At 37.2% G+C, this 54,849-nt stretch overlaps 5 protein-coding genes across 5 annotated transcripts; 3 read left to right on the forward strand and 2 right to left on the reverse strand.

Moving 5' to 3' along the window:
- Positions 1-4,264: 4,264 nt before the first annotated feature.
- Positions 4,265-9,225, forward strand: LOC143530591 (suppressor of mec-8 and unc-52 protein homolog 1). Its single transcript, XM_077026083.1, has 16 exons — positions 4,265-4,425; positions 4,726-4,936; positions 5,020-5,172; positions 5,266-5,314; positions 5,920-6,003; positions 6,267-6,370; positions 6,483-6,569; positions 6,649-6,702; positions 6,828-6,923; positions 7,701-7,828; positions 8,023-8,149; positions 8,225-8,284; positions 8,390-8,497; positions 8,599-8,699; positions 8,798-8,849; positions 8,963-9,225. The coding sequence occupies exons 1-16, from the start codon at positions 4,397-4,399 to the stop codon at positions 9,059-9,061; spliced, it is 1,542 nt and encodes a 513-aa protein (XP_076882198.1). The 5' UTR covers positions 4,265-4,396; the 3' UTR covers positions 9,062-9,225.
- Positions 9,226-13,395: 4,170 nt separating this feature from the next.
- Positions 13,396-15,323, forward strand: LOC143530592 (putative aquaporin TIP3-2). Its single transcript, XM_077026084.1, has 3 exons — positions 13,396-13,549; positions 13,642-13,895; positions 14,727-15,323. Exons 1-3 carry the CDS (start codon positions 13,420-13,422, stop codon positions 15,114-15,116), a joined length of 774 nt encoding a protein of 257 aa, XP_076882199.1. The 5' UTR covers positions 13,396-13,419; the 3' UTR covers positions 15,117-15,323.
- A 1,251-nt stretch (positions 15,324-16,574) lies between these two features.
- LOC143530593 (putative protein phosphatase 2C 33) lies at positions 16,575-20,279 on the reverse strand. The gene is made up of 5 exons (XM_077026085.1): positions 19,929-20,279; positions 18,823-19,134; positions 18,631-18,751; positions 17,264-17,487; positions 16,575-17,176 (listed from the first exon to the last, which is right to left on the reverse strand). The coding sequence occupies exons 1-5, from the start codon at positions 20,160-20,162 to the stop codon at positions 16,739-16,741; spliced, it is 1,329 nt and encodes a 442-aa protein (XP_076882200.1). The 5' UTR covers positions 20,163-20,279; the 3' UTR covers positions 16,575-16,738.
- Positions 20,280-21,318: 1,039 nt separating this feature from the next.
- Positions 21,319-24,885, reverse strand: LOC143530624 (E3 ubiquitin-protein ligase RING1-like). The gene is made up of 2 exons (XM_077026110.1): positions 23,748-24,885; positions 21,319-21,594 (listed from the first exon to the last, which is right to left on the reverse strand). The coding sequence occupies exon 1, from the start codon at positions 24,765-24,767 to the stop codon at positions 23,754-23,756; it is 1,014 nt and encodes a 337-aa protein (XP_076882225.1). The 5' UTR covers positions 24,768-24,885; the 3' UTR covers positions 21,319-21,594; positions 23,748-23,753.
- A 3,723-nt stretch (positions 24,886-28,608) lies between these two features.
- On the forward strand, positions 28,609-34,818 carry LOC143530594 (DNA-binding protein RHL1-like). The gene is made up of 12 exons (XM_077026086.1): positions 28,609-28,988; positions 30,480-30,590; positions 30,766-30,852; positions 30,985-31,205; positions 31,281-31,379; positions 32,216-32,375; positions 32,489-32,528; positions 32,622-32,677; positions 33,051-33,099; positions 34,002-34,042; positions 34,237-34,281; positions 34,611-34,818. Exons 1-12 carry the CDS (start codon positions 28,665-28,667, stop codon positions 34,638-34,640), a joined length of 1,263 nt encoding a protein of 420 aa, XP_076882201.1. The 5' UTR covers positions 28,609-28,664; the 3' UTR covers positions 34,641-34,818.
- The last annotated feature ends 20,031 nt before the right edge of the window (positions 34,819-54,849 follow it).

The raw sequence follows: 54,849 nt of genomic DNA on the forward strand, positions 1-54,849 counted from the left end.
CCTTATAATCCATCCGCATACAGATTGAAAACATCATGATACATCTGGGAGCAAGAGGAGAAATATATAGAAATAATTCAAATCATCATGATTATTGTCGGTGGTTTGATACATTTTCATCATATATTATCGCATTGAAAATTGTTTGTGTCTTCGTTCTATGTTAAAGAGATTACATACTACCCAAGAGAGAAAACTTAACCTTTTATTGGTTATGTTAAAGAAGCTCGGGTCCGAAGTCCCTTATCCCAAGCATAAATCCTTATCCCAAGCATAAATAATTAGCATAAGGGACTGGGGGACTTGGAGAGATAATTACATAACCGGGCCCATTGTGTGGGGACGAGCGCATAATGCTTGGTCTTTATTTCACCCCATGACTCCGCCATCTCAACCTTACTAGGTCCAAATCTGATGAGTCAAAATGGAATCAACCCATGGTGTTTATGGTTTACTCATCCTTTATTATATAGAAGAGGGGTTGTGTATTTATGTCATGGTAGATTTAAACTACCAAGAGAACTGGGTCAGGCTCATGGAAACTAAATATCATCTACCTCAGCCATGTACCGAAAAAAGATCTCGTCCGAAACTAGCCCAATGAATGAGTCTAGAAGGGAGGAACCTATCTCGTATGTTATGAGAAAGGTGAGCTAGAACTACATTAGTCTTTTGTCCTTATCATAAAAAATAAGGACTAGGGGGACTTGTAAAGCCTCCTATGAAAATGGGTCTCCCTCCCATGATTGGGACCAAGTCAAGAAAGCCCAGGAGAAACCAAGATGCATGAAGAGTACCAGCTACTCCAACCAAACACCCTACTAGACAGATAAGGAGACGTGAAATGTAAATTTGAAAGTGGGAAAAGGGAGCCAACAGTTAAGAGAAAGGCGGACGATCCGAAAGGTATCATGACATATTGAGGGGAGTATGAGAGGCTTTTTCAAAATGTCATCGGCTCAGGCGTGGGCCAGTAATGGGCTGAAGAGGTTACATTAGAAATGGGTTCTCCGAATGATAAGAGAAATATGCCCAGTGGCAAACACGGGCCTAGGTTAAGTATGGCTAAAGTAAGAGAGCCCAAAAGAGAGTATTTAAAAGACCTCTTAAGGTAACTAAACAAAATCAAAGGTTCTAGGGGGGTTAAGGTCTTATCCAATTGATCTAAACAAGTTGGTAGTATCGACCTAAAAGAAATGGTTAGAACAACACATGTCCCAGGCCATGTTGTTGGAATAGACGAGACAAAGTCAAAGAGAGCAATTGTTCCGAAAGAAAGCTCCTAGGTCAAGAATCAACATCCAATTGAAGTTTAGGGTGGATCACGCAAGAGGTCACAACAAAGGTAGAATAGAGACTTGTTGTAAGTCATTATACTTGTCATAAATAATGAGCACAACAGACCGGGGAGACTTGAAGAGCCTACCTCGGGTTTGGGCTTCTGCGGCGACCCTGATGGATGAAGAGTTTAACATAAGACCAGTAAGGAAAGCCCACGGGACCCAACAAAAAGAAAAATGAGAAGGAAGGCGGACTTGAAACAAGTCTATTACCGTTGTCATAAATAATAACAATAATAGACTGGGGGACTTGAAGAGACTAGGTCGAACTGAGCCCAAGCAGAGCCCAAGAAGTCTAGCCCAACCCAACAGCAGCCCAAGTACTTCAGACAAGGTCCAAGGTCAACTATCGATCTGTCCTTGTTGATATGAGTATCATAGAGATGAGGTTGACAGAATCTTAGAGGGAAAAGAGTGTCTAGTCTTGGAGGGAAAAGAGTGTCCAGTGGATAATAGCCAGTCCCCTGCCTGGGTCAGAGGGACCAGCAATCAATAGAGAGAACTCAAGGAGTAACGGTCTAGAAGGGAGATTCTCCTAGACCATTATATATGTACATTTTCTCTTTGTAAATGGGGACACAAGAAAAATAATAGAACTCTTTTTACTCTATCTTGTTTATGGGTTCTCACTGAGATTAAAAAAGGACACACTCACACACAGCCCTCAAGTTCACAACCAATGGAGTTTGGAGAGACAACTCTCATAAGTTTCTATTAACATTTGTAATTCTTGTGACCTGCTTGTTGATCCACCATAATAATAATAATCACTCTCAAATCACCATTCTTCTCTAGAATAACACACGAATCCTCACTTAATCATTCACGATTCAATTAGGGTTCCAACATAGTTGCATATACTTTTTAAGAACACAAACATAATACTATGCATGAGAAACTTAACAAATTTTAAATAAAACCATATATGTTATATACTAATGTTAAAAGATATACATAATTGCATGAGTACACACACCTACGTGATTGAAACGTGGCCACTAAAAGAAGCATCATCATTCCTCTTAGAATCTTATCATTCTATAACAAACCAACTAATGCTCCTTGATCCCAAGCAATATACATGTAGGAAACATAAGGTAAATACTCCCACTCATAAAAAGACGAAAACCATATTCGCATCATACTCTCAAATGACTAAATCGCCGTTCATGTTAAAAGTCTTTAATTATAAGTTGTGTCAACTTCTCCAAAACCACAAGTTGCTTTGAGTTTGAGTTAGATTTTACCTAACATATTTATTTTTTTATCATATTGAATAATTTAACAAGGTGGGCCAAGTCATATGATTTTGAATAGCGCCGCAAACAGTGGTAGATCTAGAGGAAAATATTTTTTTTTTCTTCGTATTTTATGAAACTAATATTTTTTACCGTAGTTCATACAATGCGAACAAATATTTTTTATGAGTAACATACGCAAGCAAACATGAATGCAAGGCCGTCTCTACGTTCTTGGGGCCTAAAGCGAACTAAAACGTTGGGGCCTATCTCAAAAACCAAATATAAACTCCTTTACCAGAGCTTGTGACCAGCAATAATAAACTAATAACTTTATAGTTGGCTGCTCCCTGAGTTAGATGCCATAAATACCTGGACGAGGGATCAATTAGTGGAAATGAGGCTTTCTTCTTTTCATTCTGGTGGCCCAATAGCTCTATAAAACCAAATACAAGCTCAACTTTCCAATTATGAAAGCCCATATTATATTAAACATGTTTTGGCCGGGGGCCCAAAGCCCTACCTTGTTTTAAATGGCCCACATGCCACCCCTGCATAAACGTTCACGAACACAATTGAACAGTCATGTTCATTTGTTTAACTAATCAAACGAAATATCTTGTTCATATTCGTTTGTTTATGTAACGAACGAACATACACGACCTTCCCGCCGAAGTGTTCGTTGAACGTTTGATTCGTTTATAACTCTAATTTTGAGTGTAAGTTAACCTCCTTGATTTAATTATCTAATATAAGTAAAAGTCATGGTTGGCGCCACAGCCGACAATTTTTTTTTTTTTTTGGTTATTTTTTAGTTTGGTATCATAACAAACGTAACGCTAATCAATAGAACTCTTTTGTTTTAGGTTCGGTAACATAATGAACATGACGGAACCAACCAAAACGTAACCCTAACCGACCAAACTCTTTTTTTTTAGTTTCGGGACCGTGATGAATGTGATGGAACCGACCAAAACGTAACGGTAACCGACCGGACTCTTTTGTTTTAGTTTCGAAACCGTAATGAATGTGATTGAACCGACCAAATTTGCGTAGACTAACCGCCTCAACGCCTGAGTATATATTTTTGTTTTACTTCAATTTATATATGTATTTTGTTTTACTTCTGGTACCGCAACCAACGTAATCGAACGATTTTTTTTGTTTTAGTTATGGTATTGTAACGAAGACAATGGAAATCGAAAACTTCACGTAGACTCATCGACCTCAACGCCCGAGACCGACATTGCTCGGGTTTTACCAACATTCGATTTTACCGACTGATACCACCTTATTAGCACGCATCGATATTTATATTGTTTGTTTTTGTTCCTTCACCGTAACAAATGTAACCAAAAGCGTAATGAACATGACGGAAGCACACCAAATTTTCATAGACTTAGTGCCTCAACGCACGGGACCGACACCGCTTGGGTTTTACCAACGCCCGAGTTTTACCGACCGACATCACCCCATTAGTCCTCTTTGATTTTTATATTTTTTTGTTTTTGTTTTGTTTTTGTTATGGTAGTGTAATGAATATAATAAAAAATGACCGAATTCATGTCGAGTTAACGCCTCAACGCCCAGAAGCCGCGTAAAGCGCGGGTAAATTACTAGTTAACGAGTAAATACAAGTATAAAACACAACCCGATTGTGAGAAATTGGTAAAGGTAAATTGAACCCTAAAACCCGGATGTTGTTCGGATCCTAGAATTTTGGCGATATACAGTTAGTTACTCGGATCTGTCCATTGCAGACCACCATTATCAATCTCTCCAAAACCCTAAACCCTAGCACTTGATTCATCCAGCACGATGTCTGCCCTAGAAATTGAAGCTCGAGAGTAAGTTCATACATTACATATTCTTTCCTCAATCATTCTATATTATATTGCACTCCAATACATTCATATATATACTCAGCTCAATTGAACAGATAATAATCGAACAAAATACATTGATTTTGGACTATAATTTGTACTTAGGGTTGTGAATTCACCAAATTAACAGCTATTCATGATTAATGTTCAAATTTGGTTAAACATATTATAAACTTATAATTGATTTAAATACCTAATTATTATTCTCTAATTATTTATTTTTGTGAACTGGTTACATATTATACACTTTACTATTTGTTGCAGTGTGATTAAAATAGTTCTTCAATTCTGCAAAGAGAACTCGCTACATCAAACATTCCAAACCCTACAAAGTGAATGTCAAGTGTCTCTAAACACGGTAGACAGCCTTGAAACGTTTATAGCGGATATTAATAGCGGTAGATGGGATGCAATATTGCCTCAGGTTGCACAACTGAAGCTTCCAAGAAAGAAACTTGAAGATTTATATGAACAGGTACATCGTTTGTCTTCGTATTCATGTACTAATTTTGCCCTTTTGATACATTGATGTATGTGCTAATGTTTATTTTGTTCTAGATTGTTCTGGAAATGATAGAACTCAGGGAGCTGGATACGGCTCGTGCTATATTAAGGCAGACTCAAGCAATGAGTGTGATGAAACAAGAAGAACCGGAAAGATATTTAAGACTTGAACATCTTTTAGTTAGAACTTATTTTGATCCTAATGAGGTTGATACTGGAATTCTAGTTTTCTTTTGTTTTTATAAATTTTAACGAGTGTGATGGTTTAATATCATATTGTATATTTATTTTGATATTTAGGCTTATCAAGAGTCCACGAAAGAGAAACGGCGCGCACAAATTGCTCAAGGTTTTTATATCTCTACCCCTTTTCCTTTTCTCTTCAAATTCATCACCATTTACAACATTAGTTCATAAACATTCATGATTACTTTTTACTGATTTGTAAACATTTAATCGCAGTTTTTGGGAAAATATAACTCGATTGTAATCAAAGTTCATCACTGTTCCATTTAGATCACTCGAGTTTCATATTTTTTAGTTACTGTGGAATTTTTTCATAACTAATTAAACTGAGTGACTTAAATGAAACAATTATGAACCTTGGTTACCATTTATCTTATTTTTGTTCAAGTTTAATCTAAAGTAACAGGTTTTTTGTATGCATTTATTAAAGAAAGTCACTAAATTGTGACCGAGTTTCATAGATGTTTCTTTTGGTCACTCAGTGTAACAATATGGAACTTGAGGGGCCTAAAGGGAACAATTAGGACTTCATTATTATTTACCTTAAATCTTCACTTAATAATTTTAGAATGTTCAATGAAATGAACAATAATTAAATTCAACTTTGTTATTATTTACCCTAAAACTAATTAATAACCCACTGGAAGACTTATAAATTATAACATATAAAAATTTTATATCCATGCATATTTTTTTTTGTTTTTTTAGCTATTGCTGCAGAAGTCTCTGTGGTTCCACCGTCACGTTTAATGGCTCTAATCGGTCAAGCTTTGAAATGGCAACAACACCAAGGTAAGACTAATAGTTTTAGATGTTTGTTCTTTTGTTTGCAACTATAAAGTCACAATAATTATCATCATCATCATCATCATCGTACTCAGTATATCCCACCAATAGCAAAGCTATGGTAGGGTCTGAGGAGGGTAAGATGTAGACAGCCTTACCTCTACCCCATAAGGATAGAGAGGCTGCTTCCGGTGAGACCCCCGGCTCGATAGTAGTTTTGCATCAAGAAAGTCACAATAATTATGATTTACAGTAATTTGCTCTTTCAGGGTTACTTCCACCTGGAACACAGTTTGATCTCTTTAGAGGAACAGCTGCTATGAAGCAAGATATAGAAGAAAAGTACCCAACAACTCTTAATCATACTATAAAGGTGATTTATTATTATTAGATATGATCTTGTGAATATTTTAAATTCATCTTTATTCTTATTCTTATAAATAATTTCATTATTGTTCTAATGGTATCTAATAATTGTGTTGTAGTTTGGAAAGAAAAGTCACCCTGAAAATGCTCGGTTCTCACCGGATGGACAGTTTCTTGTTTCTTGTTCTGTTGATGGGTTTATTGAGGTTTATCTGCTTAAATAATGATTTAATTTAGTTTAAATTAACGATGATATTTAATTTGCTGCAATGCTGATAATATTAGGTTTGGGATCATATAAGTGGGAAGCTTAAAAAAGATCTTCAGTACCAAGCAGAAGTGAGTTCTAGTTACTTTTTGTTTTGATAGTTTCTTTCTTTTTAAATGGTGCATGCATTATAAGTATAACTTTATATTCATGCATTTTTTTTAAAGTATTAATATATTAAGTTTTACTTGTGCAGGAATCTTTTATGATGCATGATGATGCTGTTTTGTGCATTGATTTTAGTAGAGATTCTGAGATGCTTGCTTCTGGTTCCCAAGATGGAAAGATTAAAGTAAGAATCTTTTGAGGTTTATTCTTTTATAACAGAAAGAGGCACAGCTTCGTATGCATCCTTTAAACTCTTGTCATCATTTTTACCCTTCTACAACACTTAAAATATCATATCTACTCATTCCATGATATATAAAATAATATGTGTTACTCATAATAGTGTGTTTTACTAACTTAGCAAAGAGTGCATTATGCTGAGAATGCGATGATTCACTGTTAGAGGGTTGTTTTCCAACTTGTTTGTTTCAAATAATGATTATATTAAATTTACAATGGAATTGGGAAATTTGGTATTGTTAGTGTTTTCCTGGGAGATATGATCTTATGAAATCTAGAATGATGTATATAAAATTTTGAGCACACACATATGTATATACATAAAGTTTTGAAACATAAAGAATCAAACATATAAAGTTGAAAGTTGCATTTAGAACTTTTAAATCTCACACACAAACACGTCTATATATATGTGTATATATAGTTAGGGTTTGGATCAAATACAAATGATATTACGTGCTAAATGTGAGAATCAAGTAGAGTAATTATATATACAAGTAGAGTAATTATGTAATTACTCTTTGATAATTACTCTATGATGTAATTACATAATTACTCTACTTGCATATATAATTACTCTACTTGATTCTCACGTTTAGCACGTTAATTTCATTTGTACGTTAACCTTCCCCTAGTTAGTTATATACGTACATATGATATTATGAAATTTATATGTATATTTGAAAATTGTTAATGGATATTGTTTTTATGTATGATTAAGGTTTGGCGTATAAGAAACGGTCAATGCTTACGCCGTCTTGAAAATGCTCATTCTCGGGGTGTCACTAGCGTTACATTTTCCCGGGATGGAACTCAAATATTAAGCACGTCATTTGATGGAACTGCAAGGTTTGTCTTTTACCCTTGTTTTAATATAATAAATTTTTGAGTTTTAATACTTTTAACAAAATCCTTTTTTCACAAATATTCTGTTTTTAGCCATTTAAGCTTTTTAGTTCTTAAATGAGCCAATTCTTCTAACAATCAAACAATTGATTATTACTTTTAAGACTCAAATATTATCGTTGCTAATTATATTTCAGAATTCACGGGATAAAAGGTGGAAAAATGTTAAAGGAATTTCGCGGTCACTCTTCGTATGTTAATGATGCCATTTTTACAAGTGATGGACTTCGAATAATCACTGCATCAAGTGATTGTACAGTAAAGGTGAGATTTCCTGCGTTTTCAGATGTGTGTGTGTGTGTATTCAGCTAAATGACTTTTTATTTAAATGTTATACAGGTTTGGGATTTAAAGACTGCAGATTGTCTACAAACATTCAAGCCACCGCCTCCTTTGAGGGTATTTTCATCATTTTACATCACATCATCAGATTTCTTCTTTTGTTCATTTTCTTCCTTTTTTTTGATAATTTAAATCTGCATCATCTTTGGGTTTGACTTACAGGGTGGTGACGCGTCTGTAAATTCGGTCCACCTGGCACCAAAAAATCCCGACCATGTGATCGTTTGTAACAAGACATCATCTATTTATCTTATGACCCTTCAAGGACAGGTATACTTTTCTTTTCGTAGAAAACAGGCTGATTACAAAAATGAATAAAATATAGTTCGTAGGTCGGCTCGTTTCTGACCGGATCACCATCGAATTTGCAGGTTGTGAAAAGTTTCTCATCTGGTAAAAAGGAGGGTGGAGATTTTGTTGCAGCTTGTATATCACCTAAAGGCGAATGGATATATTGTATCGGTGAAGATAGGTATTATTTCTCAAAACCCTAAATTTTGGCTTAATTACACAATTGATCCGTTTATCTTATCTTATTGTTATTAATTACATTTTTGAAATAATTTGCAGGTATTTGTACTGCTTTGGCAATCTGTCTGGGAAGCTCGAGCATTTGATGAAGGTGCTTTATTCATTTTTTTACAATTACAAATCGATATACTACCTGTTTTATCGTCAACGTGTTTCTGGTCAGTGGGATCATATAAAAATAACCCATTTTGTGTATACTTGCAGGTGCACGAGAAGGATGTAATTGGTATTTGCCATCATCCTCATAGGAATCTTATAGCTACATATAGTGAAGACTGCACTATGAAACTATGGAAGCCTTAGAAGTATTCTTATTTGCAAGTACTCTTTTTTTCGGTTTTGCCCTTTCGGGCATGAGCCTTGTTTCATTAGCCATTAATGTAATGTTATTTTATTGCATTTTGATTTGGTACGATGTATGATTTTCACTTTTTAAGTTTTATTTATACGATGATGATAATATGTAATATTATGAAGACTGTTATTCTTGTGTACGATGCCAAATAAAGCAAATGCAGCGTCGTACAATGATCACACTGTTTTTTAACAACCTTTTTATTATGTGGCAAGTTTGAATTGAATCAAGTCTAATCGTTTTCTTGGCCAGTCAGTGAACTGAAAGGTTGTAACCAAGAAACCATTGAAAATAACGCACACCATCATTAGGGAAGGCCTTGTGTACTCGGCGGCAAATCCCTCTACGACACAATTACACCCCTAAAACAAAATTTTCTCCTTTGCTGACTGCATGTCACTTATCTTTCAATTCGTAGACCCTCGTTTAGAGGTGGACAACAAAACCGGTTCCTGGAACCGGTTCGGCGGAACCGAACCGGTTCCTACCCGTTTTTCGTAGGAACCGGTTCGGTTCCGTTTCAACCCGACGATCCGGGACCGGTTTGACATGTTTGGAGGTGGACCGGGTAGGAACCGGAACCGAACCGGAACCGGTTCTGGAACCGGTTCGACCGGAACCGGTTCCGAACCGGTTATAGCCGTTGGAGTGGTTCTAGCCGTTGGGAAACGGTTTTATGGCTGTTTTTTGACCGTTGGGGTCAAAAATGGCCTTTTTTGGCTCCCCAAACACCCCACTACTAGTATAAATAGGTATTTAGTGTAATGGGTTCATCACAACACTCAAAACGCAAACCCGAACGCAAAAAAATACAAAAAAACGCTATTACAACGTTCTGAGTTCTCTAATCTCTTGTTTTCTCTTCTTCTATATTCATATTTGTTGTTATGGCTGCCTCACAATCATCGGTTGGTCAAGGTTCCACCGCCGGACCAAGTTTCGTTCGTATTGTACCTCATAATCGTAATCAAGAGATTTGGTGCAATTGGGATTTGGTTGAATTGAGTGACCATTCATTGAAGGCTCGGTGCAAGTTTTGTGGGATTTATTTAAACCCACTTTCGAATTCAAATTTGAAGAAACACATCGAAAGACCGTATTGCAGGGCGTTGAAACAGAACGTCGAGTCGCAACAAACGCAAATGGATAGTGAAGGCGGAATATTTACATACCAAATTGATCGAGTTCAAGATCGTATGGCGAAGTTTGTGATTCAAGAAGCTTTGCCGTTTAGCCACTTCGACAACCCTCGCTTAACCGCCATGATTCGAGATACGCTTCAACCACAATACACTCACGTAAGTCGTCATACTCTTAAACGTTATTGTTTAAAATTGTGGAAGAAGGCCAAAGAGGTACTAATTGCATATTTTGAAAATATAAATACGGGAATAAACTTAACTAGTGATGTTTGGTCGGCTCCACATGGTCTACCCGAATCTTATCTTTGTGTCACCGCTCATTGGGTAGACCCGTCATCGTGGGAAATGATGAAACGCACCATTGCTTTCGAACTCTTTGAGTATCCACATACGGGAGATAATTTGTTTGAAATTTTAGATTATGTTATAAAAACTTATAAACCAGAAAATAAAATATTTTCAATTGCATTTGATAACGCGTCGAATAATACATCGGCGGTTGATAAATTAAAATTAAAATATACGCCGATTTGCAATGGTGTATTTTTTCACTCAAGGTGTGTTGCACATATCATTAATTTAATCGTGCAAGACGGACTTGCTTCGGATGAGGTTACATCGGTTATAAACGATTTTAGAGTAATGCTACATGAAGTTTTTAAGAAAAGTAAAAAAAGACAAATGGATTATAGAAAATTTTGTAAAGATACGGGAAGAAAAGCTTTGGGAGCTAATTGGGATGTACCTCATCGATGGAATTCCACTTGCATAATGTTTCAAAGTGCTTTGAAACAAAGAGACACTTTACAAATGTTTCATTCTAGTCTTGCCGAGAATGATTTGGCAATCCCCTTTTCAAATGAGAAATGGGAAATTATCAATGACTTATCGACTTTTCTTGAAGTTTTTAAAACATCAACTACGAAACTATCGGGAACGTATTATCCGACAAGTCCCTTGGTTCTTTCGGAGTTATTTTTAATCGTTAACAATCTTAAAGAATTTGAAAATAAAAGTCCAATGTTTTCAAACATCATATTACCAATGAAGTTTAAATTAAAAAAATACTTTCTTGAATTGCCACCGATTTTTACTTGCGCCGCCGCTTTAAACCCAATGTTAAATGTTACGGGGGTTGAATGTGTGATAGACGAAATTTTTTCAGCCTTAGATATGCATGAAGTTGACCCAAACTTTTCAACAGAGGCACAAAATGATTTTAACTTGAATTTTAAATTTATGTATGACTTTTATATAAATAAATATGGGTCAAACATACACATGCCTACGCCGGGGGGGTCTTCATCAAGTTCAAGTGCTCCTAGAGTACGAGACCCCATGATTAGCCTTATGAACACCGTTCGCAACGTAACGGCTAAAAAACAAAGGGGTAACACCCCTTCAAGCGAACTAGGAAGGTATAGTGCATATGATTTCTCTACCGGTTTATCCGAAGAGGAATATGGCACTTTTGATGTTTTGGCTTGGTGGAAGGTAAAGGAAACCGAGTTTCCGATTCTTGCCACCATGGCCCGTGATTTACTAACCGCCCAAGCTTCTACGGTAGCTTCGGAATCTGCTTTTTCTCTTAGTGGCAGGGTAATATCGGTGAGAAGAACAAGACTGAATTCGGAGTCGGTGGAGATGTGCATTTGCTTGAAGGATCACTTGGACTCAATCGATCGTGTTCAACACGTGACCACTCTGGAAGACGAAACACCACTTGATGTTCGAGTGCACGACGAACAAGAAGGCGTTTCTACAAGTAATTTTGATGAATAAGTCGCCACTCAATAATTACGACGAACAAGAAGGCTTTTATAGAAATAATATGTCACAACTTTATATTTATAAGTTTAATGTTTTGTTAGTTTGTTTTTGAATATTTTAAAACATGTAACCTTTTTTTTTGAACTTCTTAAAGTAAATAAAATGAATTTTATGTTAATTGTTTTTTTTATTTAACATGTTATACAAATACGAATCGTATAACACCGCTCTTGATTATAATTCAGCATTTGACTTGCGTAAGCCAAAAGACTATAATACATAGCAAACTCAACAAATGTAACACGATACAGATTTAAGTTCACCATTACACGATACACGATACAGACTAATCAATTCAAACACGCTGACACTCATAGCATTAAGTTCAATATGTTGTTTACCATTGCTCTGTGGGTGAACAACAAAAGTAGCATGAGCCTCTTCAGAAATCAGAAGAACACAAATCATCACCTACACAAGCAGCGGAAATGAAAAACGAAAAAAAAAAAAATATTTTACACTGTAACCGGTTGGAACCGGTTACAGTGTAAGAACCGGTTTAGGAACCGGTCAGAACCGGTTCCACCGGTTCCGGGTCCGAAGGTTGGGGAACCGGTTCGGTTCCCTAACCGGTTCGACCATGGAACCGGTTTAAACAGTGATGTTGACTAATGGAACCGGTTCTGAACCGGTTCCGGTTCCTTTGACCAACCCGATTTGATCACCTATACCCTCGTTACACATAGCCTAAATGCAAATTTTATTTTTGACTTCTTTTTATGTATTCGGATACCGTCGAACAAATATTATGACACCCATATGCCCAAAATTTTTTATCTAATATCACTTGATTTTTCTTCTAAATCTGTCGATACTACTCTATATCTATATTATGTTCATGTACTGCCCATTTATGTCATTATACCCACCTTTATACGAGTGTATAAATTTATTACTATTATGTTATATATAAATTAATCCGTATGTAACATATGTAATGTCACGGGTACGTTTTAAGAATATGCATCCAAAAAGGAAAGGTTCCAATAAAGTAACGACATTCAGAGTAGAAAAATCCAAAAGTAACATGACCGATGATATATTATTACATGCATATAAGTTATCCTTTTCAAAGTCAGCTGGTTGCCACAACACACACCTACATACGTGTCACACTCTAGACAACCCTTCACCCCAAGTGGCCATGCAATGCTTTCAAAACCACCGCCCTTCATTCTCATTCATATTCATATTCATATTCATATTCATATTCATATTCATCTCATCTTCTTCACTCTCAATATTAATTAATTACTTCTCATCAAACACTAGCTAGCTACCTAGCTGTTTAATTAAATTTGCCAAATATATTGAATACGAATACAAATACAAACATGCCGCCTCGATATGCCATCGGGAGGGCCGATGAAGCCACCCACCCGGACTCCGCACGCGCCACCTTATCCGAGTTTCTTTCCACCTTCATATTCGTCTTCGCCGCCGAAGGATCGCTTCTTGCCATGAGTATGATCATAATATATATATATATATATATGATGTGTTTAATTTTTTATTTTAATTTGTTTTGATGTTGAAATATTCATTTGACCATGCAGATAAGATGTATGGTGGTGACCATGGGCTTGCTGCACCGGGGCTGGTGCTCGTGGCGTTGGCTCATGCGCTTGCGTTGTTTGCCGCTGTGGCGTCGAGTTTGAACGTGTCTGGTGGACATATAAACCCGGCTGTTACTTTCGGTACTCTTGTAGCTGGAAGGGTTTCGTTGGTTCGAGCTTTGTATTATTGGGTTGCTCAGCTTCTTGGAGCTGTTGTTGCGTCGTTGTTACTCCGACTGGCCACTGACGGCATGGTATTGGTTTTAATATTTAAAAAAAGTTAGTAATAGTAATTGACAAACGTCCTAGACGTCACGTCCTCTCGGTGGTCCTTGATCAGGACCGAGAGCTAGAGAACCAAGAGACCTATGCCTCTCATGGAAGAGGTAAGCGTCCTAGACGTCCTCTCTGTCCTTGATTAGGACAGAGAGCTATGTGTCGTCTCTTGTGTAGAGAACCAAGAGTCCTATATATGCCTCTCATGGAAGAGGTAAGCTCTAGGTGCCTTTGCACTTTTTGCGTCTGCCTATTTCATTGAAATAGTAATGAAAGAGGCAGACAACCCAGAAGAGGTTGTTGCCTCCAGTGTCCTTAAGGATTTAAGGACACTAGAGGCAACTTCTCATTGTTAAAGGACACACATGGTGTGTGGGTCCTCAGGGTTTAGGCCAAAAGCGAAATTTTTTTGGGCATGAACATTTTATTGTGTTTAAACAAATTAAGTTTAAATAGGCTTACTTGGTTATGATTTGAGTTGTTTAAAGCTTTTATATAAAAATTAACTTAAAAATGTCTCAAATATAAGAATAGAACCTACTACTTCTTGGTTAGATGTCATACCTCTTTGCCACTTGACCAAGTTAGTGGTCATGTAATTGTGTTGAAACATTGATTATACATATTTTTTTCATAAAAACATATAGTTTAAAAAAAAAATCGGGTCTAGCGTGTTGTTGGGCCTATGGTCTACTACCCTGCCTCCCCTCATGGCTGGCCGACTCTGTGGCTCTAGACCCCTACAATAGCCATAGGGTAGATTCTTTTAAACAAAAAAATGTTGATGGTTTTTGTGTTTTAATTTGTAGAGACCCGTGGGTTTTACGGTGGCGGCGGGTGAAGGAAACTTAAACGCGTTGTTGATGGAGATTGTGTTAACATTTGGGTTAGTTTACACCGTTTTCGCAACAGCGATCGACCATAAACGAGGGACTTTGGGAACAATAGCTCCGTTGGCGATAGCGTTTATAGTGGGTGCAAATATTCTAGTGGGAGGGCCATTCGATGGGGCGTGTATGAATCCAGCAAGAGCGTTTGGGCCGTCTTTGGTGGGGTGGCGGTGGAACAACCATTGGATCTATTGGTTGGGACCGTTTATAGGGGCGGCTATAGCCGGTTTGATCTACGAGTTTGGGATCATACAGCCGGAGGTGACGACTCATACGCATCACCAGCCACTGGCTCCAGAAGATTACTAGTTTTGTGATGTACGCTACGTTTGTGTGTTAATGTTGATCATGTAATAAAGGTGGGTTGGGAGTTGTTTTGATTTTGATGTAATAAATGTGTAATTTGTGGTGTGTTTTTGTATGTGTTTGAAGTTTGAACGAACCCACCCCTCATTTGAAAACTTTGTAGATTTACTTCTCTAATGATTTTGAATGTGTGTTACATACATGTCATGTGGTCTTTTGGGTATGGCATCGCCACTCCCTTTCCCTTTGGCAACATCCACTAATTCGGAGCTTATAGCTTAACCTAATATTACAAAGTGTTACATATGAGATTTAAGTTTAGTGTTAGCAATTTGACATAGATGTACAAGAATTAAATTCCTACTATTCTTCGTCATGAAAAAGATCTAATATAATAACCCCCTATCACAAATTACATACACTGATACTTTTAAACTCTTGATTTCAAAAACGCGCAACTCTAAAATTATTACTGCACGATCTGTTTGTCGACGAACACGGCCTCTGCCGTCCCATCAAAATCCACCTTGCACTGTCATGTCCATCATCTACCGACGAACACGGCCTCTGCCGTCCCATCAAAATCCACCTTGCACTGTCATGTCCATCATCTACCATCGTGAGCATGGCCCTCTTCCGTCACGATCATTGTGCACAAGTGTTGTATTTGTCAGTTGATTAATAAATCAAAAAAAATGAAATGGTTGAAGCCAATTTGATCAGTTAACTTTGAAATTGATCCAATTAATCATCAGTTCATTCAAACAAACACATTAAATATTAATCAACTCAATTTTTTATATGAGCATAATGGATTTTTAACCTTGAAAGTATTGGGTTTGAAGCTTGAACATTTTAAGTTTTAACCTTAAACGTTTTAGGGGTTTGGAATTTGACTTGGAACATTTTTGTTTTTTAACCTTGAATGTATCCCATGCACATAATGTATATTAAACAATTATTTTACGTTAAATCAGTTAATAGAAGTAAATGAGCTTATTATATTATAAACAATACTTCATTAAGATAACAATATTGTATTAAAGTTTTGGTATATAAACCATTAATAATGTTTTTAAAATTACAACATTGCAATTTCAGTACTCTACTCAATACTAATAAAAAGTTGTTTCAAACTAAAATAAATAAAATGTACAAAATCACTAAAACTGTAAAACATATAATATACAAGTCACACATTAGGTACTAATAACTAATCCAATTAAAATGAAACTGATAAAAAAATAAATATAAAAAAACCATTAGGTGTGTGGCACACAAGAACATAATATCATAATATCAAATGATCAAATAAATTACAAAATAAAAATAAAAATTAACAGAGCATATTATTTCAACAATAAATAACATAAATTTTAATAACGAAAAACCAAAAAATAAAATAAAAATATAAACATTTGCCACAACACTCTAATATACTAGAGGCTTTCTTCTTTTTTCCTTAACAATCAGAACCATAAAATGAACAAGATTTTTAAATCAAAACTCAAACAAGTTCAAGGCCCACCTTGTTAGTTAGCAGAGTATTAACAGAGTCCCGTGAGTGTCCGGTAACAGATATTCACAGTTATAAGAAGATCGCAACTCAAACGTCTCCTCTCTCCTCAATTTGTCATCTCCCCATCCGTTTGTTTCTCGGCCTCCTCGGGGTCGAACTGAGGCAAATTCAACAACGTGTTGACCCGAGCCACGCCTTCAAGGGCGGACCAGTCAACTTCTTCGCTACCATCACTCATGGCTCCCGGATCCTCGTCTAGATCGTCATCCGCCAACTCATCATCTGCGTCATTTCCACTAATTCTAATAGTATCACTCGGTTTTACAACGGGCTCGGTTTTGTCAACCGAATCACCTACTGACACGGTGTTCGGGTGCGGGTTAAGAAAAAGACAAACAACAGCACAGTCATCAACTTTCGAAGTCGGGTATTTGCATTTCCACGCACGCTCTGCTGACTCGACCACGGCTCGAGCCGCAAAAGAACGTGATTCAGCAGACGCAACAGTGTCAACGACTTCTTTATTTGAAAGCACGTCCCATATCTATAAATTTCATATAAATGATAACTAACTACATAAAAAATACTACTTGAAAGGTTGATGATATATTAATGTTATTAATATCCGTACCCCGTCACTTGCTAAGACGACAAACTGGTCGTTGTCGGTTAAACGTCGATAAAAGATATCAGGAATGGAAATGAGTCCGAAATCTTTTAGGCAAAAGTCCCCGAAAGCACGAGTCATGGCTAGACCAGGAGAGTCGTTATTAGGTAGCCAAACTCGGGTTACGCCAGGTTCCTCTTGAAGGGCGAAAACACGGCCCTTGCTTTTACGTATCCGTTCTGCTTCAGCTGAAATAATTTTTGACCAAAAATATGCAATGTTCAAAATCATTACTTTGTGTTAGAAATTTTATAACTATAATAGTGGTTCCTTAACATAATACATATACATATGTAAGCACATATTACCAAAATGAGAAATAGTATATAAATAATAGAGTTTAAGGGGTCAGTTCCAGGTTCCAAACTTAGGGGCGTGAACGACTGAGTTACTCATCGTCTCGCTAAAAGCTCGAATCGAGCAGAGGTTAAACGAGTTTGAGACTAAAATAAGACTGTTTAATAAACGAGCCTGAGCTTGATGATCTAGCTCGCGAGCCTAAACAAGCATGTTATTTATATAATTTTTATCTAGTATATATTTATATAATAATTATTGCTATACATAACAATATAACAAAAATAACTAAATAATATTGTATATTTTATTATAAATGTTTAACCATAAATTTATACGAAAAAAATTGAAATGTATATAAATTACTTAACAAATAATAAATGAGCCTAAAGATAAGCTTATTTAATAAACGAGCCTAAACTCGAGCACGCTCATGAGCCTAAACGAGCATGCTATTTATATAATTTTTATTTAGAATATAGTTATATACTTATATAATCATTAATAATATACATAAATATTTTGATAAAAATAACTAAATAATATGTGATATTTTTATATAATTTTAATTATAGATATACATATAAACATAATTTAAAACTGTATATCATTAACTAATATATAAATAAAACAAGCCGAGCTCGAATTTGGAAAAAAACTACTAATCAGCTTAGCTCGAGCTTTAGAAATAGATCTCAAAATGAACCTATAAATTTTTTATTATAAACAAATATAAAAAATGCTTATAGATTAGTTAATAAATAATAAACGAGCCAATCCCGAGCCGAGCTCAAATTTAATATAAAAAACTACTCAAAAGCTGAGCTCGAGCTTTCATATCTCAAATTGACCAAACCAACCGAGTTGCTTCTGTTTGAGCAGTTTGGTCGGCTTCAACTGAACAAACCAACAAACTCCCAACCCAATCTACCTCAAAATATAAAGTGAAAAGGTTTATAGTTTGGTTTTTGGAAATCAGAAAAGAACATAAAATAAGCAAATACATAAATAATAAAAATGGGAAAAAGAAGAACCTGGAAGATTTGGTTTTAAATCCACAGTCAACTGCACAGCAACAAGAGAATTACTGGATTCATCTCTTGTACACAAAATAGCCCTAGAATCCCCAATATTCCCAATTATAAGATCCTGACGCTGCAACAAATTCACATTCATTATCAAACTAACCCATGTTTCAACATTTAAAATTTTTTTAAAAATGTCACCTGTTTAATCAACGTGACAGCTGTTGACCCGCTACAAAAACAATCGATATTAGTATGCATTCTTAGTTCTCTGTCCATAACCTTATAAGCCTCGAGAAACAAGTCTTTTAACGCTTGCATTTTCGCAGAATTTTTATTAATTTCAGGATCAGACGCTTCGTTGTCCGGTGACACATCATTACTGCCACTTGCATTGACTGCCTTTAACTTCAAAGGGAGTGAGTCCCGTACTCTCTTAGCAACCATGTGACCAAATGGTCCATGACCATCAAATACACCACAGAAGATTGTATCTGTTCTTGACCCGAAATTCTGAAAAAGTATAATGAAATTGTAATATCATGAATGAAAACATTTAAAAATCCACTAAATTACAGATTTCATCTTTATGCATGTATCCAATTTGCAGGATGGGTCCTTAATCCTTATTAACTACGCTGAACATCCTTAAGTAGCCGTTTTGTAACAAACTAGTCCTTTACACAAACTAACATTAGAATTTTTAGCTAAACCAATGTTAATGACCAACATGCCCAAACCGAATACGTTATGTTAAATTATAATCCTGGCTTTTAAAGCAAAAGCGAGAAAGTCTAAAACCGAATCGCAAAGCATAAAAGCACACCAATTTTCGTACGTGAGGCAAGTTTTTTCTATATATATATATCATATTCTCATGTTTTTAGCATCCCCAGCCCAAAGTCCAGATAAGCTTTATATAGGATTTAATATATAAATGGCCTATATATACAGCCTAAAAAGCTTGTGGTACAACATTTTGAAGCATAAGAATGATCTATGTACAAAGAGTGCGTGCCTCACCTACGCTTTTTGGACTTTGGTTGCCTTGTGCAGGCAAAAGCAACAAAGGCATCGCTTTGTGTCGCTTTGCGCTTCAAGCATGCTTTTTAAAACCAAGTTATAATATGTACCCTAACTTATATATATTATAGTTTATTATATTATATTAGATAAGTGCATATTGGTCGTTTAACATGAATTTAATTAAAAATTCTAACGTCAGTTAGTGTAAAGGACTAATTCGTTACAAACTGCTACGTTTAACATGAAATATACGAATAAATAAAGGAACTGTTTGATCAAACCTCCCAAACAATCATGGCATCTTGATTGGTACCCTTTTTCCCTTGCTGAGTATACAATGAAGCAACTTCACTAGACCCATTCAAGAACATCCTCCCGGGTATCCTATGAAGGTGTTCCTCCCTATTCGAACCAAACGACGATGTTCTGGACGCTCTTTTCATCATTTTATTCCTCTTTTTAGTCGGTGATGATGCGCGTGGGCTCCTGCTTTCTCCGGCCAAGCAGGACCCCATCCGCAGGGCCCTAACAATGCTCAACAAGCACTCCAGACCAGCCGCGCAACCAAATCCTCTGTTTTCGGTTGACGGAGCCGTTACAAATCGTTTTATGAGCCCTAAATCCACAAATTATTATCACTAGATGTTGAATGATCATATGCTGGATGACTTAATACGCGATTCTCAATCTCTAATTGATGCATTACAACGTGAAATCAAATGGTTATCAGAATTGAATGAGTTTCGAAAGAAATGGAATGGATGAATCCAAGTATGAGAATAACCGATAATATTCCTTTGCATTAGGGCGGAATAAACGCAATGTCGTATAAACAAATGGATGGAAGGAAGGAAGGAAGGAAGGAAGGAATAGTTAAGTTATATGAATGCGTGTCTTTCTCTCTCGTGATTGATACAAGTATTTATAGTTTTCTCTTTATGGTCAGGATGCATACGAGAATTCGAGCTCAACTCGTTTCGATTTTTATTTTTAAAGCTAGAGCTCGCTCGGCTTATTTATAATTTCTTAATTAAATTTTAAATATATAATTCTTTTTCATGACACTATATATATTAAAAAAGATTATGTAAATGATAGGCTTAGTTAGGCTCGCGAGCCGACTCAAGTTCGATAAGTGAAGTTTGAGCTCAGGCTCGTTTATTAAATGAGCTTGCTTTTAGGCTCGAGTTCGGGCTCAGGCTTGTTTAAGCTTGGCTCGATCTAGCTTTCTTCACAAGTCGATCTCGAGTAACTCGCGAACAGCTCACCTCGTTTGCGCGCCTATATTTATGAGGCTTTTACCCGGGCACCATGTAAAAGAGGTTTTTAAGTGTTCAATGGATGAGAAGAGATTATGATCGTATCATGGAGTTGTTCACTGCAGAAAAAAAAAATGGTAGAAACTTATGAAACACTTGACTGGTTTGCCGGTTTTCTGAAAGGTAGCTTATATCAATGCTAATTGTAATTGAAATTTAATTTACTTTACTGTCAAAAACTATAAGGTTAAAAAAGAAACGAGAGCATCAAACATGTCCTGTTTTAAGAACAAGTGGTTATAGATATTTATGTTTTTGTGATAATTTATTAATTTATAGCAACATAAGTACAAGTATTATGTTCAAGCTCATGTCCAAAACAGTCTTGTGTAGTGTTTAGGTTCATGTAAAATTTATGGGTTCGGGGTCCGACCCGTCAACCAACCAACACAGCCCGTTTAGGAGGCCAAGGAGTTGATGCCAAGTTCTGTGTGGTAGAACATGTTGGTGTATACATGCACAAATTGATCCAAAAGTTTTATACAAAAATAAAATAATGAAAACCAAAAAAGATCCACAACCACCCAAAAGATATATCAATCTCTCTCTAAATAATCTTTCATGTATATAAATAAGATAAAGCTCACTGTATGTTCAACATAGTACACCACCTTCCACCATTCTCCACCTACAAAAGACTAGTAAACCATGAGAACTACATAAACACTCGTATATATAGCTGAGCAGATGTGGTTATCGAGAGAAAGAGAGGCACTTATGATGTCATGTAAACGCATTAAGAATCACATTTACAACAATACGTACAAGCTGTTTTGCAGTTCCTATTGAATGACCGCTATATGTGTAATATGTTTCTAAAGGCAGAAAAACACTTTAGCCCACTTAACTTCTACTCTTTGCACATGAAATCCTTGAGACATGCTTTAATTTTAGTAATATACAATTAAATAAACTTAAATTTCATGCAAACAAAAACTCAAATGTTACATGGTGTTCTTTTATAGCATACAGTTGGGTCGGTCATCATTTTATCGATACCAATATACCACAATATAAGTAAACCGAATTATGAAGAAATCAAAATTGTTCAAATAACATGACTTGTGTTGTAACAAACAAAATATAGATGACAATTTTCTTAGTGTTAGTGCAACTCACTGCAACATATAAATATGACAGATATTACTATTCTAGTGCAACAAATAAGTATGACTTGTCAGTAATTCACGGCATGTGTTGTGACCAATTGTTGCTTCCGGTCTCATTTTATCTTAATAAGAAAAGCAATTTCTTCTTGTTAGTTTATCCCATTAGTATTAATTAATGGGAAAAACTTCACAGTAAATTAAAGATGTTTAATTAATAAAAAGAATCAGTTCAATTTTAAATAAATTGATAATTTTTCATACAAATAAAGAAACTATTTTTTAGCTACCTAAGTGATGAAAAGTTGACTGCAATGCCATTCATAAGAAGAAGAAACATTTATTATGTGTTCTTCATGCTTAAATGAATCAATACATACATTATGTGCTGGCTGCTACCTAAAAGTCTAAAAACCAAAAGAACAAATCTTGAAACCATTTTAGTCCAGGAAATCATGTCAAGAACTTTAAGTCAATAAAAAGAAATTATATTTTTCAAATTAAACGAAATCACAGTGTGTATATGGTACATCGAATATTGCACATTGCTTATGCTTCTGCTTGAAATAGACCAAATAGTTATTAATAAAAAAAAAGTGCAAAATCAAGGCAATGAACCAATAATACAAGTAAAAAAAGAAAAAGCATGAAAGCAACTACATGTAATGTAAAGAGTAAGCATGCAGAAGCAGTAAATAAAATTAAATATACATGTGACGAATCAATCAAACTAGTATGTCTGATTCTAGATACAAAATAACTAACAAAACTAGTTCCCATTTTAAACTGTACTGAGGCCAAAACCGACTGAAAAGAAATGTGCTAGTTTGTTTCTTAGTTTTGATATGTTCATCCGCAAACATTGTTACCTTCTCTTAGGTTTCACAGTTTTGTAAATACTAAACATCAAACAACATACCTTAAGATAATCCATCCTTATTAAACTTAAAAACAGGACCTTGTAGGATCACATTTAATAACATCAAACAACTCATTGAGAATTTTTTTTATAGCTAACATGGGTCCTTAAATATTACATAAAGTGAACTATCATTTTCTTCCAGTGTCACTAGCTGACTAGCATAGATGTCAATAGCGAACAGCGGTCAATAGTGACAGCCTACATATACGCTACGTAGCGATAGCAATGAGATAGTGGGCGCTATTTGATGTTTAGCGATAAGGTATTAGAAAATTGTTTTAAGTGTTTTACATTAAAGTACACCACCAAAATAGCGATTATAATCAATAGACACCACCAAAATAGCTATTATAGTCAATAAAATCCCACCAAAATAGCTAACAAAATAAAAATAAAAATAAAAAAAATGCAAATGGTTGCTTTTTCTCGCTATTTCATGTGATTATGTCGCTGCAGACCACTTAGCGCTAACTACCGCTACTTTTGCTATAGTTGGCAGTACGAGCACTATTGACAACTATGATCACTAGCAAAAAACCATAAGCAAATAACATTAGGGATCAACTACATTATAAGTGAAAGTGCGCACCTTTCAAACTAAAGGTTTAAATAGGCACTGTCTCCTAATCTATGGAAAATATCCAGTCAATACTTGAACAAATAAAAAATGGAGCAACTAATTTCTTTTCTTGCACAGCATTAATATCAGATAAACCATAAATTAATAATACAAGTGAGAACATTCACACAAACCTGTAACTAATCAAGATCTTCTTGTCTAGCCTGATTACCACCACCACTCCCCTGATTACCATCTCCTGAACTGTTGTTCCCTGCTCCACTACCACTCGTCTCAGCAGACGCACCACCGTACCCTGCCAAAAACCCCGGCAGGTTTATCCGAAACCTCCTCGGTGTCGGCGGATTATCACGAGAACCTCCCGCAGACCCCGACGCCCCACCACCATCACTGCCACCAGAACCCTGTCGAGACTTACTCTCATAATCCGGATCATCCGTGGGCAACTCAAACCGACAAACTGGACACGAATTATGCATCTCCAGCCACGGCAAAATACAATCCGGATGGTATAAATGCTTACAAGGCAACTGCTTTGCAAACTCATCAAGCTCAAAGCTATCCTTACACACCGCGCAATCCGAGTAATCCGATTCCATCAGCTCTTTCGTGATTTTAACATCCGGAAGGCTTTGAACCGCCGATTTCGAAGCGGGAGGCGTCCCGTAACGGTTCGGATCGTTTTCCGCAAGCTGTTGAATCAATTGTTCCAATCCAGGACCGAAAAAGTAATCACCGAAATTTGACGGAACTCGAAAGCCTGAAGGATCACCGCCTGAAGGATCACCGTCCGTACTGTTCTCAATAACAAACTGAATATTAGCACCACCAGCTCGTAAAGTATTAATATGATTCTGTAGAAACGCAAACGGATTAAACTCGCCGGAGTTCTGAACCGGCCGAGAAACCGGTCCGTCAAACAAAGCCGACAGATCGCCGGGTGAAGAGGATGAGAACATGAGAGGAAAGCCGGAAGCAAACGGCGATGAATCGTCAAAAGCGAGAAACGGGTTCGGGTTCGGGTTAGGGTTAGGGTTTTCGTATTCCTCGAGGAATTCGCCGTTGCAATTAGGGCAAGAGAGTTCGGAATTAGGGGAATTTGAAGGTGTGATTGTGACGGTGCAATTGCATTCATGGCAGAAGTAAAGCTGAGGTGCGGTGCCGTGGCCGCCGCTGTGAAGTGTTTGTGACATTGTGGTGGTGTTTTGTTGTTGTAAGTTGAAGAAAGTGAAAACTGATTTAAAGTTGGGAGTGTGGGTGGCATGTTGTGTAAATAAGTTCCGGGTTTGTGGGCTTTTTCTTTGATTAATATGTTGTAAAACACTTGGGTCCATTGTTATTTTAATAATTATACTTAAACGTGTAATATTTTGTGATGGTAATTTAATTAAATACTAGTTACTTTAAATTCGTGCGTTGTGATAGACATAAGGTGGAAATTCGGTCGGTGTCAATAACGTGTTTGAAAGGTCTTACTGGTTTGAAACTTTAGATTAAATGTCTTATCTATAATATGTAAAAGAGTGTATGTAAAAAATAAATATATAAGTGAAGAAATAGTCAAAATATGTGTGTGTGGCTAACCACTTATTAATATTTTTATATGAGATGTATTTGAACATTTTAGATAAACTCACACAAGGCTATCGTGTTTAGATAATTCATACACATACTAAAGAATTGTCATACACGATAAATACATTGAGAAATCCTAGTTTCTTCCATTCATTTACTTGTTATGTGATATAAAATATAAACATAACTAGGACTAACTAGTAGTTATGGAAAAGTTTGATCTTTTAGCAATGTTTTGGATGATAGAGAAACTCCACTTGAAATAAGCAACCCATTTGGTTCAAAAAAGTTTTGAAAATGTTGATAGAAAAATAATATGATTACACAGATTATGTTTTCTGATGTGATCCTCTTTTAAGTTTTTTATTTAACTCTTGTTCACCCATTATTTACTGACGGGTAATATTATTGGTCACAGAAAATAAAGGTAGTCTATTTTTAGTGTTAAGTCACTCCACATGTCCTTTTTTTTTGTCACAGAAAATAAAGGTAGTCTATTTTTAGTGTTAAGTCACTCCACATGTCCTTTTTTTTTGTTACTCCGCGTCTTTTTAGTTAGAGTATCTTGATCTATTTATCGTGTAATGCTCATTTTTCATTTATCATTTAAACTGCTTTCCCTCTTGTTCCATTACTTATCATCGCCCTCATCACAAATCTTCATTCCTTCAACCACTATACTCCCCTAAATAAGAGATTAGCAACTTCTAGTTTTGAAATTGTGATCACTCATGAAAGTTTACAATCAAAGATGGTAGGGTAATAATAAGCTTGATTGTCACGTTTAAACATGTGAAATATAATCAAATCCAAGTCCCAATATACGATTAGTGTTGCACAAGCGTATTAACAACTCTTTCTTTAATAAACGATAACAGAAAGAAAACACAAAATAAACAATCAATCCTAACAAGCCTTTTATATGTAAAGTACTATGAGAACAGGTAATATAGAATTAGGAAACACAAAATGTAATCTCGTACTACCAATATTATTTGTTTTTGTCCCTAGTGGAGTGTCCGTCTCTCATGGATTTGTTTTTAGTTGTCTTGGAGAGACTTCCCAATATGTCACATATCCTGGTACTATCTACAGCTAACTACTGTCAAAACATGTTGGTCATTTAATAGATATGATATTTTGTATGAATCAAAAAATCTCTCATGCCTACGGCCAATGTGGGGCTTGCATAAGATGCTACAATATGTAATGTTAATATTCTCTGTATTATAACAATCACCCCGAGGGGGGTGGGGTCATCATCCTCGATGATGTTTACATCACCATCCCGAACGAATCAATAGTGGCTTTGATAACATTTGTAACATCTGACCCATCATACTGCTAATATTATCCGTTTTGCCTCTGATGGATTATCCATCCATGAAATCAGGGTCGGCCCTGAGAATTCATGTGCCTCGGCCGAGCTAAAAAGAATACGCCCCTTAAGCTTTAACGTATTAAATAATGTAAATATTTTTTTAAATGATGATTAAAATTATGGTAATAAACATAACCATTAGCAGTTTCATAATATTATAATGAGTTTATAACATACTAAATAGGCTAATAACTAACTGAGGATTTGTGAAGCTTTTCTAACATTATTGATAGCAAATTGGTGAATCAACTCTTTGTGGTTTATGCTCTATAATATCCCGTTCTTGATAGCTATCATCGTCAACCCACTAAATCTTTCTTGGGGCATTGCGGATCGTAAATAAGATTTCAATAGCTACAATTTCAAAAAAACTATTTTCTGCATATGCTATCATGACCGCTTGTATTCGAAGTCGACGTTGTTGTTATATCGCCATTCGTTTCATTTATTTATTACTTAACTTTTATTGATTAATTTCAAGTAATGGGACTTTTTTCAATTCTTAATGGGTCAATAAATCTGTGGATAATTTGAAAAAAGTGGGTCTAAAGGGTATTTGAGATTATAAGCGTTCGAGTATTTTATATATATAACACTGATAATTTTTTTAAAAATTTGTGCCCCCAAAAAATGCGTGTCCCGGCTGGACGCCCACTTCGCCTACCCATGGAGCCAGCCCTGGATGAAATCATTGATATGTTTTTGGTTGCCCCCGATGGACTTTCCAATATGTCACCCATATTGATACTACTTACACATGAGCAAGCTTAACTATGGAGTTATCATATATTTCATAACCAACAAAGCCCAAAACACGTTAATGATTTAAGAGAGAATTTTCTTTACGAGCCAAAAATCCTTCATGTCCACGACTGATATTGGATTTGCCTAGGGTGTTACAATAGGCCATGTTTATATTCTTTGTATCATTATAGGCCATGTCAACCATCCTTGCATTGTGGCTTCGAATCTCAAGTAATCGTTTATTAAACCGTGTACTATGATTTTTTTTATTCTTGCATCTCCAATCATTGCTTACAAATCGAGCTCCCCAATCTCACGAGACAAGGTTTAAACCATGTAGAAGTATTTGTCAAATCTTTAAATATATTTAGTGATTGACGCAAGCTCGTTAAAGAGTTGAAGCTGCGTATCATTTTTCTTGAAGAAGAGTGATGCCAAAACATCCACACTTCCTTTGGCATTGCAAGGTCTCAAATGTGATCCAAAAGCTAGTACTCGATCATGGTTTTCAATACAAACATAACTTTTTCTACCTTTATCTTCTACTTGTTGATCGTCCGTTAGTGTCAATTCTCGGTTACATTCAGTGTTGTAAAAATCGCTAGTCGGATAATCAGGATTAATCGGATCAAACTTTAATGTATAATTTTCAGCCTTATATATATAAACACACATTTTTATATGCAGTTTTCAGTTTCATACATACACAAACATATTTTGGTTGAAAATTAGTTTGAATGTCACTGAAAACCGTTGACTTTGGCCGAAACCTTATAAGAAAAAGTCGATTAAGTATGATAATCTTGAGTTTGGCAAGATTTGACCGATTAACCCAAAATTAATCAATAAAGTGATGCCTAGTCGGAATTTTAGAAACACTGTTTTTTTTTGAATGGCCAACTAAGTAACGCCGGGTACCCCGTACGCGGCCTCCATTGGCTAAAAGGTAGCCCGAGCCGGCCACTAGTCCGGACAGACGGAGCCCCTAGCGGTCCACCTGTTGAGGGATTCACCGGATAAAACCCGACCCCCACGCCCGCCAAACGGCACGACAGTGAGGAGCCAGTAAAACCGGGTGAGATCAGGACTCGAACCCTGGCAAGCCAGGGTCATCCCTCGTATCTCCCATATAAATTGGTAATGAGGTTTAACCCCCTACCTCTCACTTATAAAGTGAGTGCTCTATCATTAAGCCACAACCAACTTATCAGAAACTCTGGTTACCTAGTGTTTGACCTTGAACAACTTCCCACACACATCAATAATTAGAATATAAAAAGTAACAAAACACTAATTAGTCTTAATCATTTTATAATTACTCTGTTGAAACTAGTGAGTCAATTCACATTCAACGCACAAAACTTTTGCCTCCATCTCCACTCACACACCAATGGCGAGAGGCGGGAACTCGAAAACCGGCCGGTCCACGGCGGAGCCAACAAACCTCGAAGCAGAAGAACGTAGAAGACTCAGTAAACTCGCATTTGCAAACCACATACTCTCCGAAGCTCCGTCAAAAGCTTCAACCTTAGCTCTAAACCCTTCCAAAACAGTCACCAAACACCACGGCAGAGACATACTCCGTAAATCGAACCGGAAGAACCGGTTCCTGTTCTCTTTCCCCGGTTTACTTGCTCCGGTTTCCGGTGGTAAGATTGGTGAGCTTAAGGATCTCGGATCCAAAAACCCTATCCTGTACCTTGATTTTCCACAGGTGTGTTTAGAATTTGTAATTAATTGTTTCTGTTTATGATTTGTAGTGATTGAATTGGATTAAGCCAGGGCTTGATTGAATTTCAACTGTGTTAGCGGTTTTAATGAGGGCTTGATGGTTTATCTTATTGGGGGTGAGTTGAGAGATTATATGAACTAGGGGTGTAAACTAGCCCGAGCTTGTTTAGGAATTAGGCTCGATATCGGCTCGTTTTAGTTTAAGAGAGCTCGAGCTTGGCTTGTTTAGAGCTGTATTTTTAAAGCTCGAGCTAGACTTGTGAGTAGTTTGTCAAGCTCGAGATCGGGCTCGGGCTTGGCTCTTTTATTATTTATTAATTTTCTATTTATTTTATGATTATTTACTTATTTATATATAATTATATTTTATATATATAAATACTATGTATTATTTAATTATTTTTTATCATGTTTATATGTAATAAAATAAAAAGTTGTTATAAAATATATTAAATAAAAATCTACCTATACTAATAAACAAAAATAATGATGATGTGTCTCATAACCACATTCAATCTTAAATTTAATTCGGAAATTCCCCTCCTATTTTCTAATTTTTCCTCTCCTTAATCCATGTTATCCATGGGTCATGTGTTTAATTGCTATGATCCATTAGTTGTAACCCACATGAAAAAAAAAGGTATTTAATGCAATTTAAATCACAATAACTTTTACTAACCCACTACATCTAATTTTACTGGAGTATTAGATATTGAAAGTTTGAACATAATATAAAAAAAACATATAAACCATTGAATACTATAATACATTAAAAATCAAACAGGGAATTATTAAATTAGTTAAATAATGATTTACGAACCATTATCGTATAATAATTAGCGACCTATGTTTATAATAGATATTAGTTATGTGTGTACTTCAAATTTTGTTGAATAAATACAATATTTATAATCTTACAATTTGTAAAGCACTATTTAACTTACATTCGTATTGTTCATATAAAACATCTTTAATATGTTTAGGTACCAATGATTGATTTTATGTCACCTTAAAAATTATTTCAATCTTAAGAAAATGTAACATTTAAATATGTAAAATTTGAAGTGTGTGTGATTATATTAAAATTAATCTATAAATTCAAAAGAAAATCCATAAGGAACGTATGATTAAAAATCTAAATTTCGGTCATTTGACAAATCCTGTGTAATACATGGGTTCAAAAGCTAGTTATATATATATATATAAAACTCATTTAGGCTCACGAGCTTGTTTATTAAAGAAGCGTTTATGAAAGGTCAAGTTTGTTTAAGCTTGGCTCGATTCGAGATTTTAACAAGCCAATCTCAAGTAGCTCAGGAGCGGATTGGCTCATTCACATTTACAACCCTAATACGAACAAAGCTTGATCTTGTAGAGATTTTCATTGCTAATTGTTTGTTTTATATAGTTTGTGATTACTGGTGCATATGCTTGAATAATGAACTGATTGTTACTTGTAATCTTGTGTGTTTAGGGTAGAATGAAGTTGTTTGGGACAATTGTTTATCCCAAAAACAGGTACTTGACTTTGCAGTTCTCTAAAGGCGGGAAAAATGTGATGTCTGAAGATTACTTCGATAACATGGTTAGCAGCTTTACATATCTTGAATCTACTAATTTGTTGATTTAAATGTTCATTATTAGCGACCTTGAAATGTGTATGATTGTTCTGCTTCTTTTGAAATATGCGAAGACTTGAATATCAGTTGTTACTCAAATATAAGGTTTTGTATAGTTGTTTTGACATTTTATCTTTACAGATTGTGTTTTCTGATGCATGGTGGATTGGAAGCAAGGAAGAGAATCCTGAAGAAATCCAACTAAGCTTTCCAGAAAACATGAAAACGGTCAGTGTTCCTGTGAAATAGTTACATTTACATGCTTGTTAATTTGTTAATACTAGGTGTTACTTTTTTTTTGTCATACTTTCTGCTTTAATCTTTTTAGACATAATGTCGCAATATTTCATCTGGCTACAGGAGCAACAAACCGAGCATGATTTTCAAGGTGGTGCAGGTTCAACAAGTGAAAGAGTTCATAAAGTAAACCAAAGTCGAGTAACTGAAGTCAAACATCAGTCTCCTACACACGAACCAGAAACTGAATCCGACAGTGAAAGTGATCCAAAAGAATTGATTCAAACACCTACACCTGCAACTGCAACTAGGCATTCCTCACGAACTTCTGGAAAATCATATAAGTAATTATCTTTGTTTTAAGTTTGGATAGTTTTTGTGTTTGTGTATAATAATACTAAGGATCTTTTGTGGTATAGGTTTGCAGAATCTTCTTCTGCAGATGATGCATTTGATTTGGATGATAACATTGTTTCTTCTGATGAAGAAGATAAAGAAGTTGATGCTAGCTTAATCAGGTTTTTTTCTGGAAACATTTGATACTTATGCTATTGATTTCAACTTGTATAATCTTTGTTGATATCAGTGTATAGGTGATAATGATATATGGGGTGTGTTTGGATGCGTGTTTTGATACTAATCATGTAATGGTCACAATACGATAATTAGCTGTAAATTATAATGTAGGATATAGTGATCTTGAGGTGGGTTTACCTTTGAAGTTGTATTGATAACTAATAAGTTAAATTAAGTGTATGACAGATCCTAATTATTTAAATTGACCAAAAGGGACATATCTATATTTTGTTGAAGTGTTCAAAGTTTAAAATGATTGTTTTTTTTATAATAAGATAAGTTTTGTGTATGGCCAATTCTAAATATTTCAAAATGATGAAAAGGGACATTTTCAAATATTGTTGAAGTATTTCAGTTTAAAATATGTTTTTAAAAAATCAAATAGAACTCTTTTTTATGTAAAGCTTATTGTATAGAGAGTTCCAATAATTATTTCATGTAGCGTTATTAAGAATAAAAATGTGAGTAAAGGAGGGGTAAATAAGTAATCTTTGTTTTTCATAAATAAACATATATTGATGATGTAGGATTGAAACTGATTATCCAAAACTTATCATTATAGTTATAACTAGATTCCCTTTATCCAAAGTTCCAAACACTAAAAACTGATTATTATGACTTCAAGTTGCAGTAATCTAATAATAAGTTTTAAAATGCACATCCAAACATCCCCATAATTAATTGTTTTATGTTGATATTAGCAACTCAATGTCCCTGCTCTAATTTCATTTTTGTATTTTGTCTGTGGTCATCTAATTTGTATTTTTTTCAATGTCAGTGACACTAAGGATGCAACCGAAATAAAAGTGACCAAAGTTTCTGAAAAAGTTCCAGAAATTAACAAATCAGCAACAAAATCGAAAGACAGTTCTCATAGTAATCAAAATACTCTTGTGCAGGCCACTATTTCCACATTATTTAAGAAAAAAGAGGAAAAGGTCAGGTGTACATTTTGATATCTTATTACTTGCCTTCAATACAAAATTGAACATATACCTTGATAAAATGTTAGTTTCAATGACCTATCTTAATAAGCTTATGATGTTTACAGATGGCAACAAACACACCAGCTCGTCCATCCTCATCAAAAGGTTTATTTGTTCTCTATATTTTTGCTTAATTTGGATCTACAACTATTAAACTTGTTATGAAATTAATCACTAAAGTTCTTATTTTTGTTCTAGTTTCTAGGAAAAGATCGCAGGAGCCATCTTTGGAAGATAAGGCCGACCAAAGTAAAGTGAGAACCATCTCTCTCGATCCACATCTTATGAAACTATTAATTGCAAGTGGCGGTTTCGAATCACTTATGAACTTGTTGATTTGGCTGTGTTTTTATCTCAAACGGGTCAAACAGGTTGAATAAAAAGAGTTAGCTAAAAAGGGAACGGGTCAAACAGTTAAAAGGTCTATATTACTACTGCAATAATGCAGTTTTTGTAATCATAATCAACACTTTAGAGTTGAGATTTATTAAAAGCAGACAGAAGATTGTTGGCAGGTCAACCTAACCCGACCCATACTAAAAACACCCATTTCAGCGTGTTACCTGACCCACCCATTTGACCACCTTTACTCGGCATACCTAAATGAGTTAGCAATTGTTTTTGCAGGCAAGAACACCAAGACAAAAGGGAAAAGCAGTTAAAGAAGGAAAGCCTGGTATTTTGTCTCTCCCTCACTGACCCTTTTATATTATAAGAGTAAATTACAAATTTCTTCCTTTATGTATATACCCATTATGCGTTAGATCCTTAATGTTTACTAACTACACTAAACATCTCTCATGTAATCAGTTTGTTACAAATTACATTATTTACACTAGCAATCTTAAATTTTCTCGTTAAATACTGGCATGTGAGTTGCGCATGAGGGTTTTAATGTAAATTTGTCTCCCCTTTAAGTTATAATTGCACATAAGGATAAAGTTTTTTTTTTTAAAATATTGTAAATAACGTTTATATTTAGTATTTTTATTCATTTTGTATATTCCTCAATATGCAATCTTGTTTTAAAAATAATTTTTTTTTTGGTAAAAAGTTAAAAGCAAATTACAAATTTGATCTGTTATCCTTTATAATTTAGATTAAAAGGGGAAGGTATGTTAATACCCCTATCTGATCACATACTCACATGGGTTAAGAGAAAAGTAATGATTGTTACTGTATTGGATGTAATTTGTAACAAACTGACTAGTGATGTCTAGTGTAGTTAGTAAACATTAAGGGCCGAACGCACAACATAAAGGATGAAATTATAATTTACTCAAGGTAAAAACTATAAAGATAATATTTATTACCTTTTGCTACTATTTTTATCGTGTCCTAGATTTCAAGAATATTCCATTTTGATATGCATACATATTTGGATGTCTAGTTGTCTGCCAAACATATATAGATAGGAGATGCACCAAGTCACCAACACATAATTCTTAAAACAAGGGACCCATAATATAGAGGGGTGTTTGGATAAATGGATATGCATTTTGAAAAATGTGATATTGAATAATTAACTGTAATAAAATGAATTTAGTCCTAAGTTTAATATCTTGATATGCTTCTCAGCTGCAGCTAAAAAATCTACCCCAAGGAAGAAAAAGCCCAAGGTAACTAACTACTACATACAGCGACGTCTTTACTTAATTTACTCATAAAGTTTATTTATTTGCTCTTAATTACTTAAAATATTTCGACTTCTTTACCTAATTTTTCCAAAATATTTCTATATCTATTCGCTGCGTAGCAATATTTATAGATATTTGTTTAATAAAGTGCTTGTTTTTTTTTTTTTTTTTTTCAGATTTCTGATGATGAAGTTGAAGAGATATCAGATGATTCATCAAAGGTAAGACACCACAACTATAACACCTAGAGTTTTTAATTATTGGGATTTTGCTCAATACTTCCATGATCATATTTGAGATCTGACTTTTTTGTGTCATAACACCTATTTGATGAAATAATTTGCATTTAAACATTATGCCGCGACTGCCAAATGTGTGTGTTATATCACAACAAAAACGTTTTTAATCCCCTTTTTGAATTTTATAAACGAATAATGTTGTGTATATGATTATGTAAACTCTATTATTTAAATCATTAACATAGCCTAAATGGACTTGTAAATATGTCAAAGGTTACAACAAATAGTTTTCATAATGAAATGATGTGCAGGATTCAAGTGATGAAGATTGGGGTGCTTAATCCACTTCAAGAAGAGATTTCATTGTAGTTTTAAAATTTTTTAGTTCTTCATGTATCGAGTTTTGATTTTACACAACAGAAAATGCAGAGAGATGAATATATGGTCAAATTAAGTGTTTGTGTATGGATAGTTATTAACTATATTTGAATATTAACCATGTCTGTTTTCTAATAATATTCGAGTAGATTAGATGAATGTACGGGTGACCATAATTTGACATTGGCGGTTTGATCATTAACGGTAACTAGGTAAAACCCACCACGTTGCGGCGGTGTGGCAACGGGATTCGGTCAATATCAGTTCAATGCATCACGGATCCGATAGTCAAACAAAGATAAATCGTTGTACATCCAAATCATTATCTACACACGTTCAAAACACCACTGGCATTCATATAACATATCATCATCATCATCATCGTACTCAGTAAATCCCACCAATAGCAAAGCTGTAGTAAATCCCACCAATAGTAAAGCTATCATAGCAGAACATATGATATAAAAAAATATTTAAGAGTATGTTTATTCAGCTGGTAAAAGCAGCGCGTTGCGGCGCCGAGTCGACATAAATTTGATAGGTATGGTTAGTTTCGTGACGTTAATTGAGTAAACCCAAAAAATAAATTCGTCAACGTCGGCCCAACTACAAAGACTAACAGTAAACCCAAAAATAAATTTGTCAACGTCGGCCCAACTACAAAGACTAACAGAGTTAAAACAAAACTAAAACATCTTTAAAAAAAGACGACATGAATTCGGTCGGTATCGGTTAAACCTGCGTGTTGCGGCGCCGAGTCAACATAAATTTGATCGGTATCGGTTAGTTTCGTTACGGTAATGGAGTAAACCCCAAAAACAAATTCATCAACGCCGGCCCAAATACAAAGACTAACATACTAAAAACAAAAATAAAACATCTTTAAAACAAAAAAAGACTACCTGAATTCACGTAGTATCGATTAGGTTCATCAAAATCAAATATGCAATCTATCTAATATTTGCACATATAATTTTCTTAAAAAATCCAAAAGAAAACCAACAAAATTTCAGAAGGATTTCGTGATAGTACCAACAAAAAAAAAACCCGTTATAATGGAGTTTCGAGACTGCATGTTTGATAGAGAAGAGTTTTAGAAACTACAACACCGACCATCAGACTAACCCAATATATTGTTTGTTTTCCATATAGTTTATTTAAAAGGTCAACAACAAGCTTTCTAAAATTCGGTGGCATCGACAAACCACTTTTTATCTTATGTATAATAATACGTTCAACTCCAAGCCGTTAAAATTGAGCCATCATGTTATTGAAGTGCTAAAGCTATGTGGCCCATCCAATCGGCCTGTTTGGCTGTTTTTTGAAAACTAACATTTTCTTTTAGGTTGATGTTTAATTGCTCGTGTAATTTTCTCTTTCATACAATGTACTAGCTACCAATTAGTTATACAATATGATCATGTATAGTATTTTTTTTCCTTAAACGGTCGTATATAACTATATCACTATATGGGCATCTACCATTACTCGGCCTGCCTATATGTGCGTATAAAAGCTTTATGCCGGCCTGCGCATACAATGATATTCAAAATATGCCTGCCATGTCCTATAAGATTTACTGTTGATAAAAAACCTACATGGTATTATAAAATTTACTACCGAAGACAATTTTGTATGCGTAAGTCATTCATACCAATGATCAAAGTAATATCAATCATTAATTCAAGCAGCTTAGATACACCTCGACCTCCACCCTTAATTAACAAAATTATTATTGTACACATACGCCCTGCTTGCGGTGCGCGCATATAATGTATATATGTGTGAACCCTCGGGTGGGCAAAAGTAAAAGTGCACTAATTTTGACGTTATTTTACTAATCTCGTGAAAATAACGTTAAAAGTGGCGGAAGGTTAATCAGGCATCATGTGGTGGCGTTGATAGCCGAAAGACAAGGGCACATGCACCAATCAGCCGGTGTCCCTGATGATTGAGTGCTATGTGCCTTATGTCCAAGGCTTGATGCAAAACTACTATCGAGCCGGGGGTCTCACCGGAAGCAGCCTCTCTATCCCTATGGGATAGAGGTAAGGCTGTCTACATCTTACCCTCCTCAGACCCTACCATAGCATTGCTATTGGTGGGATATACTGAGTACGATGATGATGATGATGATGATTATTGTACACATGGAAAGTGAGTAGCCCACTAGCCCTATCATATACTTATAATACAAACAACATGGGGCAATGTTTTTATAATATAAATCTATATAATTACAAGGGAAATCACCGATATGATCATGCTGACTCACCATATTAACATGTTTTCCTTTGCAAAATAAAACAAACCAATAACAGGTGATACGTGATCCTTGAATGGATTCCATTCATATACACGATCGAGCACATGGGATCCACATAACGGCACATGCCTACAATTTTTTTATTTTTTACTATAAATTGAATAACAACTAAATAACCAATAGAAACAAACTTTCAATTTTTTACTAATAGAATTCAAAACCAACAATTTTTCCGGCAGAGGGGGGGGGGGGGGGGGGGGGGGGGGGGGGCAATGCGGCATGGGAAATAGAGGTGGCCTAAAGTATATAATAAACAATTGCAACATAGAATTTAAAATATCCGAAAGCTAAAAATAATGCATATGGGACATAAAATTTGGGAAAACACAAAAAAAAAATAAAATATATTCAATTAAAGTCACTTAATGAAAACATATAACCATAACCACAACCGAAAAATATCATATATTCATATTCACTTAACTATAGCCATCAATTTTATTCTCTTTTGTGTTTCCGAGTTGAGTTAAGCTGGGAAAAAAATATATACCATAAATGTAGGGGTATGGTATTAAACCCGGTTTTACGACCCTAAATTTATTATGTTTGGCTTATTTTATTATATGGACTAATACAATGTTATTGGGCTGAGGGGGTTTTGTGGAGGTAACTCTAACTGGGCTAGGCCCATTAGGGTATCATGATGGTGGCCATGAGGCTCTCTATATAAGGAGGTCTCCACCTCCTTATTAAAGGGTCATGCTCAATAAGAGCTACCACCACTTTTTTGTGTCTGTAAACAAGAGATCTTTGAGATTTCTTAGCAGTCACCTCCGCACCCCCGAAAAACCATTGCAGGTCTCAAGCAACCGGAGAAGAAGATCAAGACGTGGTTCGTTCATCTCGAAAATCCGTGGAAACATCGTCATGGATCAGGTCAGATTCATTTCATGCTTCGACATTGGCGCCATCCGTGGGACGGCAACGAACTACCCTTCGATCTCCCTCTCGGTTGTCAGATCTCTCCCAGGAAAAACCCAGATCTGGAAGTTTACAGAAAAAGGCTTCAAGGCTTGTTCTATTAAAGCTCAAAAAGATCCATAGATCTAAAGGAGGCTTCCAGATCTGTGCAAAAAGAAACTGCCTGATTCGAATGATTAGGTCTCCGGATCAGTGATGGTTTTAAATCCGCTCCGAGCTTCAGATCTATCTAGATCTGATTTACAGATCTAGATCTAGATTACAGACCTGGATTTTAGGTTTAAAATTGCAGATCTAACTCTTAAATTGCAGATCCAAAAATTACCAGACTTCCGCCGCCATGAACGCGCGCCCGCGGATTCTCACTCCGCAGCCGTGCATGTGCCGCCGCGGGAACCACCACGTGGGTTTCGCGCAAAAGACCTCCACCATGTGGGTTTTGCGCAGAAGACTGCCATCACGCATGCTCGCCAGCGGGTCACCATTCCGCCGACATACGTGAGCGCCCGTGGAAACCACCGCGGAAACCACCATGTGGGTTTTGCGCAAGAGACCTCCGCCATACACGCGCACTCGCGAGTCACCACTCCATCGCCGTGCATGCGCGCATCAGGCCACGCGCCAAACTTAAAGGGTGGGAATCCTCATAAACCCATCAGGCCAAGCGCCAAACTTAAAGGTTGGGAATCCTCGTAATATCCCATATGGCTACGCGCCAAACTTAAAGGTTGGGAATCCTCCTAATATCCCATATGGCTACGCGCCAAACTTAAAGGTTGGGAATCCTCATAATATCTCATATGGCTACACGCCAAACTTAAAGGTTGGGAATCCTCATAATATCCCATATGGCTACACGCCATACTTAAAGGTCGGGAATCCTCATAATATCCCATATGGCCACGCGCCATGCTTAAAGGTCGGGAATCCTCATAATATCTCATACGGCCACGCGCCATGCTTAAAGGTCGGGAATCCTCATAATATCCCATATGGCTACACGCCATGCTTAAAGGTCGGGAATCCTCATAATATCCCATATGGCTACGCGCTATGCTTAAAGGTCGGGAATCCTCATAATATCCCATATGGCTACACGCCATACTTAAAGGTCGGGAATCCTCATAATATCCCATATGGCTACGCGCCATGCTTAAAAGTCGGGAATCCTCATAATATCTCATATGGCTACGCGCCATGCTTAAAGGTTGGGAATTCTCAAAATATCCCGTATGGCTACACGCCATACTTAAAGGTTGGGAATTCTCATAATATCCCGTATGGCTACACGCCATACTTAAAGGTCGGGAATCCTCATAATATCCCATATGGCCACGCGCCATGCTTAAAGGTCGGGAATCCTCATAATATCTCATACGGCCACGCGCCATGCTTAAAGGTCGGGAATCCTCATAATATCACATATGGCTACACGCCATACTTAAAGGTCGGGAATCCTCATAATATCCCATATGGCTACGCGCCATACTTAAAGGTTGGGAATCCTCATAAACCCATCAGGCCACGCGCCAAACTTAAAGGGTGGGAATCCTCATAAACCCATCAGGCCAATGTAACACCCCGACCAAAGGCGGATTATACATCGGGGCGCCACATATTGTTTCATTACTCGTGACACTATTGGGTGTCAATATTTAATAAATACATTCATTCGCGCACGCGCAAAGTAACCATAAGATAACATAAATCATCATAAATCAATATATTATAAATCATAATATTCGAACAGCAATAACTTGTCTTGATACATTTTAATCTAGGTCCAAAATAAAGAAAACTTCCTACGTGTCCACAAGCTCCAAAACAGCTACTGCAAACCTGAACATGTGTTAAAATAAACGTCAAACACTTGCGTGTTGGTGAGAAATCAAGTTTAATACAATACATAGATAACAATAAATCTGCGCGCAACACGTGTATGTCTGGTGTTTAACAAGGGTGCAATCAGATTGTGATCAAGCCTAAATAGATCATAGCTCATAGTTCATAGTTCAATCCGTGCTCCCAAATGAGCACAAAAACAAGAAAACATCTGTGCAAGTGTAAACAAAGAAAACCGTAAACGATAGGTCTCCCGTGTTCATCTAATGGATCCATGAAAACTGCGGAATAGGCCGAACAAAGCGGTTAATGATACACACATACAAATAAACAGCCAAGTAAACGTCCTCAACACATGGGATACTGCGCGACTAAAGTTCATAAACAAGTTTAAGACTCAAGTTTGTACGAACACATGAACATCCCAAAACATTAAAAATAAAAAGGGATTTGGTACGAGATTACTCACTTGATAAACGGTGCGGTGCAAGATAATGCAAGAACCAACTTTAAACAAGTACAAGTTAACCTATAAATAAGATTATTGTTTTAATGATTGGTTTTAAGTCTTGATTATAAGTTAGCATAATTAATAAGTAAATTATTATATATAATATATATTACCGAAAAAGCAGGGCAGAACAGGGAGGAAGACGGAGGCAGAGAGGGAGGCGACAGAGGATCAACGGCAGAGAGCAAGGAAGAACAGGAGAGATTAAGTGTTTGTGTGTGATGTGTTAGGAAAAATAACATTATTATTTATAGAGAAACCCTAGGGAACACAATCCCTAGAAAAAGGGGAAAAGATCTCAAAAAGCAAAAGATTCCAAAAGCAAAAGATATCAAAAGATATGGCAGCTGCAGGGGGCAAGATAAAGCTGACAGGGAACAGTAAACAGGCATGGGCGGGTCAGATAAAGGTACTGGTCAAGCATGGAAAAGCAGATCTCAAAAGATAATGTCAGTCACTTTTTCTGCCAACCAATGGGGTTGGTGCGCATGCTGCGCCAAAAGTGGCTTTTCAGACATAAGATAGGTCAGGTCAACAACACAGGAGATAAGACAACACAAAAGCAAACGGCTAAATTAAACAGAAGAAAAGACTCAGGACATAGCGCGAGAAGGCTTGAGCGCACGCGCGAGGGCGAAGGCAGACAGAACAATCCTTAGCGCGTCGCGGGAAGGACTATTATCCTTAGCGCGCTGCGAGAAGAACTACAATTCTTAGCGCGTCGCAGGAAGAACTACCATTCTTAGCGCGCTGCGAGAAGAACTACAATTCTTAGCGCGTCGCGGGAAGAACTACCGTTCTTAGCGCGCTGCGAGAAGAACTACAATTTTTAGCGCGTCGCGGGAAGGACTACCGTTCTTAGCGCGCTGCGAGAAGAACTACAATTCTTAGCGCGTCGCGGGAAGGACTACCGTTCTTAGCGCGCTGCAAGAAGAACTACAATTCTTAGCGCGCTGCGAGAACAGTTCGCCTCGCGTATCGCTAGGAACAACTGGTCTTCACGCAGGCTTCCTTGTAAGGAGTCTGGCGCGTGGAGCTGCGCAGACAACCTTAGGCGGGAAGGAACAAAGGACAGCAAAGAGTAAGGAGAGAGGGAAACATGGCTTAAGGGCGGGACGGCGACAAGAGGGAAAAGAAGGCGGAAAGAGAGAAGAAGAGGGACGGGAAGGAAAATATATTATTATTATTAAAAGTAAAATATAAGTATAAATAAATATTAAATCATAACAGAAAGAGATCGCGTCAGAGAAACGGGTACCTGGGTCGGGTCGGATCGGGGCAGATGTCACAGTCTCCCCTACTTTAAGAAATTTCGTCCCGAAATTTATCTCGAAGTAGGTTGCGCAGAGAACATGTGCGGGTACTTGATCTTCATTTGATCTTCCCTTTCCCATGTAAACTCGGCTCCGCGCTTGGACTCCCAGCGAACTTTCACGATGGGGATGCGACTGCGCTTGGTTTGCTTAACCTCGCGATCCATAATCTCAACAGGCTTCTCAACGAAATGCATAGATTCATCAACTTGAACTTCATCAAGTGGAATGTGAAGGTTCTCGTCAGCTAAACACTTCTTGAGATTGGATACATGGAACGTTGGATGCACATTACTGAGCGCGGGCGGCAGGTCAAGTCTGTAGGCAACTTTTCCTACACGCGCGAGAATCTTAAATGGTCCAACATATCGAGGAGCAAGCTTACCTTTCTTCCCAAAGCGGACAACACCCTTCCAGGGCGACACTTTGAGGAGAACAAGATCACCAACTTGAAATTCGAGAGGCTTTCGCCTGCGATCTGCGTAACTCTTCTGTCGGCTTCTGGCAGTCAGCAGATGATCACGGATCTTGGCGATTTTATCGGTTGTCTCTTGAACAAGTTCGGGTCCTGTGATTTGAGCTTCTCCCACTTCGCTCCAACAAATCGGGGAGCGGCACTTACGACCGTAAAGTGCTTCAAATGGGGCCATACCGATACTGGAATGATAGCTGTTATTATAAGAGAACTCGATCAAAGGCAGGTGTGAATCCCAATTACCTCCAAAATCAAGAACACAAGATCGGAGCATATCCTCAAGAGTTTGAATAGTTCGCTCAGACTGACCGTCAGTCTGAGGATGATATGCCGTACTCATGTCCAAGCGAGTTCCTAGCGCAGATTGGAGAGATTTCCAAAAGCGAGATATAAAACGGCCATCGCGATCGGATATGATGCTCAAAGGAGTACCATGGCGGCAGACAATTTCCTTGACATAAAGCTGCGCGAGTTGCTCAACACGGTAGTTTTCACGAATGGGCAGAAAGTGAGCAGACTTAGTCAAACGATTCACTATTACCCAAATGCTATCATGTTTGCTTGCTGTCAAAGGTAACTTGGTAATAAAGTCCATCGCTACACATTCCCATTTCCACGCAGGAATTTCTGGTTGCTCGAGCAAACCAGATGGGCGTTGGTGTTCAGCTTTTACCTTAGAACAAGTCAGGCATTTAGCTACGAACACAGCAATATCCTTTTTCATGCCGGGCCACCAATAAGTAATGCGCAAATCCTTGTACATCTTATCAGCGCCAGGATGAATAGAATACCGAGATTTATGCGCTTCACTCAAGATATCAGCGCGAAGATTCTCATCAAAGGGAATCCAGATGCGATTGAGATAGCAGAGAATTCCACTCAGATTGGGCACAAAATGTGCTTCCGCGCCACACGCTAACTCGGCGCGAAGGTTACCATTACTGATGGATGCGCGCTGCGCGTCACGAATGCGCGATTCAAGGTTGCTTTGGATCGGCGCGAAGTGAAGCTGCGTGCGTGGCAAGATACAGTTAAGCTGGCAGGGTTTTCGGCTGAGCGCATCGGCTACCACATTAGCCTTACCAGGATGATACCGGATCTCACAATCGTAATCGCTGATGAGTTTGTTCCATCGGCGTTGCCTCATGTTAAGTTCCTTCTGATCAAAGATATGCTGAAGGCTTTTATGGTCAGTGTAAAGGATACACTTAGTACCATAGAGGTAGTGTCTCCAGATCTTCAAGGCAAATACAACTGCACCAAGTTCGAGGTCGTGAGTCGTATAATTCTTTTCATGAACCTTGAGTTGCCTCGATGCGTAAGCGATAACCTTGCCTCGTTGCATAAGAACACAACCGAGACCTTGGTTGGATGCATCGCAATACACAACAAAATCTTCATTACCCTCAGGTAGCGCAAGAACAGGAGCTTCACACAACAATCGCTTGAGCGTTAGAAAGACTTCTTCTTGCTTCGAGCCCCAAATATACGGTTTACTTTTGTGCGTTAGAGCTGTTAAAGGCAAAGCGATCTTCAAGAAGTTCGAAATGAAGCCATTAATAACATTTGGATTTGTAAGATCTTGACATGCATGAAAGATCTTAGGAAACCATTAATAACATTTGGATGTTGAAAATAAAAAAAAATAATAATAATAATTTGGGCCGTAGCCTCTTGGGGGGGGGGGGGGGGGGCCGATTTTATTTGGTGATTTTGGGCATTGGTTGCTTAGGTTGCATGCTTAGAACATTTGGTATGTTTGGATGTGTTATAACCGAAACCTAGACCTTGGATGTGTTGATTGTTGTTTGTGTATGTTGATTATGTTTATTATTCAATATGGTTGTAATAATTCATAATCTTAGGCTTGTGTAATTTATTTATTCATAAGTTGGTTTGTAATAAATAGATTAGTTGCATTTTCTTTTTTTTAGAAAAATATGTATTAGGATACATTTTTGTAAAAATTGAAGATGCAAGAATTGGTGGATTTGGGCCTTGGACCGAAATTTTGGGCTTGTTGGGCCTCACCGGCCCATCATGGGATTCAAGCCCATTAGGCCCATAAATTTCACTCTTGGGCCCAAGAAGACTTTTGGAAGTTTGGAGCCCATTAACAAGCCCAACAAGAACACAACAACTTGGAAAGGATACTTGAAGCATTTGGATGCAAGGTCAAGTGGGAGTCAACATTCCATCCTTGTGTCATGTTTTGTCCCTTAGGTGTGACTTATGACCTATACTTGTTTCGGCTAACAAGTATGGTCAAACTTAGCGGTTCTCGGTTATGACTATATTTTGCATGTGTTTGCTTGGTTGTTTGTTTTACTTATTGTAATGTGTGGTTGATAGATATTAGGATATCCAAACCGTCACATAGGAACGACAACAAGCATAAAACGGGTTCTAATATATATTTGGTAATATCGCGTCAATTAGTTTAATTAAATGGGTTTATTAAAACTAAGCGATTACTCACATATAATAAAATTGGTTTTATTATAACTTGAACCTTGAAAATTGGTTTTCAAAATCGCCATATTACTAAATGCATGTTAGGATATGGCATAATGTTTTTCAAACTAGAATATTGGAAAACTTAAAATCCCTTTTTCATAATTACCAAGGAAACAAGTCTTACACCATCCTTTTGTATGACACTTAACGTATTAGGGAACTTTAAATGGGATAAAGGTCACCTAACCATTTTGAGCAAACTAATATACTTAGGGTAATATTAACATATTTGTGGGATAAAGGTCACCTAACCACTTGTATGTTAATCTTACATGTTTATACAAGTAGGACGACTTGAATTGGAAACCATGTGATAAAGGTCACCTAAGCATGGGGATCTAATGGTGTTGATGGGATAAACATGCCAACACGAAATAAGGATTTCGAATGGTCCCATACCTCTAGAAGTTGCAAAAGGTTGCAATTGTCAAGATTGACTACCTTTTTAAATCAAATAACGGGATAAAGGTCACCTAACCGAAATTTGATTTATCGTTGGATTCTAGAATTTAATTATTATTTTAAAATTTGGAATAAAAGGGTATTAATAATTAAATTGTTTATAATACTAAAATAAAACTTTGTTAAATTTTGTAGATGGCCGCTAACAATGCAAACACCTCTACCCATAACACCCGTAACCTATCCTTAAGAACCATCCTTGAAAAGGATCGTCTAAACCATAATAACTTTATGGATTGGTATCGCAACTTGAGAATAGTTCTCAAACAAGAAGAGATATCATATGTCTTAGACGATCCCATTCCCGACGAGCCTAACGTGGAAGATGAGGAGGCGTATAACGATTGGGTCAAGTACACCAAAGATTCGGTGCAAGCCTCTTGCCTCATGTTAGGGACTATGATTCCCGAAATCCAAAAGGATTTCGAGCATCATGGGGCATACGACATGATAACTCAATTGAAGGAAATGTTCCTTCAACAAGCTAGAGCGGAACGTTTCGAAACGGTTCGAGCGTTTCATGCATGTCGTATGGAGGAAACCCAAAGCGTCTCATCTTATGTCCTAAAAATGAAAAGCTACATTGAAAAGCTTCGTAGGTTGAATTGTCCCGTATCTAATGAGTTGGCTACGGATTTGATCCTCAACTCTTTGACCAAAAGGTTTGAAACCTTTGTCATGAATTATAACATGAATGGATGGGACAAAAGCATTGGTGAGCTTCACGCAATGCTAAGAACGGCCGAAGCGGGAATGGGTAAAAGGGTTTTACCCGTTCTAACAATCAATGAAGGAAAAAGGGGACATAACTCCAACCCCAAAGCAAGTGTTGCTAAGGGCAAGGGCCACGTCCAAGGAAAGGGAAAGAGGAAAGCCATCACGGCCACCAAACCGAAGGAAAAGAAGCAAAAGGTTGCGGCGCAAGATCCATGCTTTGAGTGTGGAGAGATAGGTCATTGGAAAAGGAATTGTCCGACCTATCTCAATGCGTTAAAAGATAAGAGGGATGCGGGGCATACCTCAGGTATTATCTTTACTATACATATTGAACTAAATGTTATTTCTTCAAATACATGGGTACTTGATACCGGATGTGGAACTCACATTTGCAATTTGTTGCAGGGGTTCAAAAGAAGTAAACAACTCAACAAAGGGGACATTAGTCTCTTTATGGGCAATGGAGCAAGAGTTGAAGTCCAAGCCCAAGGAGACTACTTGTTAAAGCTTCCAAGTGGTTTGGAAGTAATTTTGAAGAATGTTTTGTATGCTCCTAAGTTAAGGAGAAACATTATTTCCGTGTCCCTTTTAAAACAATGTGGCTTTGATCTTAAATTTATAAATTGTGATATTCATGTTTTGATGAATGGCATGTTTTATTTTAAAGCTATACCCATGAATGGTATATATGAAATAGATCAAAGTGGTATGTCACATAGTAGTTCAATGTACAATGTCAACACCAAGAAACTCAAGAAGGACTTGGGTGATTCCTATCTTTGGCATTGTCGCCTTGGACATATAAGTAAGAATCGCATGCAAACTCTTCGCAAGAGTGGTATTCTAGAAACAAATGAGTATGATTCATTTGATGTATGTGAATCTTGTTTACAAGGCAAAATGACAAAGCAACCCTTTAATAAAACTTTTGAAAGGTCAAAAGAATTATTGGGTATCATACATTCGGATGTATGTGGTCCTTTTAGACCAATGACTAGGAATGGTGAAAGATACTTCATTACCTTTATTGACGATTATAGTCGATATGGTTATGTGTACTTAATGAAACACAAAGATGAAGCTTTTGAAATGTTCAAAGACTTCAAAACTGAAGTAGAAAGACAACTCAAGACCACAATCAAAGTACTTCGTAGTGATAGAGGAGGTGAATACCTAAGTGGTGTTTTTCAAGATCATCTTAAGAGTTGTGGAATTATTTCACAACTTACTCCACCTGGAACACCACAACATAATGGTGTGTCTGAAAGGAGAAATCGTACCCTATTAGATATGGTTCGATCGATGATGGCTAGAAGCACTTTACCTCTATCATTTTGGGGCTATGCTTTACTTTCCGCTGTTCGCATATTGAATATGGCTCCAACCAAGAAAGTGGAGAAGACACCTTTTGAAGTATGGCATGGAAAGGCTCCATCGCTATCATTCTTAAGAGTTTGGGGTTGTGAAGCTTATGTAAAGCAATACACCCCAAACAAATTAGAAGTCCGATCCACTAAGTGTATCTTTATAGGTTATCCTAAAGATGATTTAGGATATTACTTTTACGATCCTAGTGAGCAAAATGTTATTATTGCTCGAAAGGGTAAGTTCTTGGAAACTAAGTTCCTTGAGGAAGGAACTAATAGTAGAACAGTGAAATTTGATGAGGATCAAGAATCACAAGATGATACACAATTGGTTGATACTAGCACTCAACAAGAGGTTGTTGAAAGTGATCAAGTGGTTGATCAAAACACACAAAACGTTCGCAGATCTGGTAGAATTAGCAATCCACCTGAAAAATATGGATTTTTTGTAGAAGGTTGCTACGTGGTAGATTCGGATGAACCGACCACATACCGTGATGCAATGTCCAAGAATGATTGTGACAAATGGCTTGAAGCCATGAACGTTGAGATGCAATCCATGTATGACAACCAAGTTTGGGAATTGGTTGAACCACCACTCAACTCCAAAGCTGTTGGAAGCAAGTGGGTTTTCAAAAGGAAAACTGATATGCATGGAAACTTGGATACTTATAAAGCAAGACTTGTAGCTAAGGGTTTCACTCAAACTCAAGGGGTTGATTATGATGAAACTTTTTCGCCTGTGGCAATGCTTAAGTCTATTAGGATATTATTTGCCATAGCTGCACATTATGATTATGAAATTTGGCAAATGGATGTCAAGACCGCTTTCCTAAATGGATATCTTGAGGAAGATGTCTATATGGTTCAGCCTGAAGGTTTTGTCGATCCAAAACATCCTAATAAAGTATGCAAGTTAAAGAAATCAATCTATGGATTGAAACAAGCATCTAGAACTTGGAATCATCGTTTTGATGAAGAAATCAAAAGTTTTGGATTCATCAAGAACGCTGATGAGGCTTGTGTGTATAAGAAAGCTAGTGGGAGTATAATTACCTTCTTAGTATTGTATGTCGATGACATTCTACTATTTGGAAATGACATTCCAACCATGGAAAGCGTTAAGGCTTGGCTTGGAAGTAGATTTTCCATCAAGGATCTTGGTGAAGCTGCCTATATTTTGGGAATAAAGATCTATAGGGATAGGTCAAGGCGCTTGATAGGTTTGAACCAAAGTACATACATTGATAAGATCTTGAAAAGGTTCAAGATGGAAAACTCCAAGAAAGGTTTTGTACCTATTCAAAGAGGGACCATATTGAGTTCAGCTCAATGTCCAAGCTCAAAGGGTGAGCAAGAGACGATGAAACAAATCCCATATGCTTCTGCTATAGGATCCATCATGTATGCGATGATATGTACTAGACCTGATGTGTCATGCGCTTTGAGCATGACAAGCAGATACCAACAGAATCCAGGAAACAGTCATTGGATGGCTGTTAAGAGCATATTGAAATACCTTAGGAGAACTAAGGATATGTTTCTGATATATGGATCTGGTGAGGAGGAACTCGCTATAAAAGGTTACACGGATGCGAGCTTCCAAACTGATCGAGATGATTCTCGATCACAGTCTGGGTATGTGTTCACACTTAATGGAGGAGCTGTCTCTTGGAAGAGCTCAAAACAGGAAGTGGTAGCATTGTCCACTACAGAATCAGAATACATCGCCGCTTCATTGGCAGCTCAGGAAGCTGCATGGTTGAAGAAATTCATTACTGATCTAGGGGTGGTCTCTTCCATTCAAGACCCTCTAGAAATCTTTTGTGACAACGAGGGTGCGATTGCACAAATCAAGGAACCTCGTTCGCACCAAAAGACTAGACACATAGAGCGGAGATTCAACTACATAAGGGATGAAGTTGAAAAGGGAAAGATATGTATTCGCAAAGTTGGAACTGATCAAAATCTTGCGGATCCATTCACGAAGCTCCTAGAAAGACCGAAACATGAGCGTCATGCGAGTGGCTTAGGACTTCGATATTCTAGTAATTGGATTTGATCTATTTTGTATTTACGTTTAAAAGACTTTTGTAATTTAACTCTTTTATATGATTATGGAATCTTGAGTTAAATTCTAATTTTGCATGTTTAATCCATGAATAAGTTATCTTATTCTAAAAGTCCGTAGTCGATCACATTTGTGGGAACAAATATGAAGCAAGACTATTATGAACTAGGATTGGTGGATATTCATAAGGAATGAATATGGAGCATAGGTTTGCTGCCAAGGTTCATAGATATTTGTGGGATACAAATATTGGAATGACCCGCTCTCAATATTACTACATGGAGTCGATGGACCTGATCATTAGTAATTTTGAGTAAAGGAGAATTTCATATTATCCTTAGACCTGAGATGTATACTGGGCCTTGATTTTCACCGAGTATTACACTTTGACTCTCCCCTTCGCTATTCGTAAAAGATGGTACATAAGGATGAGCTCGGGTGGAGTATAAAGTGATAGTGAGAGGGGTATACAGTCAAGATGGAATTTGTTCCTCTTATGTGTTGAGAGTTTAGATGTCTAAGGCCTGATAAAGTTGAATTGTAAAGAGAATGATCGCCTATGTCTCTTAGATCCAACATGACATCTAGTAACAAAGGGATATAATGATAAATTCACCTAAATCATATCAAGTAAGGGACTTGAAGGGATGATGTTATTGAATGGCACTTCGTCAAACACATTAGGGGTGGTGAACTGTTGTTAGGCGGTATTCACCACTTGCATTAATTTTCTATGTATCTCGTGCAAGTGGGAGATTGTTGGAATTACGTATGCCCGAGACACATACTTAAACTAATGTGGCTAACTGTGTTTGATCCAAGTCGGGTCATACCCAATAACAAGCTAGACAACACCAAATGTATTCTTTTAACGATTTGATCATTTAAATGAATACCGAACACTACGTGTTTAGAAAATTGGTTTTCTAAACAAACACACTTGAGGATTCAAATAAATTATTTGGATAATTTGTTTATATAAACTAATTATTTAATTGGTTAAATAATTAAATAGATGTATGCACATTTTATGAAAATGAGTTTTATAAAATGAATGGAGAAGTTTTAAATGTTAAAACACAAAACAAAAAAAAAAAAAAAAAAAAAACAAACAAAACCGGCCACCCATGTGGGGTGGTGGTTTTACCCAATCAATAACAAGATGCTCTATGTAACTTGTCTTGGGTTCCTTTTAATCCTCCATTTCCCCATACATGCAAATGGTCTTGTTCTTTGATATTTTTCAAGTGTTGTAACAAGCAAAAACACTCTCTCTTTCTCTCCAAAACCCACGGCTCACTTGGGCATCATTTGGGAGTTTTGTGAGCTAGTTCAAGTGTTCAAAATCCTAGCAACTAGATGGTGTTGTTGCTCAAAGCTTGGGGTATACAAAGCTTGAGGGTTTCTCTTTGCAACCTTGCCATTTGAAGACATCATCTTCTTCATCCATCTACATCTTCTTATAAGGTATAAGAAGGTACCATTTACATTTTGTAAGCATATTGTTCTTGTAATATTGATCCTTGTTCTTTGGGTTTTAGCTTTAACATAATGGTATGTTCATAACAAGTTTTAAAATCTAAGCTTCCGTTGCGTTTTCTAGTTAAATATGGTTAACTTGAACTTTGATAATCTTGTATAAAACCCAAAAGGAAGCACCAGGGACAAGATCAATACGGAACTCGACTTCACGAGCGGGAGGGATACCAGGAAGATCATCAGGAAAAACTTCAGGGAAATCACGCACAACAGGGATATCGCGAAGCTTCTTTTCTTCAGCAGGTTTAACCACATGGGCTAGAAATGCAATACACTTCTTCCGCATGAGTCTTTGGGCTTCGGCGCAAGACATAAGCTTAAGACCACTGGAGGGTCTTTCGCCGTAGATGTGAAGATCACCATTTTCTCGAGGTATGCGAATCATCTTCTTGGCGCAAATAACTTCGGCGCGATTATGCGTAAGCCAGTCCATACCAATGATAACATCAAAGCTTCCAAGGGGCATGGGGATGAGGTCGATCAGAAAATCGTTTTCGTTAAGGTTAAGCGTGCAATCTTTAATCACGGAGTTAATTAAAACAGTTTCACCATTAACCAATTCAACTGAAAAATTTTCTTTTAAATCGTTGCGCAGTCGCGCAAGCTTCTGCTCAAACGCGCGAGAAATAAAACTTCGATCGGCGCCAGTATCAAAAAGTACAGAAGCATAAAATCCGTTAAGCAAAAATGTACCATTAACTACGTCATTATTCGCTTGCGCTTGGTGCGCGGTTATGTTAAAAGCTCGTCCGCGTGCCACTTGGTTCGAAATTTGGTTCACCGGATTCGCTTGTGTGATTTGCACTTGTAGTCTCGGGCACGCGTTCCGGAAATGACTGGGATCACCGCAGTTAAAGCACGATCTGGGTCGTGGGTTTTGGTAGGTTGGTTGAGGGTTCTGCGGGTAGACTGGTGGTGTTGGCGCAATCGGGTTGACGGGAGGGACTCTACAGAACTCAGCAGAGTGGCCAACGCGGCCACATCGGTTACATTGTCGACACGGGGTTTGGGTTGGGTGGTGAAGTCTACAGGTTGGGCAAAAGGGTTGGGTTCCTGTGTAAGGTTTCTTAGGTGGCGGGGCAGGGAGTGCTGGATTGGTTAAGGCATAGTTGTGGACTACAGGAGGTGTTGGGTAGGTTGACAGTGGGTTAGGCGCGTAAACTGGAGGTTGGTAGATGGGTTGCTGGACAATGGGCGGGTTGGTAAGCGCATAAACTTGTCTGCGCCTACGTTTCTGGTTGTTATGGTGTGAGGGTTCAGGTTTGGTTTCTGTTGGTTCAGGGGCAGTTTTGGTAGGTTTGGTCTTCTCAGTTCCCCGCAGGAACAGGGTTCCTACTCTGACATGGTTGTCGCTGAGCACAGCGGCCAATTCGATAGCGTCAGAGAGGGTAACTGGGTTTCTGGCCCATACAGAATCTTGAATTTCCATGGGGAGACCCCCAAGGAATTTCTCTATGGCTCGGCGGGAAGGGGTAACAAGGTGAGGGACAAGCAGGCTTAGTTCATGGAAACGCGTCGCGTACTCGCGCGCTTCGCCACTGTACTGCTTAAGATTCCAAAGTTCCTCCTCCAGGCGCTTAACTTCGTTGGGAGGGCAGAATTCTCGCGTCAAGAGATCCTTAAATTCCTCCCAGAGCATGCTGGAAGCAGCTTCTGCGCCACGCGCATGAGCTACTCCATTCCACCATGTAAGCGCTCTAGATTCCAGGACACTGGAAGCATACAGGGTACGTTTGTCTGAGGGGCATTGGGTGTGGAGGAAAGTGTTTTCTATTTTCTCAAGCCACTGGAGCATCACGGTGGCTCCTTCAAGACCTGTGAACTTTGGAGGGTTACCCGCGTTAAAGGACTTAATGTTGTAACTAGAGGTGTTAGCATTGTTTTGGTTTAAGGCTTGGGCTATTGCGGCGGCCATTTCCTGGGAACGTTGCTGCGAACGGATGCGCGCGGCTTCTTTCTTCTTGAGATGGCGAGCTGATAGCGGAGGCATTCTATAAAAGTTTTAATTTTAGTTAATATCTTGGTTTTAGCGCAAAGTATAACCTTGAAAAGCTTGGTTTCGCGGAGTCAGTTACTGTCAAAAGTTAAAGTAAAATAAATGACCCTAAATGCAGACTTAATAAAGGTAACAAATTCGAATCAAGAATCGACAATTCATGTATCACCATGACTTTCCGAATTCCCAATTTAAAATATACGAGCAAACGAGTATTGGAGATTGACGATTCATGTATCACCATGACTTTTCAATCCTCAATATAAAATATACAAGAAAATGAGTATTGGAGGTCGACAATTCATGTATCACCATGACTTTTCAAGTCTCCAACCTCAGAACATAATCGTAAATGGAAATTGAAAATCAACTATTCATGTATCACCATGACTTTTCGGATTTTCAAATCCAACAAACGAATATGTAAGTAAAATCAATAAAAATCGAAATTCAACAAAAATCGAAATATCGCGAAATAAAACATAAAATCATATACTGCGCAGGCGCGAGCATATTCATAAATAACGAGTAATTAACAATAAGCGCGCAAACATGAGATTTCTCTCATGCGCGAGAAGGGACTCTTAGGTATTCTAGGCCGTTACGTCTAACCACCTATCCTAAAGTCAACGAGCTCTGATACCAATCTGTAACACCCCGACCAAAGGCGGATTATACATCGGGGCGCCACATATTGTTTCATTACTCGTGACACTATTGGGTGTCAATATTTAATAAATACATTCATTCGCGCACGCGCAAAGTAACCATAAGATAACATAAATCATCATAAATCAATATATTATAAATCATAATATTCGAACAGCAATAACTTGTCTTGATACATTTTAATCTAGGTCCAAAATAAAGAAAACTTCCTACGTGTCCACAAGCTCCAAAACAGCTACTGCAAACCTGAACATGTGTTAAAATAAACGTCAAACACTTGCGTGTTGGTGAGAAATCAAGTTTAATACAATACATAGATAACAATAAATCTGCGCGCAACACGTGTATGTCTGGTGTTTAACAAGGGTGCAATCAGATTGTGATCAAGCCTAAATAGATCATAGCTCATAGTTCATAGTTCAATCTGTGCTCCCAAATGAGCACAAAAACAAGAAAACATCTGTGCAAGTGTAAACAAAGAAAACCGTAAACGATAGGTCTCCCGTGTTCATCTAATGGATCCATGAAAACTGCGGAATAGGCCGAACAAAGCGGTTAATGATACACACATACAAATAAACAGCCAAGTAAACGTCCTCAACACATGGGATACTGCGCGACTAAAGTTCATAAACAAGTTTAAGACTCAAGTTTGTACGAACACATGAACATCCCAAAACATTAAAAATAAAAAGGGATTTGGTACGAGATTACTCACTTGATAAACGGTGCGGTGCAAGATAACGCAAGAACCAACTTTAAACAAGTACAAGTTAACCTATAAATAAGATTATTGTTTTAATGATTGGTTTTAAGTCTTGATTATAAGTTAGCATAATTAATAAGTAAATTATTATATATAATATATATTACCGAAAAAGCAGGGCAGAACAGGGAGGAAGACGGAGGCAGAGAGGGAGGCGACAGAGGATCAACGGCAGAGAGCAAGGAAGAACAGGAGAGATTAAGTGTTTGTGTGTGATGTGTTAGGAAAAATAACATTATTATTTATAGAGAAACCCTAGGGAACACAATCCCTAGAAAAAGGGGAAAAGATCTCAAAAAGCAAAAGATTCCAAAAGCAAAAGATATCAAAAGATATGGCAGCTGCAGGGGGCAAGATAAAGCTGACAGGGAACAGTAAACAGGCATGGGCGTGTCAGATAAAGGTACTGGTCAAGCATGGAAAAGCAGATCTCAAAAGATAATGTCAGTCACTTTTTCTGCCAACCAATGGGGTTGGTGCGCATGCTGCGCCAAAAGTGGCTTTTCAGACATAAGATAGGTCAGGTCAACAACACAGGAGATAAGACAACACAAAAGCAAACGGCTAGATTAAACAGAAGAAAAGACTCAAGACATAGCGCGAGAAGGCTTGAGCGCACGCGCGAGGGCGAAGGCAGACAGAACAATCCTTAGCGCGCCGCGGGAAGGACTATTATCCTT

Source organism: Bidens hawaiensis, unplaced genomic scaffold, assembly GCF_021521415.1.
Source record: "Bidens hawaiensis isolate Kalapana, Puna unplaced genomic scaffold, B.hawaiensis_p1.1 tig00008951_1, whole genome shotgun sequence".
Lineage (NCBI taxonomy): Eukaryota > Viridiplantae > Streptophyta > Magnoliopsida > Asterales > Asteraceae > Bidens > Bidens hawaiensis.

Bases quoted from the DNA above. Each gene is read 5' to 3' on its own strand.
- LOC143530591 (XM_077026083.1), top strand. From the start codon at position 4,397: ATGTCTGCCCTAGAAATTGAAGCTCGAGA. The intron at 6,004-6,266 runs GTAAGACTAATA...TTGCTCTTTCAG, and splicing joins GAAATGGCAACAACACCAAG to GGTTACTTCCACCTGGAACA. The intron at 8,150-8,224 runs GTGAGATTTCCT...AATGTTATACAG, and splicing joins CAAGTGATTGTACAGTAAAG to GTTTGGGATTTAAAGACTGC.
- LOC143530592 (XM_077026084.1), top strand. From the start codon at position 13,420: ATGCCGCCTCGATATGCCATCGGGAGGGCCGATGAAGCCACCCACCCG. The intron at 13,550-13,641 runs GTATGATCATAA...TTGACCATGCAG, and splicing joins AGGATCGCTTCTTGCCATGA to ATAAGATGTATGGTGGTGAC. The intron at 13,896-14,726 runs GTATTGGTTTTA...TTTAATTTGTAG, and splicing joins GACTGGCCACTGACGGCATG to AGACCCGTGGGTTTTACGGT.
- LOC143530593 (XM_077026085.1), bottom strand. From the start codon at position 20,162: ATGGGGTCCTGCTTGGCCGGAGAAAGCAGGAGCCCACGCGCATCATCA. The intron at 18,752-18,822 runs GTGACATTTTTA...AATTTGTTGCAG, and splicing joins CTGTCACGTTGATTAAACAG to CGTCAGGATCTTATAATTGG. The intron at 17,177-17,263 runs GTACGGATATTA...TGAAATTTATAG, and splicing joins TCGTCTTAGCAAGTGACGGG to ATATGGGACGTGCTTTCAAA.
- LOC143530624 (XM_077026110.1), bottom strand. From the start codon at position 24,767: ATGTCACAAACACTTCACAGCGGCGGCCACGGCACCGCACCTCAGCTT.
- LOC143530594 (XM_077026086.1), top strand. From the start codon at position 28,665: ATGGCGAGAGGCGGGAACTCGAAAACCGGCCGGTCCACGGCGGAGCCA. The intron at 31,206-31,280 runs GTAATTATCTTT...TTTGTGGTATAG, and splicing joins ACTTCTGGAAAATCATATAA to GTTTGCAGAATCTTCTTCTG. The intron at 34,282-34,610 runs GTAAGACACCAC...AATGATGTGCAG, and splicing joins TATCAGATGATTCATCAAAG to GATTCAAGTGATGAAGATTG.